The following is a 71,349-nucleotide window of genomic DNA, read 5'->3' on the forward strand; positions in this document are numbered from 1 at the left end:
GGAATTGCTAATATTGTCGCAGTGCTTTTATTTTCCCTAACCACACCCAACCCCCAGATATCTGGGATTAAGGAGGGAAAGATCCCTAGGCAAAAGGTGTGCAGCCTGAGTAAGCCTTAGTTTACGCAAAGCAAGGTTTAATTTCTAAAGTGAACGTATAACTTCTACAATTATTTGAGTTCTCTCTGCTATAAATTCCAAGGTTTTTGGGTGAAGGCTATGATGACTAACCCAGATTGTAGTTGCAAAGGCCACATGTCCTAAACTTTAACTAGAGCAAACATGGATATATACGAATGTGCTTGCAGATTTGATTACGGTATGCTTGTACCCAGAGCTGTGTGTGCTCTGGCCAAAATCCAGAGAAACTTATTCATGCTTCACTCTCATTGAAACCAATGGAACACCTTGTTGGATAGCTTAAGATAATAATTGATTTTAATGGGGTTTGAATATGACTAACCTTCCCTAGATTTTGGTATCTATGTGCTACGCTGCTGGGGATATAAATAAGTAAATTTAAAAGAAATTACAAGTCCACAGCCAGAGGTGGGTCTACTATGAAACCAATGAAGCTTAAGCTTCAGGGGCCCTAATCCTGGAGGGGCCTCAGAAGCGACTTTAGTCCACAATGCTTAAAAAAATTAGACCCAGTTTCATCATTCTATGATGCATCATGCATGTACTTACCTAACTATCACTGCCCCATAACTAGAAAACTATAAGGCATATGATTTTTTTTTTTTATTCACACCAGTGACTTTGGCATGTGAGATAATCCGGTGAAATTTTAATCAAAACCTGAGATGTAGTAGTTAATTTTTATTTATTTTTTCAGTGTGGCAATCTGTTATGGAACAGCCCTGTTGAAGAAGATAACAGTGGTTTCCCGGACCTCATTGCTGCTTGCAAAGGGGGTCCCATAACAGTTCAAGCTTCAGGGGCCCCCAAATGTAGGTCCACTACAGTCCAAAGCTGTATATAATAACAACGTTTAAGTGCAGTGTCTTGTGTTACATTCATAGTAAGGGTCAACAGGTCTCCCGAGTTGTTTTCCCCACCCCATGTATATATCAAGAGCATATACGCTGAGCACAAAACAACTTTAAAATAAGCAGATCTCAGGATGGAATCCATAGAATGTAAGGCAGGAATTCTGCTGGTTAAATGGATATGCTGTTGCGATCTTGCCTTAGCTGTAGCACCAAGCACACCACACATTCCCCTTTTGGAAATGCGCCTTAACAACCAATCATTAGGCTGGTCTTCCCTAGAGCTAATTTACGGAACTTCCCATGCAGCACGACTGAGACAAGAAAAGGCAAATTTTCCATGAGCCATTAAAGGTCCTCAGGGGGGGAATGAGGATTACATCCCTCATTATAGACAAGGAGAGGAGGAGAGAAAGGGAAAAGGGGTTATTAAATGGAAGTGAAATACCCTGGTGTGGCATATTGTCTTTATTTTCACACTACCCTTAATTGTATCATCAAACCAAGCACATGTTAAGCAGGCAGGTTAGGAGATACATAGACTGCTCATCTTCTGGATCACTCCAATGACTGTGTGGCAAATCTGAATCAGATGCGCTGAAAGAAGTATTTGCTTTAGTACGGAGAGTATGGGTGGTTGGCCCTTTGCAGTACAGTATAGGAAAACAGAGCTAAGGGGATTAATAGCTGTATAGATGGGATTAATCCGTTAATGTATACATTACAGAATTATCTGGTAAACAGCCATTAGAGCCGCTGCCTACAAAAGAGGGTTCAACAGCAATACCATGACAGCAAGACTGTACCTGTCTAAAATGTGGCATGCCATCCTCTGGAAAACACTGGAAACCTATCCACAGAGCCTGCAATGTCCAAGAGGATCTTTGGAGACATGACAGTTTGCCTGGCCTAATTGTCATGTCTCCATACACGTAGCAATCTAACTGAAAATTAATGGTTGAGGTCTGGCACTGACAACAATGCACTAACAGAAGGCTAAGAAACCTGCATAAATCCCCATAGTGCATAGTAAGGTATGTGGGCTTGGTTTAGTAAATGCCTCCGTCCGAAACTTATTTTACTTCAAGGCAAGGACCAATGTATATGGGGAGGTGGGGAGCAATCTTCTTTCTGGAATGGTAAGGTAAAGGGACCCCTGACCATTAGGTCCAGTCGTGACTGACTCTGGGGTTGTGGCGCTCATCGCGCTTTACTGGCCGAGGGAGCCGGCGTACAGCTTCTGGGTCATGTGGCCAGCATGACTAAGACGCTTCTGGCGAACCAGAGTAGCACACGGAAATGCCGTTTACCTTCCTGCCAGAGCGGTACCTATTTATCTACTTGCATTTTGATGTGCTTTTGAACTGCTAGGTTGGCAGGAGCAGGGACCGAGCAACTGGAGCTCACCCCGTCGCAGGGATTCGAACCGCTGACCTTCTGATCGGCAAGTCCTAGGCTCTGTGGTTTAACCCCCAGCGCCACCCGCGTCCCTGGAATGGTAGACTTTGCTAAATTTCACACAAATGTCTCCCCACAGGCAGCAGGGCAGTACAGTTCCACCTGCATCACCTACTGGTTGGCATCCACCTGTCTCAAGAGACAATGGAGTATGCCTCCAGGGGTGAAGTCAAACAGCTGCATTAACAGCACTGAAGTGACCTCTGCAAGACACAAGCCTGGGCAGTGTGTATGGAGGTCCTGTGTTGTCCAGATGACACAACACCCCCCCCCCCAGCCTCGCTGATGTGGTCCAAAGGAAAGCAGAGCAATACGTTTGGCACCAGCTTGGCTACAGGAGTTGCCGGAAGGAGGCATACAAGGTGCCATCCAACCGCCTTAGGGAGTCCACTCCGGATTTGTGTAGGGCAGAGCTTTTCAACCTTTTTGAGTGCCTTGACCAACTACATTATCTCTGCGGCACCCCTGTGGGACTCAAGAGCGCAGTTATGTCACCCCTTGCCTGCAAAGCTGACAGCCTCTCACCTTTTTTCCAACACCTTCCCTTGTGAAGTATTCCCTCAGCCTCCTCTCCCCTCACCTTGGGAGTCCTCTGAGCAGCTAATGCTGCCATCCCTGGTCTTTGAACTGCCCCCCCCCCCCGCTCAAGAGAGATACCTCCTAGAGGCACTATACACCTGTGGAGCTTATAGCCAGGGCTGCTGCAATAAACAGCTGTGCAAGCCTTTGGGAATCAGAGACGTGAGAGGGCATCAGAGGAGGGAGGGAAGGAAAGAAGGCCAGTGTTGCCCACAGCCCCTCATTCAAGGCACCCCAGACTGCCATGGCACACTGGTTGAAAACCACTGGTGTGGGGTTTACTCCTTAGCCTTTTCTTCTCCTGAAGATGTCCCACAAGGCAGAGGAGGGTTAGGATCAGAGTTTTCCTTCTCCTAGATAAGCTACCTTCCCAGGTTGACAAGCCCCATCTGCCCCTCAGTTCCCTCTACAGCATGTGCACAAACCACCTTCTCAATCCGCCAGAGCCTGTCTTGACATTCAGGGGAAGTCCCTAAATCACCCCTCCCCTAACACCCCATACACCCCGCATCACCTATACAAACTCTGAAATACAGGTGTGAGTTGGCTCTGAATATACCTGGAATTTTGCAACAGTGGAACTTCCTCTGAAGTGTACTTACAACTGACATCTTAGCAGGGATGAAGGGGAACTGAGCTAGACCACAGACCTCACTTGGAGGTCTCAACAATCATCTCAATCTAAGTAAAGAGTGAAGGAGAAGAGGTGGGTACATAGACTGTAATTATTGTTTTCTGCCTATCTTTCTGGGGTGTTTCTCTCCTGGTGGCTTTTCATTCTCACCACATTCCTGGGAATGCAGCCTACGCCAGGAAGTGCCCCCTTCTCCTTTTCCATTTGGAGGACGTCTGTGTATGATCCGTTTGAGGGGAGTTTAAAGAAGGGGGGGGATAAAAGAAGACTTCCTAATAACACTCTATTAAGCACTGATTTAGGGACAATCGCCTTTTGCTCTCTTTAATTTCACATCCCCTTTAAAACAGCTGCCACAGTGCAATGGGGACTCCCAGCCAAACAGGAAACACATTATTAGTTGCCTGCATTAAACCAGTAAAATGCATTAATTTATGAGCTCCCCAGTGAGTTTTTATGACCTTCATATCACCTTGTTGTATTGGGTAGGCTCTTGTGCCAAAATGTCACACACAGTGTGTGTGTGTGTGTGTGTGTGTGTGTGTGTGTGCGCGCGTGCGTGCGTGTGCGCGCGCAGCCATCCCATATTAACCCCACCCTTCTAGCGCCTTTCAAAAGCTCAAGCAACCCATAAAATATTAACATTAATATTATCATACCATCTAAGAATCGGCTAATGCCTGGCATGTGAATTCCATTTACTCTTTCCCTGTTGAACAAACGGTGAGTGTGCAGTTGGGCTGTTCCTCATTTAATGCTATTTATCTTTATGATCCTTTCCATATTGAATACTCTCATTTTGCTTTATATGCAGAACAAGAGGGAAGCTCAGGTGAGGTTTTCTCATGGACCTCCATGATGTGCTTGAGAAACTCCAAAAGATGCACTTTCTTACATGCAAACTGAAAAACTTACTCCCTCCTTGGGATATTAAGTGCCCAGGCAGCACTGGGTGCTTGAGAAGGAAGGAAGCAGGGACATTCTTAGAAAGTGGTCGTGGGTCCTTTCTGGTTTCGAATCTCCTGCCCTTCCTTTAAAAAAAAACACTTTGTTTAAAACATTTGCTTCTAGGTGGCTGACGAAATCCTAGCCACCCTTCTTCTTAATTTCCCAGAGGCCGCTACATATAAGAAACAGCATAAACAAACTATATGCAAATTTGTGAATATGAACCGAATCCTTTCAGTAAATGCAACATCCTGGCTGGAAGGAAGAAGTGGCAAATTTGAGTACTGTGTACTGCTTCTACAGTCTTGGAGACTGTGATCAATATTAAATTAATAAATAAAGGGCACAACATGTTACGCCCATTATTTCTGGATCATACTCTTCTTCTTCTGGATAAACAGGCTCCAAGGAGCAGCCATCTTTTTCCTAACCCATCAATTCTATACACCTGGAATGGAGAATGTACTCATTCTGCTCTCCTTAGTTATACAACGGTATTTTAAAGCTGTCCAGAATTGGAACCTGGCCAATTTTCCCCTTGCTGCGGCTGCACTGTAAGGAATTTTCCAGAAGTCCTGCTCATATTCTCCATAGGAAAGCACTGCCCAGTGATTGCATCATAACAGGACTCCCAGCTTAGCTAGGCCTTGGTTTATTTACCCTCTGAATTCCATAATGTATCTTGCATAACTGTCAGATCCAGACCCAGTTCAGAGATTGTGTTTCACTGGAGCTGTATTCCACAATCAAAATGCAGAATTATAAGACAGCATGAAGCTGAGGGACATAGGAAGTTGCCTTATATCAAGTCACACCATTGGTCCATCTAGCTTAGTATTGTCCACACTGATTGGCAGTGGCTCTCTATTATTTCAGATGGGAGTCTTCCTCTGCCCTGTCAGGAGACAACAAGGATTGACTCTGGGACCTTACATGCACAGCTTGTGCTCTATTACTTTCCCCAAATGTGTACCCTTAGCTTTACACTAAATATGCCCCAGACCGTGCACTATAAATCTCTCCAAAATCTTCCTTAGAAATCTCTGCCACTCTAAAGGTGCAGTTCTCTTATTTGGAAGCAGCTCTCTTGCAAGCTCTAATGTCTAGACCTGATGGAAAGATGCAGTCATTAAGATATACATACAGATTATTTCAGAGACCAGAGTTCCCTGGGAATAGGGATTGTTAAAACCACTCTGGAAACTGTAGCTTGGGTGGGGGGTGAATAGGGGTCTCTTAACAAAGCTCAACACTCTCAACAAACTACAATTCCATGGAGTCTTTGGGGGAAGCCATGACTATTTAGTGTTATGATGCCACTGTGTAGTACAGATGGGGTCTGCCTCTCTTGTATCATAGTATCTCTCTACCACCTCTTTCTCGGAATTACTATTGAGTTAATGTACAGTATTACTTATTTCAGATAAAAGCCCTATCTTACTATATTAAAATAAGTAAGAAGCCCAGTTACACATACAGGCTTAATCCAATCATATTTACTTGGAAGTAACTCGTGCATGTCTTCAATGGGACTTACTCCCAAGTAAATATGCATATTATAGCAGTCTTACTGTACAATCCTAGACATATCAACTCAAAAGCAAGTCCCATTGACATCAATGATGTTTACTCACAGGTAAGTGAACAGAAGATTGCAGCCTTCCGTTTTTTAGAAGTAAATTAAACTAGGCCTTCATCCTAATTAAGCTTAGGCCTGCTTAACTAATTGATTTCAATGGGTTTATGTGTACTGTACCTAACTCTGTGTTGGATTGTGCCTATGATGTGCACTAACTCCTACTTCTTTAAATGGGCCCACACTCCAATGTTTAGTACAGTCCAGTTTTTCCAATTTCAGTGAAGAGTGGATAGACTGCACCTAGCATGGCAGCCCCACTAATTTCAACAAGTCTGACTTTAAATCCATATTTTGTTGAACAGAGGGCAAAGAAGAATAGAAGTAACAGCACTAACGCTCAATTCTCCTGAAGCTTGCGTGGAAATAAATCCAGTCATGTCACTAGAGCCTGTCTCCACATAATGGATTCAGGGTTCTTAAATACAGGTATTTTAGTTTGCAATTAGTCCACATAGACCACTACGAATTCTATGCTGGGGGGGGGGGGAGCAGGGAATGAGAGAATTCCTAGATGCCAAAATCCAAGTTTGGGAAAAGTACTGCTTTGTGAGAATCCCAGCAGAGATTTAAAGTTACAAAATATGCAGCAAGTAAAGTGTGGAAATATAGGCTGTTAGACCTTTAAACTATGTCCTTTCAAGTACCTTAAGTTCCCTTCCAGCAGCATAGGAAAAGACCACACGTTTGGTAAGTTAAAAATTGGTTTATTTACAAACTCTTCAAATATCTGGTTCGTGTACTTTTCCATACATCAGTCAGAAAACTTGCACAGGCAGTAAAACTTAGCTTAGTTACAAAGTGGTAAAAATTCCTAGATTATTGGTATAGGAACTCAAGAGTGGCTGGTGAGAGCCAAGCAGTTGAGCTGCAGCAACCAGTTCAAACCTCCTCACATAGTGAGTTTCTCAGGTAGACTAGGGGCAATAGGAATGAATACCTATTTCCTCCCAAGGTGAGGGGAAGTGACATAGCTATGCCTGGTGGGACTGCATAGTCTATGGCATTAACCCCTTCGTGCATTAATTAGACTGGAGTATGTTGCTTGCTGGTTACCTCATTTTCTAAACATTTCTGCTGCCGTGGCTTTCTGGAGGAATGTATGCATCATGGTTGACACAACAAATTTGGGGATAAGGGTGTAATTGTTTTAAATCCATTTTTAATTAAGTAGCTAGTGAAGGAAACTAGTCCACCCATAGTCCTAAACACGTATACGCCAAGTCCTAAATTAAGGTTACCAGACGTCCCTGTTTCCCGAGGACAGTTCCTGGATTTACAAATCAGTCCCCATACAAAATCCATTGAAGTTGAAAAGTGTCCCCGAATTCACTGAAAAAAATCTGGTAACCTTATCCTAAATTCATCTTGCAGAGTTCAATGGCACTACTTCCCAGCAAGTATCTTGAAGACTGTAGTGTATATTATGAACTGTGTGTATTATGAACTATGTGTTTTGATTGTAACCTGCCCTGGGGCCTAAGGTGAAAGGAGGGAAAACAATATCATCATCATCTACACTTAAAATGGTTTGGCTCAAAAACTGCATTGTGCACACCTGTTCTTAAGAATCAGATTTGTGATGAATCCAGGTTCTCAACTGCAACTTTTTTAAACCACTGCCCCCCCACACCACCCTGTTTTCCAAACAGGCCCCTAGCTCCTCTGCACCCCCCAATTCAGGAGGGTCAGTCTTGACTTGACCGAAGTTGCCTTGCCTTAAATCTCACGAGACCAGGATTTGTGATTTATGTACAAAACCTAGAATTTGGTGGTTCTTTGTATCATCAGCTCCAAAAGGGGGGAGTGGAAGACTCTTAGGCTTAAAGCCATTTTGTCAAGGCAGGCTAAGCTCCCCCCACCAACCCCCTACCAACTTTACCATCATTCTTAAGCTGCCTCCATAAAGGAAAAGGGAAACAAGCTATAGTTCTCTTCACCACTGTCCCCTTCAACCCAGGAAATAGGGGAGGTTGGGCCAAGCCTGTGCAGAAGGAAGCTCTAATGTGTGCGATGGGTCATCCTCCCTAGCAAAGAGTTTAGGATTGCTGCCTTGGCCACAATGGGATGATCGAGAGCTTGCTTGCTCTTGCTTCAATAAGGAAACAGCAAGCTAGCAACACTTCTTACGCACCCCCACCAATCCACCACGCCGACCCCCACCGGCCTATTAGTCCTTTCTTCGGCTGTGTGTTGCTGTATCCTGTTATTCAGCGATTTAATAAAAGGCCTTGCTAACTTGAGAAACTGGAGGATTAGGCCTAGCAAGAGAAGGGAGTCCTGCTCCTGTAAATCCCCAGGCAAAGACCTTGTTATCCACTGCCAGGGTGAGGGTCTCCATAATAATCATCCCCTAGAAGGCAAGGAAAGAAAAAGGAAAAAGGAAATGTTAATGTTGTCTGTCGCTGGCCGTGGCGAGTAAGGAACGAGCAGGCGGCTGGGGGTGGGGGCTGCAAGGGGTGGGGGCTGCAAGGGGTGGAAGGGGGCAATTTGAGAGAAGGAAACGAAGGCAGCCAATTTGTAGGCCCTGTGCCTCATCAGGGCCGCTCGGGGCCTCCGCGTTTTGCTCCTGATTGGGGAAAGGGGAATAGGCGAGGGGGGATCAAGGAGACTTGCTGGAGGAGGGGGGCCGAATAACAAGCGATAAAGGAGGTCTTCTCTGCCAAAGCGTGGCGAGGCAGGGTCCCCAGCCAAAGGTGGGCCAACAAACCTGCCCTCCTCTTTCCAGGATCTCCTAGCTTTCGCTCTCTCCATATGTATATATATAAAGGCAGGGGGAGTTTTCTCCGTTGCCGCCTCCTGCCTCCTCGGCAACTGGCACCAGCCCTCTGCTAGGGCAGACACGCACCGGAAAGGGTGATCCCCTTCGGGAAGAGGGGGGTGGATTGGAAGGATCACGTTCTTCGAGGCCGCTGGCACTGCAGGAAGCGGGAGCCGGGGTCGGAGAGAGAAACCGAGGGCGTGGGGCAAGGTACACATACACGGCGGAAGGCTCAGCTCTCGTCTGGAGGGGTCTCTCTCTCTCCCCCCCCCCTCCCACTCCTCGACCGTGTGTGCTGGTGGTGGGACCCTGGGTGACTGACGTCAGAAGGAGCCGGCGGGATCGCCGGGAGAAAACCTGCCAAACCCCCGGCGCCGGCTGCTCACAGCTCCCTGCTGGGCCCGGGGACCAGAGCAGGCGAGGGGCGGGAGGCGGAGGGCTGCTGCTGCTGGGCCGGAGCGCCCTGAAGGGAAGGAAGGAAGGGCCTCCCTCCGACGGCTTTCCGCGAAAGGCTTGGAGAGCGGAGTCGACATGGACCCTGGCAGGACGCTTAGAGCGCGCTGAGGAGGAGGAAGAGGAGGCCGCCGCCCCCGCCGCCGCTGCTATCCTAATTTTAGCAGCCCGTTCTCTTCTGGGATAACATACAAGGCGCTCCAGAAGACCGGGGCGCGAGCAAGGGTAAGCGCCTCGCTACTCGGGTCGCGGGGGCGGGCCGGTGTCGCCGGTTTGCGGATTCCACAGAGCTCCTGGTCTCGGAGTCTGTTGTAGTCCAAGGGGAGCTCGAAGACTTCTCTCAATCGTTTTGGGAGACTCGGGGAAGGCTTCCCCTTTGCCCCCGCCCCAAACCCCACGTTGTTTATATACCCCCTTGGTTCTCCTGCACCACCACTCTAGAGGGCAGTGCTTAAATCTGGAAAGGGGGCGGGGGGCGGAATCTGGAGTTCCTAACCCCACATCCAAGGGGATTTCTCTTGCGATTGAAAAATCGAGGTTATCTGCTGGCCCGCAGAACGATCCGTCTGGCGGAGTCGCCTTGACCGATCGCCCGTCGGGTTTTGTCAGTCTGGAGGGATCCTGTCGCTCGCCGGGCAACCCTGACCGGGCCCCGCCCTCTCTCTCCTTGGCTGCCTCGGCCTTTTTCCCCGTCGAAGTCGCCGCCGTCCCCGCGGCTTTCCTAATTGCAGCCTGGGCTTAGCCTTGAAGTTGCAAGTCCTTGACTTCTTTATACCTTGTATAAATTCTCGAGGGCTCCTGCGCTTCGTCAAATCTGACAAATATACCCGAAAATATAATTCCAAGGGGGTTACCTCATTTTGCATACTGCAAAGATGGAAATCAAACCAGAACTTCTTGCCAAGGGGAGACAGTTCTCGGGGCTGTCTAGTGTCAAGGCTGCAGGGGACAATTTCGTCTCCTGCGCGTTGTGGATCAGCATGACAAGAAACACGTCGGAACGTCGCTAATAAATGTTATATTTTTATGGAATTCGATTTTCTTTTTATAGCTGCAGCTACTTGATCCTGAAGTATTATTATAATATATATATGCAGTTGAAAAGGCTAACCTAATATTTCACAGGTGTATTTTTCTAGAGGTCATGTGACAAGAGCTTAAGGTCCAAATGATTTTTTCAGAGCGCTGATTTATCCGCCAGAACTCGAATAATTTGCCAAAAGTCTAGGAGGACTTTAGGAAGAACAAATAAAACTAAGAATGCATTACTCCAAAGAGAAATCAAGTAGGAAACCCGATGCCTTACAAAGACGATGTCTTTTTTTTTTTACATAAACCGAAATAACTGTTGGTTCTAGTTATTAAACTGCAAACAAACGGTTTAATAAAATAAATAGGAAATCAAACTGTCCACATTCAAAACCTAAATGGAAGCTATTTTATTAAACTGGAAATATCCATTTAAATAAAAATATATACACGATCAAAACTGTTCTGACTTAAATCCTAAATGAGATTTGTGTTATTGATAATGAAGCATGTACGTTCATTTCCCGTCCATGTACAGTAATTGCTGCCCTAGTTAAACGCTGAATATAATCCTTAGTTCCTCTTACTAGAAATTAGTTCCTTGGCTTTCTTTGCACTCCTTGCACAGCTTAAGGCAGACTACTTGAGTTTATGTAAGTTTCCGTAGTAAACCCTGGTATTAAAACATAGAAGAGGCTACATTATTTAAACAGAACTGACATCTAAGTATGCTTGTTCAGGACTTAAGTTTTACTTGGAAGTAAGTTCTATTTCTATCAAGGCCGATTACTTTTTAAAAAATAAATCAAAATCTGGGTGCCAATCCCATAATCATTTTAAATCCAAACAACACTGGGGTTTAAAATGGATTGTAGAGTAAAATAAAAATAAATAAAACAATCAGTCAAGCATTTGTCAACAGTTGTTGCCTTTGTTGTGAATAAGGCAGTAGCACCATAAGAGAGAGAGAAGCTACCTGGTGTACACTTCTGTATATGTGTGTACACACATCTGTGTCAAGGTTCTGAATCTCTTCCTGACTAATTTGAGGTTAGACTAATATCTTTGGTTTCTTTGCATGTTATCCACCCTGGCAATTCTTGTTACTATTACAGTGAGGGGAGCCGGGAATAGATAGGTGTTGGTTGTGTGGTTTTCATTTTAATCTACACACACACACACACACACACACACACACACACACACACTCCTGAGATATAGTCCTAAACATACCCTGGGAGATATATCCCATGGAACTTACTTATGAGTAAACATATTAAGATTGAGTGGCAAACTACTTCTGTTTAATAGTTCCAGTCTGGATAATACAGTACTATGTGGACGGGTGAAATGTTCTTTTATTTGGCTTTTTAAAAATTTAATTGCTTGCTAAGATAAGAAAGCGCCCAGCTGCAAATTCCCATAGTTTCCTAATCTTGTGTTTTCGTACTCCCGTTGCCCCCAACACCCCGCCCCATTCGGAAAACCTCGGTCAGGTACGAGGAGCCCTGGGGAGAATCGGAAAAACGGGATATTCAGCTTCTGTAGTTTTGAATTTGGGGTTGGCATCATATCCAAGTCAGTAGGAAATCCACTCTTGGCTCTAGATTGCGCCAATGCAAGCCGACTCTGTATGTTTACTCGGAAGTAAATCGCACCGTGCTCAGAGGAACACAGAATAAGTGGGGAATAGGACTGCAGCCGCTCGCTTTATAAAATCTCCCTTTCCAGTGTGCGGGAAAGCAGCTTTCTGCTAAAATACAGCTTTCCAAGAGTGACTGTCAGACACTTGCCGCTGCCATTTGATTTTCTGTTTGGAGGGGAGCTATCGTAACATACCTTGGGACAGTAGAGCCGACTTCCCAATAAATCCCAGGCGTGATCCGCCAAACCTAATTCCTCCATTGATTTCCATTAAAGTGAGCTAAGCACGTGCCTAAACAGTGAAATCAGCGGGACCTAAGTGTCCCCTATTTGCAGGAGGTGGCTTGGGTATAGGCCCTTAAGAAAAGGCATTCAGCTGAAATATTGGATGTGGATTTTTCCATTAAAAAATAACAATCGTGGTTTTGGTCTAAATCTATCTGTTTCACCCTTCCAACATGCATGCATAGATACACACACATACGAGCATCCCCATGCGATTCATTTACGGTGTGTTTTGTTGTCTACACAGATTGTATTATGGAACTGGGTCTGCCCAAGAGTATCCCTCCCTATGTGGATTTAGGTAAGACAGTGTCTATTCGCTAGAGAAATTCGGAATAGCAGGGAAGCGGGGGAGGGGAGGGGGGGTCTTCCTGGGCATTAGGCTCCGCGTCGCTTTTAATACTCTAGTAAAGTCCATTGAGCCCTTTTTTAGTTGGGCGGATTTCTATAGGCACTAATTGAGGCGCGTTTCTTTTATTTACTCTTGCCTCGCTATCTCGAACTCTGCGTGTGCTGCTGATTAACTCGGCTCATTCCCCCCCAAAGAAAGACTTTAAGGGAAAATTTGACTCTCACCCCCCCCCCAATCAAGTTGCTACTAGTGTTAAGATAAAGCGGGATGTCCCCCCCCCAAAAAAAAATACAACTGCAAAGGCATCAGCAGCCCTATCTGAGCTATTTCTCGGCGACGTTGTTTGCTCTCTGGACCCCATGACTGCAGGGAAGATAATGGATGGAGCTGGCACACGCTGATAAGAACTTGGAAGTATAAAGTCCCATGGCTTTCTGACTTCCAGAGAAACATGTTCAAGGTGGAGATGTTGTTTGGGTGCTGCGATCCTGCAAGTACTTGATCCCAAGGGGGAGGGGGAATCCAGCGGGGGTTTCATCAGGGCCAATGTGTGCAGGATCGCCTTCTACGAGGCTCACTTTCCATAGAGTTTTGATTCGGGGGAGTCAGTGAAAACTGTTTTATAATGATGATTAGATTTTTTTATATAAAAAAAACTTCTATAAAACTTTCTAGAGCTGACTTGTGGATTGCACTTGTCTGGGTTCTGTTTTTCTTAATGGGGTTTTATCGGGCGCGGACGAAGTTCTTGAAACGTTTATAATTACCATTATTAAATATTGGTCGTTGACCGTTCTCCTCAGCAGAGTCACCGGGTTGTCAATTTAGCTGTGTTTAAAGGCATCTTGGGTTTGTTGGTTCTCCACAAAGGGTAATTGTCTGATTTTTTGTCGTTTGAAACAGGAAACATTCCTGGCTGGGTTTGCTCTGAGCACATTAAAAAGCCCCGTGCGTTATTAGAATACTTCAGCCTTTCAGGAAATGTCCCGTTTTGGGGGGGGGGTGTTTCTCTCTCTCTCTCTCTCCCTCCCTCCCTCCCTCCCTCCCTCCCTCCCTCCCTCCATCCCTCCCTTCCTCACCAAGCAAAATACTGCCAGCAATTAAGAGGCTTGCTTGAATGAAACAAGGACAAGGAGGGGGGTGGAAATACATGTTGGAAACACAATCCCGAGTGGCTCCGATTGCAGCTTCTTTTCAGCTTGGGAAGGGTCCCTAACGAATGAGAGAGGCTAGTGGTTCCTGCGCTTTTGATTACACTGGATCAGAGGCATATTTTTTAATTCCGCCCTAAAGAAGAAGAAGAAGGAAAAAAGCGCACCAAGTTCAGATGAAGAGATGCCCTGAGTAATATGAGCAGCCTGGTTAACAAACTCCCCTGCCCTTTTCCTCCATCAATTAATCTGAAAAGCATGTTCCCAGAGGGGGCGAGCTAAGGAACGATATTATAGTTCCTTATCCTGCCCCTCCGGACGCTTCCGAAACTTCCCTTCTCTCCTGCTCCGAAGATAGTCAGAGCTGTTAAAGAAGACAGCAACCCGCAGCTCGTGGACTCCGGGGCCCGCCTAAGATCAATAGATCTGCTCTGGTGTAAGTGCCCAGCGCAGCCTAACAGGGAAATTAGATGCGCGTTTTCTTTCCCCCTGGAAAGCGAATCCTATTCCGTGTCTTCAACATGCACAGGACCGGGCTGCAGCCGAAGTCGGAATGCAGCGCGTTCTACTGCAACGAAGCATCTCGATTTTGCAGCAATAAAGTCCCAGGCCAGCCAAGGAATGAGTGGTCGCCTCGAAGTGCGACCTAGAGCCGGGATTCGGAGCGCGTCGACTCAGAAGCCACTGAGTCGGGCGGGGTCCCTGCTACGTGCCTTCAGCCTCACGGTGTCCAAAATGGGATTCAATGTAATTGTCCCGAAACTGAAGTGCCAGGCTGTCACTCGTGTATTTCAGCCCCAAGGGCTGCTTCTTTTAGTAGAAACTGGAACTGTGGGACCTCTTTCCTTTTAAACGAATAGCAAGACAGACCACTATTGTCTACACCAGGGATGAGGAAACCGGTGGAACCTCCAGATGTCGCAGGAGTACAGCTGTCACCCTCCCCCTGGCTGTCTGGACCCCATCAACATCTGGAGGGCCAGAGGTTCCCCGTGGCTGGCCCGGCAGCGGCTCAGACAGGGGCCTTTCGCAGCCCTTGCCTGGCGATGGCGGGACTTGAACCCGGGACTGCATGCAAAGCAGATGCTCTGCCCACTCTTATTATCTGATGCTTCTTCCCTCACGCGCTTTGCAATCATCTCCTTTTCTCTTCCTCCTGGAAACGTCCAGGATCAGGACGCAAGAGAGCTTCAGCATCCTAACAAGAGGCGGAGCCCCCCCCCCCCCGAGAGAGGCTCAGCCATTGCGCTCTGGGGGCCCTGCAGTCACCCGGGCGCGCCTTAGGCAGGCAGGCAGGCCGGCAGGCTGTCCCGGTGCCAAGCGGAAAACCAGCTCGCTTTGCTGTAGAGGGAGGGGAGAGGGAAGGGCTTTTCTATCTTCCCAGCTTTGGGAAGCATGTTCAGGCGGCGGGTGGAGGGGAGCGGGAGAGATCAGCGGCGGTTCCGGCAGCCAGTTGCTGCTCTTCGAAAAAGCCTTGGGGTGTCATTTGTATCTGTCAGGGAAAATTAAGCTTTCTGTTTTTTAGCCCGCGTTTTTGTCAGCTCTCCCAACGTTTAGTTCAGGGCCGCTGCCTTATTATTAAAGTCCCATCATCTGTTTGGACAGTAATATATTAAAGACGTTGCATCTGCGCAGCGCGCGATGCCTCATCCTATTACAGTCAGAGCTCCACACGAGTCCACACACACGCACACACTCTCTCAAATCCGTGCAGGTAGATCGCTGATATGGTGCTCCCACACTAGGTCCCAGTGCTGGCGAAAGAGTGCATTTGCCACGTCTGAAGAGAGAGGGTGGGGGTGAGACAGAGAAAGTAGGTGGTCCTCGCCCATTTATTTAACTAATCTGGGTTTTCTAGCTTGAATTTATCCACTTCTGAAGCTTAAAGCTGGAATGTCACTTGAATAAATAGATCGCCCAGAGGCAAGTTTTGCAGACCAAGCTCCCGAGCAAATTCTTTTGTGTGGTTGTATGTCCCCCTTGCATTTTTTTTTAAAGGAGGGGAGTGGGATCCCGTCATGGGGCTAAAGGAGGGATTTTGCCCGAAGAAAGGGATGGCTGTGAATCAAATAGCAAGGCAAAGCCAGAAGGTGGGGGGTCATGCACAGCCCCCCACCTTTCATGGATTGCAATAACGCAGTGGTGGTAGTTGTGAGGGAGTTGCTGAACTCCACACAGCGGAGTGGATGTTGCTTGTTGGGCTGTACGTGTCAGGATACGCTTTGATCAGCGAGGAGATTAGTTTTTCTCTTCTTGTGCACCCGCAAGAGAGGGGGAAGTCCCTCAGCTTATTGTTGTAGCCCCTGTAACTTTCCATTTCCTCCTCCTGGGCGACCCCCGCATGCCTGGGTTGGTCCTCGGACCTCTGGGACGCCTCTCCAACTGCTGACGCTGCTTGGGCGCCGGTGTTGACCTGGCAGTGGTTTGTGTAAAGGGCCAGAAGTTGACCTCCAGTCCTGAGGGCCGCCATGCGCGAGGAAACCTACCAGCCTGCTTGTTCTCCCAACACACCCTTAATAAAAAGCAGCCTCGCGCTTAAGTGCTTAAACGTCGTCTAGCCATGTCAAGTGCCCACGGAGAGAGGGAGAGACTGTTTCTGGGGTCCTGAACCCCCCCCCCAAAAAAGTGCCTCCTTCTTCTTGCTGCGATCGCTTCCCAAGCCCAAAGCGCGTTGCCCTCCGCTTTGCATTGGCACCTCCGTCGTCGGGGGTGTTTTTATGTTGGCAAACGGCTCAGGGAGCTGTTTTATTGTCCCGTGTAAAATAAAAGGCTCTATAAAACCTGCCTCGCTCTGGATGGCTGCCACGGTGGTGGACGCTAGGGGCAGCTGGAGCGGGGCAGGCGCCTTCTGCTCCTTCTCCGCCCTGGCTAAGGACAGACCAACCGGCGAAGGATCCGCCTGCGGGGCCCAAAGGCCACGGGTCCGCTTCCAAGGACGGGGCCGGTGTGATTCCGGCCCCGTGGCATCCTCCGGGTCACCACAAGCACACCACCACCGCAGAGACGGGGTGGCGGGGCTGCAGGCCCAGTGCTGTTGGTGGAGGGCAGAGGCAGCTGAGCGGGCAGATCCGACGGCAACGCGGCACGATCACGCTTCTATAACGCTTTGGGCAAGTGGGAGAAAGAGGCCTGGAGGAGCCGCGCCCCTGGGACTCCCTTAGTCTCGGGGAGGCACGCAGGGACTCGCGGCTTTAAGAAGCAGCAGGCTGCTTGCAAATCCTAAGAGCCGCCGCTCCGCCGCAAGGGTTCCCCTTCCCTAGGCTTCGATTTCAGCCTATATCTACGTCCCCATCCTTAAATGCATTTATTTCCCCCAATAAAGGCGTTGGGCATTGGTTCAGTTGGCTTTCGTGGGACTCGCGCCCTGAAGCGACCGAAACAAATGGTTTGGAAATACAGTAAGTCCCCGTGGGACTGGTTTTCGAGGATCAGTTATACCTCGCAGCACGTATGAGGTCGGGAATCGGAGAGCTGCCCCTTGGTTGGCGTGGCTCTGCAGTCCTCTCCAAAGCTAGCTGGGAATGAAGTCCCGCTTCACCCTCCCACGGGAACGGACTTCCAGATTTAAAAGGGCGCAAGCTTTGGACCGACTTCACTGATCTCCTTATAGAGCGCTCCTTGGCCGGGAAATGCAGGCAAATAATGATCCGCAGATAATGGGCATCTGGAGCTGTCGCGGTGCTCGCATAAGTGTCTTTGTCTCCTGGGTTTGGTGGCGCGGGATGCGAACTTCTCCCCCCCCCCACGCGGGACAGATTAAGTTTCAGTGCGCGCAATGGAGATTCTCGTGGCAATCAGTGGGGTTAGTTTCCTGCCTTTCGGGCTTCGGTGAGACGTGGCTGGCACTCACCCTCCCCTGGGACGCAAGGTTTGAACTGTGTGCTTTGCATTTGAGCGAGGAACTGCATTTAAACCACGCGGAGGTCTTCGTTGGCGATTTAAGGCTTTAATAATTGACTGATATTAGCTTTTGTCTGCTTTTTGTGAGTTCAACACGTACCAGTCGCGTCCCATCCCACGCCGTTAGTGGCGCACCATTGAATGTTTTCCACCTCCCTCCTGGTTTCATTATTTGGGTTCCAGTGCTCTGAGCAGACAAACCAGTTAATCCGAATTCCTTGTGTACAAAGTGAATTGATCCCATGCACATTTACCTCGGAGTGAGCGCCGTTGAATTCAGTGAGACTTACTTCTGCATAAACAGACCTAGGATTGCGCTATTGGTAGGTTTCAAAGTCGAGGAGGGTACAACCATTTAACCTCAAGCCACCAGTGTGCTGTTTTATACTAATTTATGTAACTCTCAAATTAAAAAAATAATGCAGAAGCAGAAAGTACAGTGGCGTAGCGTGGGGGGTGCAGGGGGGGCCGGCCGCACCGGGCGCAACATCTTGGGGTTAGGGTTAGGGGGCTCAAATCCACGGTTTAGGGGGCGCAAATTACTTCCCTTGCCCCGGGTGCTGACAACCCACGCTACGCCACTGAGAAAGTATTCCCCCCAAAACAGAATACAGTACTACTGATGCGAAGCTTAGAATAGCCCCCGCCGCCCCCCCCCCAGTTATAGATGAGAGAACGGTTATATGTAAATGGACAAAAAATGAGGAAGACCAAGAAAGGGACACAGCTACGTCGATTCCTTTCTTACAAGGTATACCCTTCCTGCATTGGAGGGGGTTGGACTATATGACACTTGGGTTCCTTCCAACTCTACGGTTCTTTGACCCTGAGATCAGGATAGACGCACAGTGAAGTCCTAAGAAAATGGTCTTACTTCGAAGTCAACATGCACAAGAGTGGTCTGTTAGGGGCCTGTCTAATACTCTCTTGGGAAAAATAGAGGACTCACAAGCGAGTCGTGTCCCATATTTTAAGATTATGAGTGCAATAGGAGAATAATTTACAACAGGTTTTTTCAGATTAGGTCATGGGCGTAGCCAGGATTTTTGTTGGAGGGGCGGGACTTGGTATGGGGGGCAGGACTTTCGTTAGGGGGCAGAACCGACGTGATTGGTCAGTTGGTTAAGTATTTCTATTGTTTTACTTGATCTAGGGGGCAATTGCCCGCCTGCCCCACCCTTGACTGCACCCATGTAAACGCACAGGTAAAATAAAGACTGCTGTCCTTAAGGAGTAAATTAAGGAGTAGCTCAATACATTTAGGAAGGCTTACTCCTATGCAAATATCCATAATTTTAGAAGGCTTCTCTTCCTTTTGCGCAGTTGTCTTCCTGCTGGCAAAATGAAGACTGTAATATCCTTGGGGCAGGAACCCTTTATTTAGGTTTTTATTTTGTTTGTCGCTCTGTAAAATCATTAAAAATAACAACCAAGCAAGCCTAAGTTTAAAAGTAAAAGGCGTGCCGTAATAGTGAACAGAATGATGTAGGCCAACTCAAGAGCAGCTTGAAGCTTTATTCTGCCTTTCAATTTTTTAGTATCTCCCTCCTCCCGCTCCTTCCAGCCATTTTCCGAGCTCCACCTTCTTGTGCAGATAGAACTTATCTCTCCTGAGGAGATAGAAATAGCTATTGTTCTTGTTTGTTGTCTGGAAGAGGAGAATGGGCACATCATTCAACGCCACCCACAGTCTCATTGTCTTCTTGATAAAACAGTTACATATTTTCCTTAGAAATCTTGGGGCATATTTTGCTTTGGCAAGCAGCGCACATACAGCTTGTGAGTCTGAAATGAGGGGGCTCAAGTTGCCTAAATAATAATAAAAAAAAATGTTTCTCCCTAATTTCCTAACTCTCTGCTTCCTCCACGGGAGAGAGCACAGTCCCAAGTCAACCAACGTCCAAAAGTCTCCCTACGAGTTTCTTTGTCAGAACTTGCCATCCACGCGTACGTGTTTGTGTGCAATGAATTATACCGTATTAAGGATGCAATCCCGCTGGGAGAAAGTCCCATTAAACTCAGGGGGACTTACCTCTGAGTAGACATACATAGAGGCTTACCTTGTTATCCATTAACCAACTGTCCTCATTTGGAGACATATGCAACCAGAGCCTGTGCATTTTTTTAAAAAAAATGCGCGGATGTTAAGTCGCACTGAACCCAATGAAATTTACTCCCCAGTAACTGTCCATAAAGCATAACAATTTGGACAAGTTCTGTCGAGAGTTACGCATCCCGCCCGCCCCCCTTTCTCCTTTCTTGGCTGGAAGCGTTTCTTACGGAACCCAGTTGGTCTTGGCAATGTCTTGGGCAACCCAACGCAACGCAATACTCCTGCCGGGAAGGGAAACGCCCGACCAGGGCACAGGATTGCTTGCCGGAGTGAACCGGCTCAAGGACCAGTTCAAGTCCCATTTAAAGCCACCTGATTAACTTGCACGTGTGAATTCGTCAATCGATTGTATCAGCCAGCGATTGCTCTCAGCCCTGTTCCGGGCGCTTAGATTGTAGCCAGACCAAAATCTCGCCCTTGAGCTTCATGCAGCCATCCAACGCTTTGCCCTACTGAAAGCACGATGGACTGACTGGGAATATCAGTCAGTTAAAATATTGCTTGCTAAATGTCTGAGGAAATAAGGAGTTTTTATTGTTTAAAAAAACACAAAATAATATCCATGTCGTCCTAGGAGCGTTTGTGGAGCTTGTGCGTCAGAAGACTGCCTAATATATAAACTAGTAGTTCATTATAATAGGCTTCTCCTTGGAATTTGAGAGGAAACGGTGTCACTTACTCTTTAACGATTTTCAATAATTTATCGGCGAAACATGAGTCTGTTTAGCGCTAATAAACCTGCAGAAAATCGAGGAGGGTGGGGGAGGCGGAATTCCACATTTTGCTGCCAGGTGGCTTTTAAGTGAGATCTAAGGGTTACTGTCCTGTGCATAATACCCTGTTTAGTAATCAGCGCTATATTATAACTTAACTGGTTTATGGATCGGGCAGTACAAGATGGGCGGGGAGACTTTCTTTTAAAAGGAATCATCAAGTTTAAAAACACACACACATCGTGGGCTGCTAGTTTGAACATTAGAAAACAACTGAGAAATTAGCCGTCGCAAAACGACCAAGCGGTGGAGGGAAATCGCCCAGTCTGAACATTCATGGGATCGAGTTAGACTTTATTGTAAAAACCCACAAATACATAGGCATACGGATCCAGAGCGCATAGGAGCTCCTGGACGTACAGATCCAGCTCAACAACTCTAGGTATTTTTCTTGTACACAGATAGGGGGCGGGGGTCAGGCGGGGGAGCCTATTTGCAACTTTCCACAATTCTGGCTCAGAACAGCTCCAAGCAGCGCCATCCGGAAACCCCAAACCGCGTTTTCACACGTACCACTTTTAAGCCACCGCGTCCCACCATTGGCATTTGAACTATACAAATACCTTTGCACCGTGTTTTTTAATTGATTGATGGCCAGGTAGGAAGCTTGATTTACAATCGCATTTCAGCCTTCTCGTGAGTGTGTTGTGATGAACTTTATGTCCGCAGCACATTTTTGTTCCCAGGGGAATGCAGGCATTTGGGAATAGCTTCTTGCGACGATTAAACCGCCCTGTAGGAACGAGGCTTGTATGTAGTAAAAAACGGTGCAGTCCCGTTGTCGCAAGACCAACAGACTGCGTCCCAACCACACATTCACTTGCATTTTCAGCCAAAGCAAACATGCTTGCAGCTTCGAAATTTAGGCTCAGATCCGGATTTATAGCCAGGTTTTAATTGGAGGAACTCCTTCTAGCCTGGTCCCAGACTCGGGAAAGAAAACAAGTCGTGTAGAAGTTTACTGCGCAACCTTCTACATTTCACTGATAAAAACAAGTCCCTTTGTGTTCAGAGGGACTTGCTCCCTAATAAATGCGTTTAAGGCCGCAGATTTGGGCCGCAATCCCTATACACCTTTTCCTGGGAGTAAGTCGCTTACCGAGCTCAATGGGACACTTCTGAGGAGGCGTGTATAAGATGTCAGGCTCGGGATCCTGGTTCTGGATAGCATTGTTGCAGATGGGCCTTTGCAACCATTCTGACACCGGGACCCTCAACACATTAAAAGAAAACAGGTTTGTCGTTGTGGATTTACTTACTTCCACTTTAAGTGCCTTGACACTTTTCGTGAAAGGAAAGTTACCTGCCGGAGAAAAGGCCTTCAGGTGTGTGGTCGGCGTGGGAAGCAAAGGGTTAATCGGTTCAGGGTAATTTCGGTCTTCAGTAGGAAGGTTGCTGGAATTCCTTGAACGCAAACAAACCTCAGACCTTTCAGGAAAGCGAGAGCTGGGCTGCACTGACCTTTTAAAGCGCGGCTCTGGCCCACAATCTGGTTCAATTCGGACTGGTTTGTTCGGTGTATGTCGCCTTGGCTGGAACTGCACAAGTCGAGTACTCCGGCTTAACGGTTTGGCTGGTCGGCTCCCCTGTGCAGGCCGCCCTTGCTGCTGTTTCACCTAGTCACCAAATCTGGATTTAATAATCACGAGAGAGATAAGTGAGAACTCCACTGCTGCTGTTAACGCACAACCCTGCTTGCATCCCTGACTCAAATCCCATTTGCCTCTGGGAGGAAGACCCGCGCCGATTCCAACAGAATCTGCTTCCGCCCGATCCGAGTAAGGAACCCGTGTTGCCGTCAGGGCAGAGGTCTCGGGGCTCTAGAGGTCTAGGATCCCACTCGGCGGAATCAGTAGCAGGGCCCTCAAATGCAGCCTGCCTGGCCTATCAAGTCAGGGAATTATAACACTCTGCCATCTAGGAAAAAACAAGAACCCCAAAGCCTTTTAGGCTGCAATCCTGTACACTTCCCATTGAGTTCGGTGGAGTTTACTTCTGAAAAGTCATGTATGGAGTTTCACTGACCACCCAGAGCCTGAAATTGCCTCGCTGCGCGATTGAGCTGAGCCAAGGCTAGAAAGATCCACGGTGTTCAATGACACGACTTCATGTTGGACTTGACTGCTCTATCCCACACAAGTGATTTAGGATTGCGTCCCATGTCTTTCAGCGCGATCCTAAATCCACTGAGTGGGCATAGGATTAATGTGGGGAATGGCAGGGCATCTGGTTTGCGTGAAGAAGAACCCAGGTTCAATTCTCCATATCTCCAGGTAGGGCTGCGGGAAACTCCCGTCTGAAATCCTGGAGAGCAGCTGCCAACTGGTGTAGATAATACTGAACCAGATAGTTCTCACCGTTTCCTGTGTTCTTGTTAGTCTTGAACTGAAATACAAGCAGGTGGACCTTCTCCCCCAGCCTCTCTCCGCCCGCCAGGTTGCTTTGCTCCAAGGCCCCCTCCTGCCGTCTTCATTCACCCTCCATAGTACACCCTCAATGATGTGCAGGCTCGCATCTCCGACACCTGCCTTCCCATCTGTGCCCATCTTCCTCCTTTCTCCTGCTGGCTCACTCCCAACGTCTTGTCTCCTGTGTTCGGCCTTCCCAAGCCTCTTCGACCCCTTACGCTGGATATAGGCCCTGCATCCCTCGCCCCACCAGATCCTCCTAAAATGGACTCTCTGTTCTGTAGTTGTTCCCGAACAAGCCAACGATGTCCTGTTTTTCATGGGTATGTAAAATGAGAGTCGTCATTGCGATCCATAGTTAAGAGTAGAAGTCGGCAAATGTGTCCTCTTTTTTGCTCTCCAAAATATGTGCATTGGAATGGCTCTTAGTTTATTTTTTTAAAAAATGTTTTCGGGTGTTTTGATTGTTTTATGGTTTCTGTCTTTGCCGCCCTGAGCACCTTTAGGAGGGAGGGCGGAATATAAATTTAATAAATAAATCTATAATAACGTAAGAAAAAAACTCCGGTTTAGCACTTTTCCACAAGGCGTCCAACGCATTCATAGGAGAATTTCCCCGCGGAAAATAGAGCCAGTCCCCTCAAGATGTCCTGACATAGGACGATCAGTGGACGCTATCGAGGGCGCCAAGTTGAGAGCCCTCTGGACCGGGATTAGTTCCAGTCTGTGACGTCATGCGCATGCATTAAAGGAGCTTGGTGACATCACCCTTCAGCTGCAGCTTCCAAATGATAGACACGTGGGGCAGAAAGAGCGTCTAATTAAATAAGAATTAAAAAATAACCTACTAGGATTAAAGAAGAAAACCCACTTTGAACATAAATTTACCATGAATTGCGCGGCAAGATTAATTTAGCACAAACGTGCAATCTCTATATTTTACTGGCGAAATATTTGGAAGAGTGGGTTAGATGTTTCTTGTGGACTCAAATAAGAGCACTAACAACCAGACAGGTCTCTGTAAGGCCTTTATTTCTGAGATCCTACGTCCACACACGTTATATAGTCGCAACTCCAGATTGAAACGTATATCCTGCGTGGGCGTGCGTCCTTTGATGCGTCTGCTTTAAAAGGGGAAAAAGACAAGGCTATCAGAACCGTTTAACTAGTGAAATCTTGCTCATCTGCCATCCTCTCCGTCCATTCCTCCATTTGAACCGGCGCTCTTCCGTCATACCGACTAGTATGAGTGGGAAAACATATTACAAGATATAAGGTCCACTACTTCATTGGACCCCCTTACTTTATACAGATGAAATGGCATGGGAGAATACAGGTTATGGGCTGTATCCAACCAAGAGTAGAGACATTAAAGTCAATGGAGGCAAATTAGTGGTGCTCATCCATAGTCTAGCAGGACTAGCACTGGTTGACTACAACAAATTTCCTTCTAGTGGGTTTACAAATTCGTAAAAGAGACTGCCACTTGAGGAAATCCTGTAATCCTATTCATGCTGACCTGGAAGAGAAATCCCGAGGAAACCAATGGGAATAGCTTCCCAAATATGCTTAGGAATGCGTGTGAAACAAAGGCAGGACGTTTAAGCGCGCTTCCTCGCAAGCCCCATCGAAAGCTACGGACGGCCTCCAAAGCAAGGCAGACACATTTGGGATCGGCGGTCATGTTTTTAATAACGTGCGCCGCCTTTTACGACAACAACCCTGTAAGGTGGGCCAATATCTCCATTTTCCCTATTGGCTAGAGATAACAAGAGTCGCTTGGTGAGATTCGAACCCGCTACATCCTGGTTCCCAGCTCTGCCGCACCAAACTGCTCTTGGCTGGCGAGAGAGGCGAGACGGGTTGAGATCGACCGCGGTGACAATCGCAGGCTGCCTCGGTAGTTTTTCCACTCGGCTAAGGCTGCTAACCAACCGACGGCGGTTGTTTGGTTGTTTGGCTTGGAAGATCTCTCCAAGCCACAAACCCCGGAGGCTCCGCTGGGAGATTTCGTTGAAAGCCACGGGTGGGTCTCTCTCTCCTCTGTCTCTCTGCAATGGAAAAGGCTGGTGTAAGTTTTGACAGCTCAAAGAGGAGGGAAGCAGGAGCTCCGCTGGCACCAACCGGCGCCTCCGGATGCCCCTCCGCGCTCGGAAAAGATGACAGACCGACACGGATCTATTTGAAAGGCGCCAGGAGGGAAGAGCGAGCGCCGGGGACCCTTTGGGTTGCAGAGTCGCACCAGCCACTTGGCAGAGCCCAGCGCTGGGTGCCACTCTTTTAAGGGGTCGAAGGTTTCATTCAGAGCCCTAGACCCCTCTAAAAGAGCAGACGGCGGGACGACTAAACGCACCAATTAAAAATATCACTTTTACGCACTCGGAGATTCAATCCCATTGCCCCCGTTACAGCTGATCTGTGCCTATGGTCGTCTGTGTGGGGCGGGCCCATATCAAGGCAGCCCTCTTCCCACGTCCCCAAATATGCATCTGCACCCATCATTTGCTTGCAGTTGGAGGTTTTCAGACACCACCAGGCCTTGTAGCTCACGCATCCAATTCCCTTCAGTGAAAAGAAATTGATAATTGGGGATAAGGGGTTGCTTCTTTTGGAAACAAACCCCATTAGTCCATGAGAACGTTTTCCTGACCAGGAAAATCAGGCAGCCACACTCGATCGTGAGCATCGCTCCTTGAGAGTAAGCAACGTTGCATAGAATCAGTAGTGTTCCAAATAAATGTCTCCCCCGCCCCAAGGAGGGCTGGGGTGTTAAGCAGATGCTATTTCGAAACGAGCAAAGAGTTTCATATCAAAGGGTAAGGCTGCAAAATGGGTCAGGGAGGAAGAGAACAGGATAGTTAGAAGTCGATGGATCTTCCTCTTGGCGTTCAAACATCCTGCAGAACTTTGCATTCAAAGAGATGGTCCTGCAGTGGACTGTGGGGGCTGTACTTGTTCTGGTGGGAACAGCGCCCAGCCACTTTACAAGACTGCAATTCTCCAGGCCTCTTGGGACAGGCTATGATTTTGAAGCTGGTTTTAAATTGGCTGCAGGAGTGTCAACACTTAAAGGCAATTATGCCAGAAGACCCTGAGCTGTTGCATCTTTGGCACAGGAGGTCGTGGTTTCAAAGAATTCTCTCTTAGCTTCTGAAAGTTCCTCTTTGGTGGCTGCTTTGGCTACTGACTAGGCCCTATTAAATAAAGGAGTCCACTCGGTCCCTGTAACTACTGATTGTAATACTTAATACAGGGACTGGCGATTCTGATTTTAATTGTATTTTATTTTCTCTCTGACACAGAGAGTATTTTAAAATGTTGTGACCTGCCCTGAGGTTCCCATGTGATAAGGGACGGCATATCAATCCTATTAACAGATATGGTAAAAAGAAGTGACCTTAGGCAGACAAAAGTTCTGATTCCATGAGGACTGTCAGCCTTTCAGTAAGCCACCCAGAGTGGCTGGGGAAACCCAGGAAGATGGGCGGGGTATAAATAATAAAATGATGATGGTGAAATAATTGTAGGAAGCTTACAGGAAGGGGAAGGGATGGAGCTCAGCAGCAGAGCAGGTGCTTTGCATGCAGAACTTCAGTCCCCAGCATCTCCAGGTATGGCTGAGAAAATAATCCCATCTGAAACCCTGGAGAGCACCTCCAGTGCTAAGCTAGATGGACCAATGGACTGACTTGATGAAAGGCGACTTCCTATGTTCCAAGGAAGACTTGCCTCTTCCACTGTTTATTTATTTCATTATTTATTCATTGCATTTATATTCCACCTTTCCTCTAAAGAGCTCAATGTGGTGTATGTTGGAGCCTCCTCCTCATTTAATCCCCACAACAACCCTGCGAGGTACAGTACAGGAACTGGCCCAAGGTCAACCGGTGAGCTTCGTGGCCAAGTGGGGATTTGAACCCCAGAGTCTGGCACTCTAACCACTGCACTATGCTGCTGCACATGTTGTGGCATGTTGTAATTTCAAAGTCCTCGGTTCTTTCCTGTGAAGATTTAAAATGCCCTAGAGATTTACATTTTTCTCTATGTTATCTTGATTCTGTTATCTCTCTATGCTAGGAAATCTATTCCACTGGCATGGCTCCCCACCCCATAGCTGAAGTTGTCTTTCATTGAGTCCTTGGGAGTGTGGAACCTGGTGCCCTCCCAAAGTTGTTGGACTGCAACTTCTATCATATTTAACCATTGGTCATGCTGGCTGGGGCTTATGGGAACTGGAGACCAACATCTAGAGGGCCACTGGCTCTCCACGTCTTACCTGCTCTGTCCCCTAACAGATCCACATGTCTTCAAAAACAGTATGCCACAGACTTGTTTCATCCAGATACAGTGGTACCTCGGGTTACAGACGCTTCAGATTACAGACTCTGCTAACCCAGAAATAGTACCTCGGGTTAAGAACTTTGCTTCAGGATGAGAACAGAAATCGTGCAGCAGCGGCAGCGGGAGGTCAAGAACAGTTTCAGGTTAAGAACGGACCTCCGGAACAAATTAAGTATGTAACCAGAGGTACCACTGTACTTGGGTTGGAAATGCTGGCAACTAAACCTAGGAATATGTGCTCTATCACTGACCCCTCCACAGTGCCTATATTAGGATCTCCTAACCCTAAAATGTCACAAACTTTCAAATTCAACAGAACTCTTTGTAAGGCTGTATGTCAAGCAAAAAAGGTGGGGTTGAGGAACATAGCATGGTTAGAGAGCCCCAAGTTGTGTGTTTAAAACAATTATGAACTGGGCCTTTTGCAAAATACCCTGCAACTTGTTTTCTGTTTTCCTCTGTTTCATTTATTCTTTTTTGCTTAACTTCCAGCCCAAATAAGAGTTATACTGAACTCAAAATCTTTCTCATTGCTTTCTGGTGACATGGTTGAAAGGTAACATAGGAATCACAGTTACATTTTTGCAAAAGTTGCAAAAAGAGAGAGAGAAAGCTTCCTTGTCCTTTGCACCTGCCCAAATGCCATCTTCTGTGACTGTCACAGGCCCTGTCCCTTTGCCACAGCAGCTTCCCATATCAGGCTTTCTAACACAGACTGCAGCCTCCCTCCCTCCCAGTCCACTCAGCTGATCATTGAAGAAGAGATAATGGCAATTCAGTCCCTTTGTGTTAACTTTCAGTGAAACAATGCAGAGGGCGTTCCTCAAGAAAATAAACTTCGAAGTCTCAGGTTGCTTTCCCTGGAGCATTTTCGGTGAAGTCTGTCGATGTTGATTTTGCAGCAAATGAGTTGTGAGCCTCTGATTTCGATTGGAGACTTGTCATTTCCCCACCACAACATGCCATTTTTCTAAAAAAGAAAAAAGGGGGGGAGAGTGATTGATTCAATCAATCATATTTCTTCCGGCAAGTAAATTAAGAGAAAACGTGGATTTTAACTGATTGATGCATTGTGCAGTGATAAACACAGACACTGGAAAATTATCCCCTTAGATTTCAGGTGAATGCTCTTTACAATTTGATTGCCAATACCAGGGGACAGACTGTGGCTGAGGCGTCAAGAATCTGCCTTGCAGGCAAGAGGTCCCAGCTTCAGTCCCTGGCATCTCCAGGTACGACAGAGAAAAGAGCCAGCGTAGTGTAGCGGTTGGAGTGCTGGACTAGGACCTGGGAGACCAGGGTTCAAATCCCCGCTCAGCCATGAAGCTTGCTGGGTGACCTTGGGCCAGTCACTCGCTTTCAGCCTAACCTACCTCACAGGGTCGTTGTGAGGACAAAATGGGGAGAAGTATGGGACTTGGGTGGTGCTGTGGGTTAAACCACAGAGCCTAGGACTTTCCGATCAGAAGATTGGTGGTTCGAATCCCCACGATGGGGTGAGCTCCTGTTGTTCGGTCCCTGCTCCTGCCAACTTAGCAGGTCGGAAGCACGCCAAAGTGCAAGTAGATAAATAGGTACCGCTCTGGCGGGAAGGTAAACAATGTTTCCGTGCGCTGCTCTGGTTCGCCAGAAGCGGCTTAGTCATGCTGGCCACATGACCTGGAAGCTGTAGGCCCTCAGCCAATAAAGCGAGATGAGCGCCGCAACCCCAGAGTTGGTCACAACTGGACCTAATGGTCAAGGGTCCCTTTACCTTTACATTTATGTATGCCATATTGAGTTCCTTGGAGGAAAGGCGGGATATTAAAGAGGTAAGTAAAACTCCCACCTGAAACCCAATGTAGAGCCTGAAATCCAGGAGAGCTGCAGCCGTCCAGTGCAGGCAATACTGATTTAGGCAGACCAGTGGTGTGACGGCAGCTTCCTGTGTTTCTGTAACTTCCATCTCCCTGCTGGTCCAACCAGCTCATGGGTGGTTGTCTCAATGGCACTTTGCCATAACCATGGAAGATCAGAAAGCGAGGGGATCCGCATCCTTTGGAACCAAGCAGTGCCACGATCGTCCCTTTGTAAAACTAATATAAAATTTAAATTAAAAAGGGAATAAATGAGGGCTGGGGAGATTAGAACGTATTGTTCTTTTTTTATGCTGGGTTTCATTTCCGAAACGAAATGAGCCTGCCTTGGAGGTTACATCCGTTGACCTTTAACTTATAGGGGGGATGCATGCGAATCCAAAAACGCACCGAACGTGGTTAGGGACCTCGTTGTGGCTTCACACAGGAGACAAGACACCGCGCTAATTATGACACAGGATTGTGTGCCGAATTCAATGCATGCCCTCAAAGAAACGAGTTCGTTTTCCAGGTGCCACAGCACTCTTGGTCTGTTAGCTGCTGCCGATTGATAAGCCTCATATGGGAGAAATCCAGCTGTGTTTTCTATTAGCTTCCGACGTGAATCGGGAGAGGAAGCAGGTTTCGAGCCCTAGTTTGTTTGGGGAAATCGATGTTCTTGATTTAGGGCGCATCCTTTCTGAGGAAAATTGGATTTCGTGAAAGAAAGGGCAGGTTGCATTTGTGTAGCCCAAATCTCCAGGCTTGGTTTCACACCTTTCTCGCCCATGCGTTGCTGCTGGAGGGGCGATAAGAGGGGATTAACTCAAGGAGACGAAATTGCCGTGGACTTTGGGAGTTTCGGTTAAGCAAACTTACTTCTGGAGCGCTTGTCTTTTATTTTATTTTGGAAAACTCCACTCCCAATCCACACACACACACACACACACACACACACACCCCACAAAACAAACTGGGCTCCTTGTGTCTGAAATCAGCACAGGCAAATATTTTGTCTCTTTAAAACACAGTCCAGAGGTCGTAGTTTTGGGACTGGACCCCGGGGGGAGGAAGAGACGCAGATAATAAAAGAATAAATACCCCAGTGGGGTGTTTCTGAGAGCTCCATCCCAGAGCTCCCTGGCGCTTTGTCAACAGAAACTATCATAACGATGGCAGAGAATGCGGGTCACTGGCGGTGCATTTGTTTAACAGATCACCCGCACCATTGCACCACTTAGGGAAGGGCCGCGGCTCAGGGGCAGAGCATCTGCTTCGCATTGCAACAGGTCCCGGGTTCAATCCCAGGTGGGGCTGGAAATGTCCTGTTCCTGAAACCCTCGAGATGCTGCTGGACTCATGGTCTGACTCAGTAAACGGCAGCATCCTATGTTCATGAAAAATAGTTTCCAAGCGGAGCCATGGGGGAGCTCAAATTTTGAGTTCCTTCACAGCCCATGATGCAGCTGGAGTTAAACTGCTGGGTCCTGTTGGCCTCAGGAACGGATGTCAGGTTCTTACAGCATGGTGCTGATAACGCCAAGGTTGCGAGTTCGATCCCCATATGGGACAGCTGCATATTCCTGCCTTGCAAGGGGTTGGACTAGATGATCCTCAGGGTTCCTTCCAACTCTACAATTCTATGCTTCTATGGATGATTTATCCCCACCCGCTACTTCAGCTTGGGGGATCCGGCTTGCCAGCAGCCTCTGGTGACACAACCCCCGGGCAAGTCTCTGCTTGACACTCGAACCGCCTTTGGCACCTGATTCCGGAGTGATCCTGGTGTAGGCCACAGAGTTTGTTCTGAGGGATTTGTAGAGCGCAGGAGTTTCCCTGGGCGATCGACGCAAGATTGTCCCGGCCACCCTGGAAGTTTTTTGCCCCTGTGATTTGAAGCGCCTTTCTAAACTGTGGGTTTAGGATCCGAGCCTAAAGCAGCTGAAAAACGCAGGGATGTTGGATTAAGGCTGGAATCCTAGGCGCACTTACTTACAAGTAGCTTCTAAGGAAACCGGCGCTTTCAGAGCAAGTGGGTGGGTCGGTGGTTTCAAGAGAAGTGAGAGTGAAACGCTGAAGGGCCATTTTAACCGGGGAGTGGTTCGGCGGCCCTGAGTCAGCGTTAGAGCTGTGTGCTCTGGTGTTGTCTGGGAAAAGTCTGTTCAAGACAGTTCTCCAGTCTTCCTTTCGCACATTAGTTGGGGAGGGTGCGATTAAAGAAGAAGAGAGTCCAATACAGGAATTCCCTTTTTGGAAAACTCCCTCCAGTGACATTTCCCCCGGAATATGGAGCATGAAGGTTAACCACAGATTTCTTCTTCTCTCTGAAAGTATTTTGGGCCGAATCGAACCTGTTTTGAACCTGGGAGGTGGGAAACGAAGACACCCTTTAGCTCAAGGGGGAAGGGAACCCGGGAACCTTCGGGTATTGTTGAACTATAGTTCCCAACAACCCTAGCCGGCATGACAATGGCATGGGGTGATGGGGGCTGTTGCTACTCCTGCTTTAGATAGTTGTCCATGATTCTATGTAACCCACACAGCCCTTTAAAACACACACAGAGGTTTGTCTCTGATTTCAGTCTGTTGGGGAGACCATCCTTTCAGCATAGGCACTCGGCTTAGACCAGGGATGAAGGGAACCTGTGACCCTTCAGATGTTGCGAAACTCAGCATCCCAGGCAGCCAATGGTCAGGCATGATGGGAATTGTAAGTCAAGCAGCATCTGGAGGACCACAGTTTCATCAGCCCTGCCAAGCAAGAAGATCTTGCAAGGAGTGGCCTTCTCGACCCAAACCACCTCTATTTGGAACAAGGCCTCCTGATTGCCTTGTAGAATAGTTTCCAAGGAATTGTGCTTAGGCTTGCAAATGGTAAAGTTGGCATCACTGAAGCACTCCCGGTGTTCCTTTTTCCGGGGTTACAGGAGGGATTTGAGATGCTCCACAATGTGGGCGGGGAGGAGGCTTCCTTAAACAGGACACAGGGAAAGGTCAAGCTTCTGAGCTGATCTCTTTGCGACGCGATTTCTTTCTTTAACATGCACACTCGGCATTCCTATCCAAAATAAATGCATATTCTGTCCGCAACAGACAAGTTGTAAAGCAGAAGAAAGCTCAATAACATTATAGCCTGCATTTATTGTTTAGCGTGGGCGAAAGACAAGACAGAGTGATAGGGGATGGGGGGAAATTCTGATCCTGAGCACTCTCCAGTGTGTAGACGCGGAATCTATCCCCAGGCCCACATGCCTCAATCCCAGGTTTGTGCAAGAGCCCTTCCTAGGTGAAGATGGAATTTAATATGTACCAACACTAAGAGTTCTATACAGTGGTACCTCGGGTTACAGACGCTTCAGGTTACAGACTCCGCTAACCCAGAAATAGTACCTCGGGTTAAGAACTTTGCTTCAGGATGAGAACAAAAATCGTGCAGCAGCGGCAGCATTAGGCCCCATTAGCTAAAGTGGTGCTTCAGGTTAAGAATAGTTTAGGTTAAGAACGGACCTCCGGAACGAATTAAGTTCTTAACCCGAGGTACCACTGTATATAGCCAACTAAAGGACTTATAAATGTAAGGTAGATTCTATGAGAGTTATCGACTGGTTTATTGCTATCCGCTGATACCTTTAGTAATGGTGCATGTGCGAATGATAGTATACCTAGGTAGACATCAAACCACAACCGATCTACCGAGCCGGCCTCCTGGAGAGAAACATTTCAACATTGGTTGCCGGAGGATCTGAAAGTGGCGTTGTCTCCTTTTTAGTATTGAGTGGGAGAAGGGAGAGCCAGGCTTTATATTCTGCCCTTGAGCCCAGTTTGGAGAAGAGATTTCAAGGAGTAGGAATAGGAAGAGCCTCTCCCCCATTTGAAATATTCGGCGGGCTTGCAGTCGGATTCAGAAGTTGGCCTCTCGGGCTGAGATGTGTGTGTGAATTCAGGGTGGTCGACAGATCTGTAAACAACTCATTAGGGAGTCACCAAAATGTATACGCGCGCGCGCACGTGGCAGCTACGACCTTCCCATCATCATCCAACCTGCCCCAAAAGTGTCACTGGGCTGCAAAATGGGGCGAGATTAGGAGGCCAGTTTTAAGACAACCGAGAGGCGAGTTTTAAACCACAGGAGCAAAAGGGATTAATTTCCAAACTGTAATCCACAACCAGTTTCCCAAGTAGTCCTCCCGAAGTTGCATGGAATGAGAGCCTCGCACGTTGCGGCAATCCCTAATGGGCCTCCCGGTTGACTTGAAGAACGAGAATTTCAGTTCACGTGGGCTACAATCCAAATGCCACGGGAAGGTCGGGAGACATTCCCACGGAATGCAAAGGCTGCATCCTCAAGCGGTACTGTTTTCGCCTCGCGAGGGAAAACTCCCCAAAGGCTCTACTTTTTAAAGAGATCAAAGGGTCTCAGAAATGAGTCCATCGCTCAGTTCAGCAACACTGGGGGCACCGCAACTTACCCAGGCAGGTGGTGGTAGGATCCCGCCAGAAAAGCCTCTCTTTTAAACCAAATAAATCCACTTCCCGCATTAAGGAAATCTCCGGCTGGCCTTCAAGGATAACAATTGGGCATATTCTTATTCAGCCTCACGGCAATGCGGGCTGGGGGGGCTGGGGCATGGATTCTTACACCTTCAGCCCAAAGGCTCCAAAAATGGCCAGGGGGGAAAGGCGTTGCCTTTCTTGCCCTATGAAAACAAATTATTTCCCGATTCCGCTCCCCGGTCGCCAGTTTACAGGCAGCTAGGCAAGTTCTTTCACAGATATATTTAAGGATAATATGTAACAAACTTTCCTATGTTCAACCTTTCCACGCCATCATTACAGTGGTACCTCGGGTTACAGACGCTTCAGGTTACAGACTCCGCTAACCCAGAAACAGTACCTCGGGTTAAGAACTTTGCTTCAGGGTGAGAGCAGAAATCGTGCAGCGGCAACGCGATGGCAGCGGGAGACCCCATTAGCTAAAGTGGTGCTTCATGTTAAGAACAGTTTCAGGTTAAGAACGGACCTCCGGAACGAATTAAGTACGTAACCAGAGGTACCACTGTATAGCAGTCCCAGAGAGAGTGTTTGGCTGGGGTGCTTTATCCTGCAAAATGGGTGGGGGTCCTAATGAATACTTTAATTTGCTTTTTCTTTAAAATCTGTTGAGTAACACTGTACTGTACTTGGATTTTTAGATGGGGATTTATATCCAGGGGTGAAATATGTTCTCTGTCGCTCTTAAATTTATGGATGGGCGCGGAGGGACCTCCGAACCCCTAGAAGAAGTTAGAACATTGTGCCACCACCCTATCCGAAACCAGAGCAACTCGGCTGAATTCGTTCTCGTGCTCCCCCCCCCCCTTGACCTTACACGAGTCCTAAGCAGTAGCACGCCCGTTTTGCACAACGCGATTTAATCCGAAAGAACTACACACCCCGGGCTGGTTTTTGCGGCTTATGTCCTGTGCCTAAAAGTCGTTTAGGCTTGAGCAATCCTATCGGCACAGAAAGTTCTATTGGGAAGGTGAGACATGATAATCCCGAGCAAATCCACACGTGAGCGTCGCAATGGTGTTGGGAGCTCATCCCATGCCCCCACTTTTTTATCAGCAATCCTGTGCCGGTTTGCTCAGCAGTAAACCCTTTTGTCTTCAGTGGGGCTCACTCCCAAGTTTGGGGAAGGAAGCCTTAAGGATCAATTTGGACTATCCCATCCCCGCCGCCGCCCCCCCAAAAAAGCCGCACAAGCCGATCCTATGGCCAGTTTACTGGCGGCTCAGCCTCTCGGTCTCCAACCAGCCTCGTTTACAGGTAAATTGGGACAGGAGTTCTTAGGAAGGAACTAATCCCCTTTGAAGTGGAGCATGCGCACTGGCAACCAAAGAGTGGGCGCCGTATGATGCCACTGAAGTGGCGTGGGAGGCTTCGTGGATTCCAATAGGATGTGGTTAAAAGCTATGGCCGTTCCCTAGAGGAAAACCTCCTTGAGACTGGCGGGGGTGGGGTGGGAGCGATCTACCTTTTCCCAGCCCCTCTCCTCCTCCTCCTCCCCCTCCCTCTCCGGTGATGTCAATGCCAGAAGGTCCCCTTTGGCTGGAATGGGACCTTGGCTTGCGCCATAAATCCTGGCAGGAGGCAGGCGCTGATGGAGAGGCAAGAGGAGCCACCTGATTGGCTCCAGGCTGCTCCGGGGCCTCGGTTCTTTTAAAGCCAAGCGAGGGGAGGCGAGGCAAGAGAGCGAGAGCAGCGCCAAGCCACCCGGGAGAGAGAGGCGAGAGCGCTCCTTCCCAGGCGCGGTCTCTTTAAGAAATGCGCCCCGCCGCCAGCCCCCGAGAGCGCTCGCCTGGGCCGCCGGCTCGCAGGCAGCTCCCTTGAGGCCGGCCCAGCGTGGAAGGGAAGGCATCTCAGCGCGAGGAGGGACGGGGAGGTCTCGAACCTCGGCGAGGGAGGAGCTACGAGACAGCTTACAGACCTACGGGCGCGGGCAGCGCACTCGGAGCTCCCTCGCTAGCCAGCGGCCACCTCGCGCCACTGCGCTCTGCTGCTGCTGCTGCTGCTGCGCTCGGCCCCCCTGCTCTCCTTCGAAGGGGCTGGCTGGCGCGGGGGGCTGCTGCCACTGCCCCGCATATGCAGCCAGAGCCCGTCGAGGCTTGGCGCCGCCTGTCCCGCAGCGAGCCAAGCCCAGCTCGAAGCCGAGTGGATTTAACCCGTCAAAATCAGAGCAAAACCCCAAAGCAGACTTCTCCTTTTGCAACCGCTGTGGAATAACCCTCGCCCTGTCTTGGGAAAGCAGCGCGCGCGCCTCCCCGAAGGCACAGGCGGGCACAACTGAGTCTTCTTCTTGCTATGGATTCCTTTAAAGGTGGGATGAATTTGGAAAGGGTTCCCGACGGCTTGAGAGCTCCCCAGGCGCCCCACGACATGGCTTCCAGCTTCCATTTGCAGAGATCGTCCGAGGCCAGGGAAGCGATCGAGAATTCAGCCAGCGAATCGTCCGACACCGAAGTCCCAGGTAAGGGCTGACGTCCTTCGAGTGGCGTCGTTCTTGGGGTTGTTTGCGTCACGTAAGAAAAGAGGGCAAATGCCTGCTTTCCTTACCAAGGGAAGTTACACCGGAGGACTTTTGTCTTTTAACCAAATAGGTGAATGCAGAATGCAGAAAGGGAAAGAGGCGCGGAGGGATTAAAACTTTCTAACATATAGTCGTATATTGCTCTCCACATCCAAGCGAAATATTGGCGTTGCACACGCACATAAATTTATGTGCTATAAATTTATTTGAGAGCTGCCATTCCGACTGCGGTTTTTGTAGAATGTTTCTGAAAGCATGTCAGCTCTGATGGGTTTCTTTTCCATCCTGGAAAGCGTACAACATGTAAAAATCTCCCTCTCTGTCAGAATGGGGGAGCACCCATCAAAAATCAGGAAGAGGTGAAGGGTGGGAGTACACAAGAGAAAGACTGAGAAATCCAGACATTCAGATATTATTCCATAGGCTGCCCACGTAAAACTTGGATTATGTCACAATATATCTTCGTAAAGGGAAAATTCATTTTTAGAAGATGCCAAAATAAGGGGACGGGTGTGTGGTTCTCTCTCTTTCTCTCTCTCTCTCTCTCTCTCTCTCTCTCTCTCTCTCTGTGTGTGTGTGTGTGTGTGTGTGTGTGTAGATGCTTATACTGAAACTTACTCGCAGGTAAACGTCCATAGTATAATCGCAGCCTTAAAGTTAATGCTTAAAGTTATTTTAAGGAGACTTTCGGGTTTCTTTTTCTTCCCTCTCCAAACTGTCTGCCTGTTTCAATTTTGGCGGATGTCCCGCATATAATAAGGCCCCTCCGCTGAAAAGGTTATCTTTTATTTCAACACAAAACAGAGTCACAGACACCCAGGCCGTGTCCCTCAAGTCGGTACATACGGCCCTATTCCTTGCCTTGCCATTTAATTTCCAGAGCTCTGTGGTTAAGATCCCGTGAAACCCAAACCACGATTAGAGGCCTCGATGACAGATTGTAACCTGGAAGTGAATGGGGAGGGTTGGAAGCTTAAAAGAGCACAGGAAGAGGTTATGGCCGGGATACTGCGTGCACCCTTGGAAGGGAGATCTACGGAAACCTTTGGGACTTGCAGGCCAATTTCATACATATCTACTTGCGATCAAGTCTCATTGTGCCACACTTCTTTCTGCGTAAGTGTGCACAGGATCGCAGCCTCGTTTTCCAGGGCAAAACATATATTGGCTTCATTTAAATTTAAGTATCTTTTTATAACTCTCGAACAACCTCCCCCCCCCCCCGCGTTTTCCTTTGCATAGACAGTTATAACTTTCGACATACGGATCTGTAAGACACACGCGCAGCCATCTACACAATATAGATATACCGAGAACGCATATACACTGCATAAGCTCCGTAGACAAAGGAAAATGGATCAAGAGTAGCAGGAAAACTTAAAACAAACCTAATTTGTGTAACAAAAGCAGTAAAAAAAAACAGGGCTGGGAATGGTCATTATTGCCTCTAGATTTCCCCACGGAAATCGATGATTCTGGGCGCTCTGACGAGGTCTTGAAATCATAAGGAGCTTCGGTTTTAGCAGCTCCAGCGCAAAGGAGGCGCCTTAAATCCAAGTCACGGAATAAAGAAAGAAACCTCCTTTCCCCTTTTTCTTTTCCAAAGGCAGTTTGAAAGCGGCCGGGCCTAGGCTGAAAGGCCGATGTGTCTTGATGCGGGGAGAGGGAGCTGTGGGAAAGAGGAGGGGGGACCTTTCCCAGTGGTCGTTGTCCCCCTAAACTGTGGCTCATAAATCCCAAAGCGGTTCAGCGAGCAGGGCCCGCGCTAGTCCACGCCAAGACACAAAGTACCTCTCACTTCTTCTAAGTGGAAAAATGTGCTAAGACCAATTAAGCCTAATGTGTGTTATGATTTGAAACTGTATCAGAGGCCCGTTGGAGAAGGCAGACCCCCCTTTTTTTCCCCTGTAATGAAACGGGCAAGACGGATAAATCAAAGGCCAAGATCTCAATCGCCTTGATGGATGGCGTTTCCAAAGATTTATATGTATATAATTTATATGTGTGTGTGTGTGTGTGTGTGTGTGTGTGTGTGTATGTGTGTGTATATATGTATATATATAAGTGTGTGTGTGTGTGTGTGTGTGTGTGTGTGTGTATATTGTGTGTGTGTGTGTGTGTGTGTGTGTGTGTCTGTCTGTCTGTCTCAGAGGCAGCTCTCCTTCCCTCTACCAATTCGAGGAGGCGCCCCAAAGTGAAATCTTCTCCCTGTGCTGCTAGCCAGCTAGCCCTGCTCTTTCCAGGGATGGCGAGGTGGAGGAGCCCAGCCGGGGCCGGAGTGGGTGGGATCTGGGTAGCGATGGGTTTCTGGCTTGGACACCACCAAGGAAACTTTTAACGAGGCGAGCGCGTTCCAGGCCTTGTTTGCTTTGCAAACCGCTTACTGGAAAGAGGGCTATCGCAGGCTGCAATAAGGTCATTTACCACTTTGGGGTTTGAACCGTGTAACCGTTTGAACTCGCCTCTTTGCTTTCAGAGCTCCCAGATGGACGCAGGAGTCAGTTTAAGCACAGCCAGAGCGGGGGATAGGCATTAGTCGGTGACTTAAAGGTGATTGAGGGTTTTTTGCAGGAGTAGAGAGCTCGTTTATTTAGGATTTTCAGATCCTCACTGCCCGATACATAAAACGACGTTTCAAGGAAATACATTTCAAGGAAATTAATTCAGTACTAAGCCTTGGATTTAGGATAAACATTCCAGATGCGAATTAAAGCGCATTCACTCTTGTTCGCGTGAGTCCTTGAGGGGTATGCGTGCGCGTGTTTGTATGTGTGCTGTGCGTGCCTTACACACACTGATAGGAGCACACGGAATTCTTTTCGCTCTATAGAATGGCACATAGTTCCCGATCCAAACAAAGTGTGTATGGGGGGAGATTCTGATGCCCCCCACATCCCACTGATTAAAGTGTATGCTTTAATCTCACCTTTGAAATCAATGGGAGGAAAGAGGTTGCTGTTTGATGGATCCTGTGCTATGGTTTGGTTTGGTTTGTTAATTACATAAACACTGATGTGTTGTACATATATTTACGCACGGATTCAATTACAATTTGTGCGTTTCAATACATAGAGAAATTAGAAGGTGACGATCCTAAGTCAATGCCATAGCACTGGGACTTCAAATAATGTTGTTATACATCAGCCTGTTAAAAACAAAGCAAAGTTTTATGTACGTGAGAACAAAATCGCTCTCATTCTGCACACACACAACAGCCTATGGCTGAGATACATAGTCCCTTTGTTTTAAAACTTACTGCAATTATTTTGAGGATGTTACCTTTTTTTTAAAGCGTTGTCGAGTAAAATGGGTGGTTTTCATAATATTTGCTTCGTTTGCATAGTCGATTATGTGTGGAGTACGCATAATCCCACCTGAAAAGATTTGCATATGGACTCCTGTTTGCATACTACGATTGACACGCGCAACGCATCATCATCGGTTAACACACGTGTCTATTGCTATTGATAAAATACTTCGTAAAATATGAGTTTAAAAACCGATTTGCAAGCCCGTAAAATTGGAGTGACTCTGCAATAATGAACGAATATATCGATGCAGAAAAACAGACCGCTGGTAACCCAACCCTAAACGTTTCTACTCGGAAGAAAGTGCCGCTGGGTTCAGTGGTTAATATTTGTTGCCAGGGATTGCAAGCTGAATAGCTTCAGTTAAGACGAAATGATTAGTGCTCTCAAAGCATCACCTTAGGAGGCAACCCCTTGGGAGCAAGTCCCAATTGGACTCTGGGATTTTCTCTTGAGTAAACAAGTAGAGGATCGTGCTGCATGATAGAAAAAGGTTGCCGGTCTGAAATATGTTTCTTCTACATTAATATGTTAGCACCGTAGTTCCGGTGAACCACGAAATTCACTGAAATCAAATTGACCTCTCTAGGTATTTCCTCTTATATTGCTTTTAAAGAAGTAAGAAGCCATAATTTCCCCGCCGCCGCCGCCCCTCGCCCCATTGTAGAATGCATTGCTATAAAATGAACGTTGTATAATTTAAGTAGATATACTAATATTATTAAGCAGGAATAAAAATATGGAGACATCGAACCAGCAAAAGGCAATATATTTAACCACTGCCCAGGCAGCACGATCCTGTGCGTATTTATTCGGAAGCGCGTCAATTGAAGGCGAGGATACTTGCACTCCAGGGCGCATACCTATGACATCTTGAAAGTCCTATGGATGTCAGGCAGAGTTCAGAATATGATTAAATTTTGCCCGTTGAAGTCAATGGAGCTCTTGCCCTCGAAGTCTTCCTTCATTGACTTCAGAGGGTCGTAGAGTGAAGCCCCGGTCTTGATGTAATGTGCCAATAGAAGCTTGTACCAGTTGTACATGCTGTACTGTAACTAACTAGCAGGTATTGTGTTTTGCCTTAAATTGTGTGTGCACGTGCACACATCTTGCACTTTGAAACTGAAAAAAAATCATATAATTTCCATTTTTGAAACGTGTAGGTGGGATCAAATGTATTTTGTTTTTGCTGTTGTTGTTTTACTTTATTTAAGGAACCATAGAAAAATGAGGTTCTAAATTTTACCTAACTAAAAAATCATTTGACTGTCAAAATCCAAATGCCCAAAGTAGAAATTTAATCCAGTTGTGTGAAAGGCTTCGTTTTCGGGTTAAGTAAATTCAAACTTTGCCCTTGTGGGGAGTATATTTTGTGTCCTGGTGCCTGCTAGGAAAATATCCAAAAACAACAACAACAAAATCGATGTGAATTCTTCATTGTTTTTAGAGACTTTTAAAAAGTGCCTAAAGAAATGACTTGTAAAGGTTTCCCACGCCTTTTAAATAAATGTTTTCCCCACCTTGAATCTCTTAAAGTATATTATGAAAACAAAACAAAATCTCTTGTCATTTGCGTAAAAGGAAGACTAGGTCAGGATCCGGGCTGGATTGGCCTTTGCTTTTGTAATGGAAAATCCTTGGTTCTGGGTTGTGTTTGATGAGGCTTTCTAAAACAGACGCGATGGTTTCAGTCCAGCAGCTCCTGCTGCTGTGCAAAGATGCATTTGAGGAAGATTTGGGCTACAAATCCAGACCTCATTCAGATTCCTTTCCGAAGGAGAGTTTGGTGGCGCTGACTTGGGCTGGGGAGTTAGGAGAAGCAGTTTGGACATTTTTATCCCCCCCCCCCGCCCTTTCTAATTGTAATTCTTTCTTTCGCCTCCTTATGCCCGGCCCTTTGCCTTTGCAGAAAAGGAGCGAAGCGGCGTGCAGAAAAGCGACGACGGGAACGTGGATGACCCGGCGAAGAAGAAGAAGCAGAGGCGGCAAAGGACGCACTTCACCAGCCAGCAGCTGCAGGAGCTGGAGGCCACTTTCCAGAGGAACCGATACCCGGACATGAGCATGAGGGAGGAGATCGCGGTGTGGACCAACCTCACGGAGCCCCGAGTCAGGGTGAGCCACGCTCCGCTCTCTCCTCGGGCGCCCGCCTCCCAGGGTTAACCAACCCAGCCACTTCCCAGGCCTGCCTGAAGACAACTCCGAGGCAGCCCGTAAGAGCCCATCGCCAACTCCCCTGGGCCCTCCCGCCTCTTGGCTGGACGCGGATGGAGCCCAGGTCGAGAAAGAGCTTTTCTCGGAAGTAAGCCCCCCCATGTGCGCGTCCCAGGGGACGGACATCCAAGTAAGTTTGTTCCAGAGGTAGCGCGGCCTTCTCCTGCGTAGGTGCGCCTGTGCCGAGAGGAGCGCAGCCTCCAGCCTTATTTAGACACCGGTCTACCAAATAGAGGAGTCCCAGGTGAAATCCGAGGAGAGGGAGCCACTGGGGCAGGAGGCGGTTAAGAGGAAGCGCCGGTTGTTGGAAGATGAGGAAGAGATCCGGGGGATCTGGCCTGGTGGGACTGTCCAAGGGTGCTTTGTTTTTACAGATCCTAAGCCATCTCTGGTCGATATCACCTTATGCTAGGAAGATCTACAGAAAGAGAAGGGAAGTTCTATAGCTTGTAATTAGAATTAGCTCCTTCGTAGTGAAAAAAGAGGCAGTATTTCAGGAATGGGGGAATCTGCTTTACAGTACTGAAGGCAGCAAAATGCATAATTCCATGCAGGAAAACAAGGCTGAGCTGGGCCTGACCTGCTCTGTGCTTGCCATCTCCTTAACCAAGGTAATTTTTGCAGCCCTATATTCCCACTTGCTCGGAAGGAAGTCCCACCAAGGACAGCGAGACTTGCTTCAGAATAAACGTGCACAGAGTTGGGTAGCATGGAGGAGAAAGTCCCCGTCGAATGTTGTGTAGGAGCCGCGCAACTCACTCCTTAGACGCGCGCCTCGCTGCTTACTCCCAAGCAACGGGCTCGCACGCAAGCGGCCTCAGCTTTACTCGGGAGTAAGAAACCAAACGGGATTTACTTCTGAGTGGACTCGGCTAAGCTCCAGCTCCAAGCCTGCTTTAGGAAATCCAAGGAAGCACCCTATACGCCAAGGGTTGTGGGGGTCGGGGAGACTGCGGTTTGGGAAGCAAAACCCAGTGAAAACGTGCATGGCGCACAGTAAACGAGGTGAGGGACTGGGCCTCACTTGGGCGCCTAAGGACCAAAGAATCCACGCGCAACAAACTTTGCGCTGCGGGCTCCCGGCGGAGGAGAAATCCCCGGGCGAATTCAGGCCGCGACCACAGGGCTGGAGCCAGTTCCCCGGAGGAGCATCAGAGGTGATTTCCCACAGAAAATCAGGATCCGCAGAGTGCAGGATCCAAGCAGCCCCGAGCCCTTCTGAGGAGTCTGGGGCCTCCCGGGCCCAGGGGTAGAGAAGGCGGCAATGGAAAGGCGCCCTTCCTGGCGCGTCGTTGGCCCTTTAAAGCCGCTAGAGAGACAGGCCTCCAGAAACGCGAGCGAGGCTTTATTTAAAACGAAATCACTGCTCCATTGCACTGCTGAAGGCGCAATCCTACGATCGTTAAGGAGCAAGCTCAACCGAGTAAACATGCCCAGGATTGGGCCGTAAACAAATAATAATCTTGAGATCATTGAGACCGCCCCAGATCATTGTCCTTTTCCGTAGCATGGGAAAAGCGGGTCTTGGCCAGGAGAGCCATCTTTCAGAATTTACTGTTCTCTCCTGCATTAATTAAATGCAGCCATTTAATACCAAGCAGGAAATCTATTTTCTCTTCGGGCGATTGCTGGGGGAGAGAGAGAGGGAGCCCAGGCATCCGGGTAGAAAGCCTTTATGAATGCGCTCTTTTTCGTGGGGCCATGAAAGGATCTTTCAAAACAAAACAAAAACAATTGTGCCGTCTGATCTAGAAGTGAGGAACTTGTGGGTTTCTTTTTTCCCCCAGGCGAGTCTTGGCCCCGGCCGCTTTCATTGGGTGGTGCTTCGCTTGCGCGGCGTTTCCTTGGCGCATTTCCTTAGATGGTAGACTGCAGCTAACTTGGTCAGTGAGACCGGGAGACACGTCCAGGACAGAGCCCTGCACTTCAGCTCTAAGTTTAAGCATATTTAAACAAACCAGAGGCGGGAAAGAATAGGAGACACCCTCTGAAATGCCTCGTTTCTTTAGCCCTCTGTAGAGCGCCGGCCCACATGCTGGAGTCTACGCATTCTGCGTAGGGGAGCGACCACACCGCGCCTTTAGCTAATGTAGGAGAAGGCAAGGGCCGCGCTCGTTTGCACGTGCTGGGCATTGTGAATGGCGCTGGCTGGACAGAACGTGGCATTTGCGCGCTGTACTTAAATTATTGCAGAAAGCGGAGATTTAAAATAAATTAAGAGGCTTGTCCTGGAGTGCCCTGGAGGAGAACACTGGACACGATCCAGCCCAAAATAAGCACTTCAGAAAGGTGCATTGCTGTGGGTTCAGGTTCACCAGAGCTCGCTGAGACTTAATTCCAAGCAACAATGCACTGCTTTGGCCTGGAAGGTCACATTGAATTAAGCGGCCTAGCCAAGTACCTGCTTAACTCCCCCCAGGAAACATAATCCGCAAGGGAGAATTACATAGCGCTCAGTCGGACTTCTCAGTTAAACATAGTTAGGGTTTGTTGCTGGATCGTGCCCACTGCGTGAAAGTAAATCCCGGCGAAATGAAATGCCATTTGATATGTTGTGTGTGTTAGAGCTGTGCAAAATCCCTAAAACCAGCAGGGAACCATATATAAAAGGCCCCATTTCCTGTGCGGTTTGTTTTGTTTCGCTTTGTTTTGGCCACCCCTTCCTTATATTCGTGTACATATTGTTTGAACGCCAACAGCCTGATTCACAAAACTGGTTTTTTTAAGCGGATGGCTCCGTCTCCCTGACTGTGCCCAACCCGCTTTCGGTGAGAGTTCATTTCAAGCGCGTGGCCCTAAAACGCTAAATTCCCCTGGAATTAAAGAAACTACAAATTCAGTGTTCGGGATCCGAGTAACAATCCCATTGGTGTTGACTTTATATGGACTGGGCCTTGTGGGTGTGGGAATGTTGAGGGTGGCAGGAGAGGATATATTGATTATTAATATCTTTCCTAACTTGTAGCTCTAACACACCCCAAAGCACACTTTCGCTTCAAGAGATTTCGTTGAAATCAAAGGATCCGCGACTTCCAAGTCTGTGCGTAGGTCGGAATCGCTAGCGCAGCACGGACAGGATCCGCCGAGTAAACTCGGCTACCAGGGCCAGTTGCATTGGGCTCCTAAGTCAACAAATCATTATAGTCCTAAATCAATACAGAGATGTTCTCTTACGCCTCTCTTGCCTACAACTGAAGAGGCTGTTTCTGTTTGTTTGTTTGTTTGTTTGTTTGTTTGTTTGTTTGTTTGTTTGTTTGTTTTAAAAGTTTTTCCTGCCCCAACTGGTAGGAAAAAATATCTTGCCGTAGGGAGAGGATTAGTATTTTATTAGACTTTCTCTTTGCTTGTTTTTAGCTTTGGATTTTTAGTTTATTGGACTTTTTTGGAGGTTCTCTCTCCGCCCTCTTTTCTTTCTCTGTTTCTCCTCTTCCACCCCCACCTCCCATTTATGAGCCCAGGATACTTCCTTACACTGTGGGGAGAATGAATCCTTCTAGCGCCAGTGCTGCGGGTGCGTTTAATCCGCGCTGAGGATAGTTTGCGACATAACTACAGTGGGCGAAAGCGAATGTCAAGACGCCCATTTAGTTCAATGGTTATGCGTTGCATCCTCTTAAAACCGCGTCATCATGGGCTCCAGCTGGCGACCACCTCAAAGGGGCTTGTATACCGCAGTGGGGCAGGAGATGCGATCGGGGAGTATATGCGTAAACTCAGCTCGGGAAAACGTTAAGGAAACTGCTTTCTTCGCTGGAGGTCAGCTTGGAGTATTGGGGTTTTTGAAACCACAGTGAAGCCGGATCCGATGCACTTTTACTCGGGGGTAAATCACACCAAGTCCAGTGTGACTCTCAAGTCACGCCTGCATGGGATCTCAGCCACCTCCTCCTCAGTCTGCTTAAATCGCCCTGTTAGGCTGATATTCTGTCCCCAAGTGGCACTTGCAAAGGAAGCCCCGCTAATTTATTTTCAAATAAATAAATAAACGGGCACTTAACCGGCTTAGGGATCGGGCTATTAGAACGGGGAAATCCGCAGAGGTTTGATATTTATTTCAGAAAATGCAATTAGGCAAGCTCTGTCTCCTCAAAAGTGAATCCCGGCTTAATCCCCGGGAACTGCGCACGAAATGGCAGCCCTTCTTGTGACAAGCAAAAAAAAAAAGGGCTATGGGTCGTTTTTGCAGGGTAGGAAATTTAAGCAGCAACCCCGAGGCTCAGTTACTCGAGAGGAAGTATCCCTGAGGTCAATGGGACGTGTGTCTGAAACAAAGCATGAGCAAGAACGGGGAATATGCTGCATTTTTCCAGGGATGCATTTAGTCTAGTTTTGGCGCGATCCACCGAAGTGGATCACCTGAGGATCACTGGAAGGCAAGGGACACCTTCCTATATTCTTGCCAAGGGGTGTCCCTCCCCACGGGTTCAATTTCCCCCTAAGCGAGATGTAAGACTGCAGCCTCAAACTCTAGGAACTAGCCCCGTTTTTAGGACTTCATTCGGCTGGAATCTCCCGGTCCTTACTTCTGTCCAAATCTAAAAGAAAGGCCGTTTTCGGAAATCCCACTTTGGCCTTCGTAAATCACTGAGACCTGGACAAAACAAACCAATAAAAACGTCGCTTGCAGATGCCGCTTTTAACCTTTCAGGGGCAGCCAGAAAAATCAGGTTTCCTCCCAAGTAAATTTTGTGTTTGCGCTTATACTTGTAAACAGCTTAGAAGCCACTTTGGCAAGTAAGAGGTAGATAAATCAATAAATAGACGTGTGGGCAAGCTGAACATTTGGTGTGGAAAATTTTTGGGGAATTCATTCCCATTCATTGCAATTCTTCTCCTTCAGCCTTCTGTAGATAACACATATATATTTAGAAGCAGCCTTAAAACTCAGTTTTGCCAATCCACCCTTAATTTGCAAACGTCTAGAAGCCATCATTAAAACTATTAGCCTCATTTTCAGGAAATTCCTGTCTGGAAGCACCTTCTGAAAAATGAATTACAGGTTTTGAGTGTGTCGCCTTCCTTCGTTTCCTCTTTTATATTTACACCGGATCCTTCCTCCTCCCTGGTCCTTTTCCCCTCACAATTCGCCTTCCTGTTCTCAGTGTAGCATTCGAGTTTGTTGCCCCTAAACTCAGACACTGATGAGCATCAGCTACATGCATAATTTTGAAGTAGGTGCCTAAGTCTGAAAGGCCCCCTTCAATGACACAGCACCCATTCCACTTTTTGGAAGGACCTTACTTAAGGAAAACTGGTTTCTGTTAGAAGGAAGAGCTCACTTTCTAAGAGGCCAGGTGGACGTGATGTCGTCTCACATCTGCTTCTTTCCCTGACTCTCCTTAGCCAGGACCTGTACAAAGACCACACAACCCACCAGTAACACAGGCAGTTCCGGAGGCCGATATTTTCCACCAAGGGAGGGGAAGATATTTTAACCTGTAGCAGAAACCACGTGGAAGACATACCTCCCCATTAGATCTGCCGTCTCTTAACAGGACGCTAAACCAGATCCGGCTGTGTCCTGCTTCAGGTTATGAGTTGGGTGTCTTTTCCTGTTCTCTGAGCCCTAGATTTTTATGAAAGGGAACTCAAAGCATTTCCCAAAGATGCACTTTCCACAAATCTGCATCAGGTCCCTCCCCCCTCCTCTTTCACCTTTTTTACATTAAACCCCAGGAGCAACCAGCCTCCTTTTGCTCTCCAGCAGCAAAGCTGTAAATTCTGAATATTAAACGCAAAGGCAGATGCTGCATCCATTGAAAGGCGAAGGATGTAGGGGGTGGTTGGCTTTGCGTTTACCTTAAACCTACTTGCCCAGTCCCACTTTTTATGATCTGTAAGGAGGGTGTTTTGGGTGTGTTTTTTGTTAAAAGCGTTAGCATTGGACAAAGCAGACCAGCCGCCATAGCCAGGGCCTGATCACAACCAGTGGCGTAGCGTGGGGGGTGCAGGGGGGGCCGGCCGCACCGGGCGCAACATCTGGGGGTTAGGGGGCGCAAATCCACGGGTTAGGGGGCACAAATCCACGGGCTAGGGGGCGCAAATTACTTGCCTTGCCCCGGGTGCTGACAACCCACGCTACGCCACTGATCACAACAAGAGTATGGTCAAGGGTAGGTAATTCTCTGCAGAGAAAGGAAGTGAGGGTTTGAAATTTTGGAGATCATCAAGAGGAGAGAGATCGGATGCCCGTCCAAAGCAGCAGTCTGCAGGAAGGGATTTATGCAAGGACAAAAACAGCTTACATGTCTTATTGCATGGAACCTCAAAGACATCATGCTTGGGAGAGGGGTGGCAGATACGGAATTCAGTGTGTTCTTCCTAGGACAACTTTCTCCAGGGCTTTTTAAAAGAGAGCAGGAAAACTTGATAAGGGAAATCTAGAATCTGACATGAGTTCAGACTGGGCACAAATAGATGGACAATGTATTTTCTTCAGTATCCCCAGAAAGGCACCTAGAGAGAGGTTTCGGAAATTGGCATATTTATTTATATTTAATTCATTTGCTGATTAATCAATTAAAAGCCCTCTTAAAGCCAAAGGTTCTTTAACTGGCTCGCAGCCATAGTTTTAAGGATAATTGCTCCCCAGAGACAGGAACTGGACCCTAGCTGAGACCCAGAAACAAATTGTACTCTACTGGCTTCTTGGTTCTACTCAATTGACTTCAGCTCCATCTGTTCCTTTGGGAGGGCTGGGGGTGGAGGCGGAGGGAGGCTGAATGGCCTCTCTGGCATAATAGATTATCCACAAACAGCTTTCCCAGTGGAGTGGAGCAGCATGAATATGAGAAATATTGCAAGTGACAGTTCAGCTTTTAAAAAAATCCAGACCAGCAATCATGCTAGCTTGCAGCAAAAAGACGGTCAAAAGTACCATGGCACCTTTTAAAGCCAGGACAGGGAACTCCTAAGGCCCTCCAGATGTTGCTGGATGCCACCAGCCCCAGCCAGCATAGCCAATGGTCAGGGATGATGGGAGCTGTAATATCTGGAGGGCCACAGGTCCCCACACCTGTTTTAAAGGCTGACATTGTTGTGCAATATTTTAAAGGCAATAGCTTAATTTTATCAAATGCATAAGTTGGGCTGAGAGAGTGGTAGGTGTCTACATAAAATGGAGGTGTCTATATACAGTGCCCATAGGTGTCTATATACAGTGGAGAATTAAAAAACAACAACAGTTTAATGTGCTGATCCTGCATGTTTTTAACATTCCAGTCACCCTCTGCCATCCTTTTTTAAAATTTCTAAACAGTGTTTCGACACTATCGTAGCATAAAACATCAAGGCAACGTACAAAGTTAAAACATGAAAGACCATTAAAAATAAATAAACTTCATGCTTCCATATCCACTTCAAGAAACTTAAGAATTAATATAGGCTGTCCTTACAAGGTGGCCCCAAACCTATTTTTAGTGCCAGGGTTATATTGTTAGATCAGGTGAGCAATGCATTTGCGTGCAATAAACTAGTAGATTAACTCATAGATTTCTTTCATATTTGGGGGATTAAAGGAGAAAGAAATAGCAGAAATCTATTGAACATGACAGCTCTTCTTTTAGAGAAAGAAAAGCTATTCTGAACATTCTCGAAGTGTTTCTCCCTTTACTTTGGCTGTCCCTTTTTTCCTTTCTAAATGGCTCAGAAGCAACTATGACTTTTAACCATGTTGCACCCTTGCAAAGCATTTGGCAGAATACTTCTACGGTAGTTTTCTGCTACATTTTAGCAAGGCCTCCAGAAATTCCACCGAGTGATTCCATAATCTGGCATGAAGATGCCACAACGGAGAGACAGTATATTAGCTGTTAACTAAACAGCATCTTAATCGAGCTTCAGCTGAGCCGAGACGCTTTCCGGAAGCATCGGGCTGGCCAGTACGCAACTAGCTCCAGCGTTGCCAAGGTCGTATCCTCCAGATATTGTCTACCCCCGGTCAGCCCCAGCCAGCATCAGCAAAGACCAGGGATGATGGGAAGTGGACGCCAACGGCATCTTGAAGCGTACCCATCAGCTGGCCATCCCTGGAATAGCCGGACTTTGAATCTGATGCTACCCTTCTTGGGTCCTTCAGTTTCATCTGCTGAGCGCTTCCCATTAAAAAGGCTCCGACCGCGTAGCGGCGGGTGCCACAGGGAGACGTACTTTAGGGCAGCAGGGCTGGCAGCCAACTTTGAAGCCCTCTATGCTATTATTCTTATTCTTATTTTCTGTACCGCTTAATGTGACATGTAATAAGGGGGGGGGGGCGCAGGGGAAATAAGGCCATTGAAATCAGAATCGTAAGAGCTGGAAGGGATCCCAGGGCATAGCGAGGAATAAGGGAATTTCCCTTTTAAAAAGGGAAACGTTGACAGCTATGTCCCAGTGTCATCTAGTTCAACCATAGGAGCCAACTTCTAGGGGTCCTTTGCCCCTCCATAAAATATTTGAGGGAGCCCCCCCCCCGTTGATGGGTATTGCAATTCAAATGGCGTGTGCGCGCCACTTCATGTGATCATAGAATCATAGAACCGGTTGTGAGCATTAAGCGCCCGTTTGCAGATAGTAAACTCAGGGACCACTGCAGGACTATGCAAGTGTTGCAACCTTGGCATTATCAGCCCCACGCTCTGACCAGCTGAGCTATCCAGGCTCAATTATCAGTTATGCGGGGTGTGACTTGCCTTCCTCCCCCCCCCCCCAATATTTTATTCAAGTTGGCATCCCTGAGTCCAACTCCTGGCCCGCTGGAATATTTTGCCCAACCCCACGACCCTCAGAGGACGCTTCTCCTGCCCTCGCGAGTGGGGGTGGGTGAGTGGGGGAAAGGCGTGCCTGGCTTTGGCCGTCGGTGGAGCCCGGCTGCCCCCTGCTAAGCCCTGCTTTGTCCGCCCCTTGCAGGTGTGGTTCAAGAACCGTCGCGCCAAGTGGCGGAAGCGGGAGCGCAACCAGCAGATGGACCTGTGCAAGAGCGGCTACGTGCCGCAGTTCAGCGGCCTGATGCAGCCCTACGAGGAGGTGTACGCGGGCTACCCGTCCAACTACTGGCACGCCAAGAGCCTGGCGCCGGCGCCGCTCTCGTCCAAGAGCTTCACCTTCTTCAACTCCATGAGCCCGCTCTCGTCGGCGCAGTCCATGTTCTCGGCGCCCAGCACGCTGCCCTCCATGAGCATGCCGTCGTCCATGGGCCACTCGGCCGTGCCGGGCGTGCCCAACGCCGGCCTCAACAACCTGAGCGGCTCGTCGCTCAACACGGCCATGTCGTCGCCCGCCTGCCCCTACGGCCCGCCGGGCTCGCCCTACAGCGTCTACCGGGACACTTGCAACTCCAGCTTGGCCAGCCTGAGGCTCAAGTCCAAGCAGCACTCGAACTTCGGCTACAGCGGCCTGCAGAGCCCCGGCTCCACCCTCAACGCCTGCCAGTACAACAGCTGACGGGCCGGCGCCTCCGCACAGGGACCGCGGCGGCGGCTGCGCCAAGGGGCCCCGGGGAGCCCCGCGGGAGGAAGGGCGCGGTGGGGCGGCGGCGACGACGACGGGAAAGGAGAGAGAGAGAGAGAGAAAGGCGGGGGTTCAGACGACGCCCCAGCCCGGCCCTGAAACACGGGGATGAGTTGCAATGTATTTCGTTCTCCTCTGGATGATGCGGGTTTTGTATGCGTGTTTACTTGAACTTGCACAGGACTTCCTCTTCTAAGCGTCCACTTTATTCGAGGAAATACGGCGGGGAGGAGAGGGGGCGGGGCGGGAGAAACCGCGCCAGCGAAGAAATGCGCGGCTCGTGGGCGGGGCTTTTTGTGGTAGAGGGTGGGAGGGGGAAGAGGCGTGGTTTCCGGGGTGGGATTTTGCTTGCTTTTCCGGCCGCTTCAGGAGAAGGGGCGGGGACTCTGGTGAGAAGGGGCGGGGCTTCGGGTCAATGGCAAGATGGGAACTCTCAAGCGGAGCAAATGTCATCCTGACAAGGGTCAACCACTTCAGGGAGGTGCTGTTTATCTTTTCGCCTTTCCCTGCGCTTGGCCGTCGGGTGGGCGGCGTTGCTTTCCACGTGCATGAGTGACTCTCGATGGGGATTTGTTTCTTTAGCTGAAAGCGGTGGAGAGCCGGCCATGCCGAGCACTAAGCGGCTGGAAAAGGTTCCTACCTCTCTCTCGTTTATTCCCTCCCAAGACGGCAGTATCTCCCCCCCCCCCAACATCCCTCTTTAAATCGCCTCCCTTTAAAAAGGAACTTTGCAGAACGCCCCCCCCCCCCAGCCCTTCCCCTTTGCAAAGTCTTACCCCTGATAATCAAATTATCGTTCATCCTTATTTAAATGGCTCTTTTTTAATTAAGAAAGAATTCTCCTAGAGAATCTAGGGACAGAAATGTTTAAAATGCGGAAAAGGACTATCCTGAAACGTCGATACTGCATCTTAAAAGGAAAGGAGTATAGTAATCTCGAGGTTGGGGAAAATGTTTGAAAAAGTGACTTTGCTTTTCCAGCTCTGAACAAAAAGCAAGGAGCCCAAACAAGAAATCTTAAAAAGGTGTTATGATGTAAATGTAGATAATACTTAAAATGACTATGAAAATGATAAATATGATCTTTAACTATTAATACGCATTAAAAACGCATATGAAGTTTTCCTGCAGACATATTTGTTGCTTCTTTCTGTCAATACTTATTACCTGTAGATGACAAAGAAACGTAATATAAAATGCACAAGGTACTTCTTTCCCAGTGTATTCCCACCTGTGGTAACCGTTACGCTGGATGTTTCAATAATGCTGTTGTGGAGGATGCAGTATATATATTGTTTTATAAGTTATGTTTTTGTGATTTTTTTTTCAAAATTAAGAGCATGGGAATAATAAAAAAAAAAACCTCTTCAAATGCTTTCGGTCTTCCTTTCTAGCTATATTAATGTCTAGATCCACTAATCTAAAGAAAATATCCCAGAGGATATTTTGAATATTACATTTAATACTGCAGTTTGGTAGTGGTGGGCTTTTCCTCCTTTGTCTTCTTATATAATGAGCCCCAAAATGTAAACATGCTATGAGACCAAGTGAAAGAGTGGCCTGTGCATAAATTGATCAGGTATCACTATAACTTTGACACTGAACATTGCAATTGAGTCCCATGGACTTTACCGTGGGATTTGCCTCAAAGCCATTGAATTAGTCCCCTATATTTAGTGCGTAGATTCCAGTGATATTGTTTCCAAGATTGTGATCTCAGTGCTACAATATTAAATACAGTGCACTTAACTTTGAAGTGAACTACAATGAAATCAATAAGAGATTTCCTGGTTGAAGTGATGGGGCTTGCCCTTAAAATCAGGGTCTTTCCTATGTACAGAGAAAGTACATGGGAGAAAGTAGAAAGAGAAAGAAAAGGAACAGAAGGGATTTTTGCTCCTCCATTTCTGGAAAATGGAAAGGGTTGGGGGTGGTTTTTTTTACACTCCCTTGTTAATAGAAAGTAAGCTCTACAGGTTCCAAAGAGCTGTTTCCAGCATCAGAGCTCCTGGCTGAAGCCTGCAGTTTTGGGTAGAGACAGCAGGTTAATTAAGAGCTGAACATAGTTTTGATAAAGTCATCCCATTTTTTTGTATCAACCTTTCTGGCCAAATAAATCTTTGAAACAATCCGAGGCCAGTTTTCCAGAAAAAAGTGAGAAGATTGTGGACCAGCAGCCATCCCTCTCTTGAACCTTTTCTGTGGGGGAGAAGTAGAGGATACACTCCCCTTTCCAACCTAACTAACAATACTCCTGGTGTATACCCCATAGACTTCCAACAGCCTGATGGGGGGGGGGAGATACTGGAGAAAAAGCATGGTACAACAATAGGTTTTTAATACTTCACTTTAGGCCAAGAACAGAACTGGAGTCCCCGACACCCCCATATAAACAGCTGAAAGCAAGCTTGCAATACTCAGGCAAATATTTAACCATGATTACAAAATAATCTTGTCAGAAATAAGTTGAGTAGAACTTGAGCTCTTAGGTGTGTTAGGCTGCAATTCTAAACACACTTTCCTGACAGAGAGAACCTTTTATGGTCTAGAATCCCCTTTTAAGTGTCAGTTTCAGTTGCTTGAGATGTACACAGCATGAATTCAAAGAGGGGTGATGGGACTGAAGGAGGGATAAGGTAAAGGTAAAGGGGCCCCTGACCATTAGGTCCAGTCGTGGCCGACTCTGGGGTTGCGGTGCTCATCTCATTTTATTGGCCGATGGAGCCGGCATACAGCTTCCGGGTCATGTGGCCAGCATGACTAAGCCGCTTCTGGCGAACCAGAGCAGCCCACGGAAACGCTGTTTACCTTCCCGCCGGAGCAGTACCTGTTTATCTACTTGCACTTTGATGTGCTTTCAAACTGCTAGGTTGACAGGAGCAGGGACCAGCAACGGGAGCTCACCCCATGGCGGGGATTCGAACCACCAACCTTCTGATCGACAAGTCCTAGGCTCTGTGGTTTAACCCACAGCGCCACCTGCATCCCAGGAGGAGGGACAAGGGGGGGGCAAATAGCCATGAAATGCAAAGGTGGCTGTAGGTCTTTGGCTTTCCTGCACAGATCCCAAATCTATCCAAGATTGGAGTAAAGTGACACATTCACAGGAACAGTAATGATAATTCTGATTTCTTCAATAGGGTTTGAAGTGCTCCCAATATATCTCTATAGCTTCATTTATTTTTACATATCAAAGCCATGCAGAGAAGGATAACACTACTGAGACTGTTGCTGAGGGCATTGCTAGGAAAGTGGTTACTTAAAACCACTAACATCCTAAGTCTCAGAATAATTTGAAGCCCTTTTGAAAACAATTAGGCTTTCCTAGTAAATGTATTGGATTGTGAATTGAAAAGTAGAGGAGAATCAAATTGTCAAAGAAGGTCAAATTTGCGACTATACAGTAACTGTGAGGTTAGGTAAACATGAGCATCAGGAAACCCCCTTTCCGGAACAAAGGGGGTTTATTTAATTATACATACGTAAGCCTGGCGTGTTTGTTTCACGACATACTATCTTACGGTAAAACTAGCTTTTCCCACGCGCTGTGTTTTTTGCATTCTTAAAAAAAAACCACCTAGTTCACTGCAACAACTGTATGAAAAAATTGGCTATTTTGGTGACGACGTCATTTGCGGTAGCCATTGGAACTATTTTCAGTCTCATATTTTGAACTTGATTGCTGGTTAAGGGGTGGGGAGGGAGAGAGAAATCACATGGGAAATGATATGTGGAGAACTGCCATATTTTCTGCATAAATCTGTGTCCAATATCCTAAGACTTCAGCCATGTTGACAGATCCACAGCCAGGAAATTGGCCTCAATGTACTATTTCTGTGCGAAGATGCTCAAATGATCGCTGCAAAACATCTCTCCAAGAGCTCTTTTCGCTCCATTTATCTGGCAGTGTTGTTACGGTGAAGTCAAAGAAAGGCAGCCTGAGAAAGAGGAGAGGAAAAGCTTCCTGACTCCTATAGGATACTAGCAAGGCATCAGATTAGGAAGTCAGCCCTGTCAACAGGGACTTACTTTTGAATAAATGCTTGCATGAACCAATATATTAATACATTTGTCCACTTCCGCCTTGAAGCCAATAAATTTAGATGCAGCCCTATAGCCATTTATGTGAGAGTACACCCATAGAACTCGATGGGATGTCAGGCAGATCCATACTACACATTAAAATGACATTCAGTGGACATTTAAAGCCCATGACTTCTCTCAAGGAATCCTGGGAGGTGTAGTTTGTTAATGGTGCTAGGAACTGTAGCTCTGTGGGGAACTATGGTTCCCATAACTCTTTGGGGAAAAGTCATGTACTTTTAATGTGCATTCTTATTTTATTATTGGCCCATTTGTTTTCCTCTTACACTAGACTGGCCATTGAGTGAGTCTAGGATTTAGTCTTCCTCTTTATTGTCCCTGTATCATAACATTCTTATGCCTACTCAAAAGTAAGTCCCATTGAAATCAGAGGATTTTACTCTCAGGATTGCAGCCTAAATCATCTGGAGCTCGGTGTACAACCGTGTGTATTTTGATGCATATGGGAAGCCCAAAAGCAGGCAGGACCTGACATTATGCAAATTTAGTACATTTTGAATTTTTTTCACTATTTTGAGTAATTTACCTTGTCTCTGCTACATGTGGGCACAACTGCCTAACTAATTAAAAGTCTGCTGAGTCTTCCTCAGGACTGAGATATCTCTGTTCATATACCTTCCAAGTTTCATCTTTACATTAATTTGCTTTTTTAAATGATTATATCCTCAAAGCACAAAGGCCACATAGTACAGTTTTTAGGTGCACTTCTAACGTTTTCCAACGATACACCCAAATATGTAAAGTGTGAGTGTGATGGATGTGATATTTATTATTTATTTATGTAAACATTTATAGACCTCTCCATAGGATTTATCGACTTCGCTATAGGCAAAGATCTCAGGGTCAGTAACAGCAAACACAACCTTAAAAATATAAACCCATAGCAATGTAAGAGCAGAACAAAAAACAATTACCCTAAAAAGAGAGAGAAAACATTAAACCAACATACCAGCTTAATATTAATAGCTTCTAAGACTCTGAGTCAAGTTTAACCAAGGTTTTGGCTAGCAGCTGAATGAAAAGAGAGTAAGGTGCCAACCAAATTTCAGAGGGGAGAGAATTACCAAATCAATGTGCTGCTATGGAGGCTGAGTCCTGCATAGTATATAGCTCTTGATTAGGCCTGGGCGGCATATAGCTATATCTGTGTATGTGGGCACAGACCGCCATGACAGCTTCACTCAGTGGTATATTGCTGGTGAAACCGTCACCACACTTGAGTCCATCTGCCTCCAGCACCCAACGTGCTGAGGGAGAAACAAACTAGCTGGGCGCTGAAGGCAGAGGGACTCAAGTGGCGGCGGTTTCACCAGCGATATACTGGGAAGCCTCTGCTTCCCAGCTGAGAGTTCCCTGACCTCACCTGGCTGCCTTCTCCTGCTACCGAGCCCTCCCTCCAGTGGAAGGCAGCCAGGCAGTGTAGGGGCTCTTTGATGCTGGCAGCCCCAACGCTTGCTAGCAGCCTCCAGCAGCCCCTCTCTGGCACAGACAGGGTGGCTTTGCACCCTGTGTCTTGTGGACTTCGCCCAGGAGGGTGGGGTGCATCGTTTCTCCTGGGGTGAAGGACCCCCCACCAGAGGAAAGAGACAGCACCCCTGAACATGGAGGAGGCAAAGGCAGTCAACCACCTGGACAGGTTTCGAGCTGCTTTCAGGGAGTGTGGGAAAGTCGGTAAAGTAGCTTGCCCGCTCCCTGTGCCAGCAAAGGCAGAGGGAGCTTGGCCAAGGAGCCCCAAGGTTCTTGCTGCTCCAGCACGAGAGGCAGGGGACTCGAGGCTGGCTCCGCTGGGGGCAGGAGCCTTTCCGCCCCCCAGCTGAGCAGCAGGCTGGGGCCAGCTGTATTGGCCACAGCCCACAAGGCGCTAGGGCGAAAGCACCTCAGCTCCCACAATGAGAGCTGCGGCAGTCTCACCTGCCAGCTGGGGCCAATGCATCTTTTTTCAACACTGCGGTATATCACCAAACCACGATGTGTGGCTGACGATACACCACAGTGTTGAAAACCCTACATCGCCCAGCCCTATTCCTGATTGACAAGCATTAAAGAGAGTCTCCCTGGCAGATCTTAACATCCGTGTAGGGCTAGGGGAGAATTCAATGTGGTTCACACTGAAAGGTAAACATGCCTCATTTGTGCACATGAACTGAAACTTTGCCATCACGCAAAATCCACGCGATTTTGCAATGTAGCACTCCAGCCAAATACTTTAGCTAATGGGGCTTCCTGCTGCTGCCGAAGCATGATTTCTGTTCTCATCCTGAAGCAAAGTTCTTAACCTGAAGCACTATTTCTGGGTTAGCGAAGTCTGTAACCTGAAGTGTATGTAACCTGAAGCGTATGTGACCCGAGGTACCACTGTAATGTGTACAAAAATGCACATACTAGGGTAAAGTGTTAAAATAACATTAAAATATGCATTCTATTGGGCAGATTACTTTTCAAAAATGTGTTTATTTTCATGTGAGTATCACAAACTGGAGAACTGAACTGCAAAATGAGGCACTAAGATAAATCAAAATTTTCCCATCCTTACACCCAGGCTGGCTTATAGAGGGAGATGACTCATTCAACCATGTACGGCCAAAGTCATTGAGGCATTTGGTATTTGGAAACTTGTCTATCCTACAGCAACACTCATTGGGGAGTCTGAATTAGCAGGAATTCCCAACTGAATTAGCAGGAATTCCCACACTTGGTGGCAAACTCAGGTTTGTTGCTGTATAATGTGTGAAACAGCTTTGAAGTCTCCACCTAATGCTACATTCTGCATTTACACAGACTCCCATGCCTTAGACGGCAATCCTAACCCCACTCACAAGGGAGAGCTCCATTGAATTCTGAATAGACATGGTTAGGATGGCACTGTAAATCTGAAATTGCAGGGAGATGCATGTAGCATCACACACACCCAGTCCCCTTTAAGTTACTGGTTTATCTATTAAACCCAATTTTGACTGGAAAGATCTGTGAAGTGGCTAGCTACATGTGTAAAAACCATAGAGCAGTTTTTAAAACATAACCAAAGACAGACTAATCTAGCAAAAGAAACATCATAGCTAATCTGAGCAGTGGGGAGGCAGAATCAGTATAGACAACATTTAAAGTTCCACTCAAACATTTAAAATAACCAAAGAGTTCCAAGGTCACCTTCTAGCTATCAGTATTATGTGGGAGAAATTCAGCTGCATACTGGAAATTGATGTGTGTGAAATTAAAGCGGATTAAAGTGCTCTGGCACAACAAATCCACAATTGTTTTTTTAAAAAATAGACTTTTGTTGTCAGGAAAGTTACATGGCAATGCACTTAAAAGTGTGGGATAAATGATTGATGGGAAGATGTATAAATTCCACATAAGAACATCAGGATGCATGTCATTGTTGTATAACCTCCCACAAACAAATAAGGAAGAATGCTCAATAAAGAGCAGGCATCGTATAACCTCTGTGTAAGCTTTGCACAAGCAAAGTGGGACAAGTGGCTGATAAAAAAGGTCACCGGAAATAGCCCTAAAAGTCCCACAAAAAGATCTATCCTTGCTTGCCCTCTGAAAGCCAGCAGAGAGGGTCTCAAAGAAAGATTGACTATCAATCAATTCAGAAATTGTCGGAATTTAGCAAGTTAAATTAATTAATTAAATAAACTCGGGACCATTTTTGAAGCCCGCTCCTAGATAACCACTCTCTGTAACCTCAAGGTAGTGAGGAAGCCCAGAGCAGACCATCTGGAGAAGATTTTAATTGGTGAATAGGCTTATATGTGAGAAGGCAGGCCTTGAGGTATCCTAGCCTGGAACCATTTAGGGCTTTAAAGAAAACCAGAAATTGGAATTGGGCCTAGAAACCAACTGGGAGCCACAAAGTTGTCTTAAAATCAGCATCATATGTTCCCTCTGGCCTGCCCCAGATAACACACTGGAGGCTTCATTCTGGACTAGCTGCAATTTGGGAACACAATAATCTGTATTATACCTGGCCAGGCTATTTGTCCATCTATCCCAAGAATTGGGAATCTCAGGTCCCTCAATCCAGCCCTCAGGACTCTCCTCAGACGACACTTCCTCCTCAGCCACACTTCACACTTTCCTTGAGTGTTTTTGCTTGGCTGGAATGTATTCACAATGTCCAATAATGCCTCTTGCTTGCCCAGCCCCTCCAACATTTCTCTGATGAAAATAGGGACGTCCCATTTGATCATGATAATTTTACTATTTATAACCCACACATTTTACTGGGTTGCCCCAGCCACTCTGAGCAGCTTCCAACACATTTGAAAACATAATAGAACATTAAACATTAAGAAAACTTCCTTATACAGGATTGCCTTCAGATGGCTCGGGGGTCAGATAATGCCATACCCTCCAACGTTTCTCCAGTGAAAATAGGGACATCCTAAGGAAAAGTGGTACATTCTGGGATCAAATCAGAAACCGGGGCAGCTTCTCTAAATCAGGGATGTCCCTGGAAAATAGGGACACTTGGAGGATTTGCTTGTCTGGATGGAAGATACAGAGGAGTGTGCAAGTATGTATAGAAACTGGCTGACTGTAAAAAGGTAAAGTTAACATTTGTTCCTCCACCCTCAGTCAAGCCCCTGTTCTAACTAGCAACAGGTCTACAAGGTCCTGTCCTTTGCTATCACCAGTTTCTAAGGGCTCTTCTGTGGAGTGCATTATGGTTTGTTGGTGGTGGTGGTTGTTATTAGTAGCAGCAGTAGTAGTAGTAGTAGTAGTAGTAGTAGTAGTAGTAGTATTTATTTGTATCCTGCCCTCCCCGGCCAAGGCTGGGCTCAGAGAGGCTAACATCATAAAAACAACACACTATGCATAAAAACAGACATCAATTGATTAAAAAAAATCTTAAAATTAATTCAGACAAGTTAAAATCTGGGCAGGTGGCAATTATCAGGTTGGGATTGAGAGTGGTTAAAAGCCATTTCTAGATTGGGACTGGAGAAGTGGAGGAGAACCCCTTTCAATGCTTACCATTTCCTCACATGCACCCCGGGGCAGATTGTGTCCCTAGAGTTTTCTAGAAACTCTTGGGATATGGCTGGCTATATCTGCAGGCATCTTTTGGCATTCTCCATTCCTGATTCCTGCTTGAGCAAGGCTACATTCTGGACTGTGGAAATTTATTTGAAGGAGGCAATATGTGAAGACTTCTGTTTTAGGGAGGTGTTTTTGATAACTTTTGGGTTCTTGTGGTTTTGTGAGTCACCTCAGAACAAAAAGAGCTATGAAAAAAGCATTAGGCCAGGCTGAGGAAGGCAAGAGAGTCTCCTTTAAAAAAGTGCCTGGGAATAAAAATGAGCAAAAATAAAAGAAAGTATACAATTTGGCAAGTTAAACATAAAAGTAAAATAACACGCCAAGAAGGAATTTGAGGAGCTACTAAATTAAAGACAGCAACACAAACAGCAACAATAAAGTTTCTTCCTCTCTCTCTCTCTCTCTCTCTCTCTGGTCAAAATAAATCACAACAAGGAAGTCTGCCAAAGAATCACTATAGACCACCCAGGTGAGAGAGAAGTACTTAACTATACTCTCTCTGAGTATTCCTTAAGTGAATTCTTTGCTTCCGTCTTCACAAAAGAGGCTGTTGGGGAGATGCTTGTGTTGTCTAAGCCATTATTTTCGGTTGGTAGACCCAAATAATTGCCACAAATTGCCCATAAAATGGGTTTGAATTGCCCATAAAATGGATTTCAGTTTAGAGCGCATTGGTAGATTAAGCTATGCAAGTTGGCTTTTGCCAAAAATTGACTCTGATGTTACATAAGAAGTAGCAAATGTAGCAGCAATTTAAACAAAACAAAACACAATTCACATCCTAGAAGAAAGTAAACATGAATTCTGTGGCAGGCAAAACTGATAGAAATGAAAATAATAATAATATTATCTTCATGGATAAAAGCTGTCTAATCCTCTCTTTTTCCACCACAAAAGAGAGATCAAACCTTCCAAGTTCTTTTATTGATGATATTAATGTGGAGATGTAGAATCTTTGACTCAATGGTTAATTCTCAACAAAGGAGATGGCCAAATTGAAAGCACTGCCCTCTAATCCTAGCTGCTTGGTGGTGAGGATAGTTCTGAGGAAAAGGAACTCTGCACATGCTTTGAGGATCTTCTGCAGGCACAGCATGTGCTCTGCCATTGAACAATGACATAAAAGTCTTTTGAACTTACTGGCACCAAGTACAGGCACCATTTCAGCATCCCTGGGTTAATACATTCTACTTCCAGAAAACCTTGTTGGCACTAACTTGCATGCTGAGGATCCTCAGTGCAGTAGTTCACAAGGGTTCGATGGCAGACATAAACAGGGCCGTAGCTAGGGGATGGTGAGGTGGACCCCCGCCAGGGGCGCAGGCAATGGAGGGGCGCAAAGTTGGCTAAAAATATGTCCATAAATATAAATATTGATTACTGCCACATAAGAAATGGTTTTAAATAGAGGGTGAATTGAATGAGTGGAAGGGCGAGGGGGGGCGGTTTGGAGGAGAGGCAGAAAGAAGAGCTAATTTTCCATGGTTGGGGGGCGTAATCTGGACAGTTCTGCCAGGGGCACAAGTTCACCTAGCTACAGCTCTGGACACAAATGGTTCAGCACCTTCAACTGTTTGTTCATAGGGGCACTAATCTGACTTGGTGGGGCTTCCTGTTTTGCGTAAACTGAGAAAGTTGGGGATAACATAGACAGAAATTCCCAGGTGTCAAAAAAGGCTATTTATGTCTGCCACAACTGCGGCTTGTGTTTGGTTAGCCCCCAAATGGAAAACGAGCGAAGTGCCAACTAAAGAAGAATGGCAACCTAAACTGATGGAATATGTGCAGATTGCGGACCTAACATATAGAATAAGAGAACAAGAAGAACATACGTTTAAAGAAGACTGGAAATTTTTTATTGAATATCTAGAGGAAAATTGTGTATAACTGAAAACGTTGGGAGCATTAAGATAAATTCAACAGTGTAAATAAGTTTAGATGGATGTTATAATGGAATGCTGAATTGTTTAATTTATATAAAATATGCAGGGATTTATGTTGTGCAAAATGAACCATAGAAAGAGAGGAAGGGAAGTCATTGATATTTTAAGGTTGTTTAAGTGAATATTCTAAAATGTAAAACAGAAATCTAATAAAAATTATAATAATAAAAAAGAGAGAATGTCAACAGAACTCCTGATGCCTGCCTACTGTGAATGGAAGACACCTTTCACACGAGGGCACTTCCAGATCCAGTTCTTTTAAAGCAGTAATAACATCTTGCTCCAAAAGCTACTGCAAGTTGGAAAAGATTAGGCTGGCGAATTAGGCTTTTGCTGCTAACTGCAATGGCACCAGTTCTATTTTCAAATTATATAAGTCAAAATGGCTTTATTGATTAAAACAAGATTTTCTCTCCAGATTGGGAAGCTGCATGTGAAACTTGAGTTTGATACCTTCAAAACAACTTGAGGTCCTGACTCCTAAATCAAGGTTTACTCATGTAGTTTTTGAAAATTAAATTACATGGTGATCTTGCAAACAAAAATGGTGTTTAGCAAACAACATTAGGACCAGCACTTCCTACACATGCTTCATATATCAGTGCATTAATGGAAGCATCTTGATCTTGGGCTGTTCCCAAACATTTCTCTTTTCACACCCTGAGAAGGCATTGAAAACAGCCTTGAGATGATAGATAGATGATAGATGATAGATAGATAGATAGATAGATAGATAGATAGATAGATAGATATAGATAGATAGATGATGGATAGATAGATAGATGATGGATAGATAGATAGATGATGGATAGATAGATAGATGATAGATAGATGATAGATAGATAGATAGATAGATAGATAGATAGATAGATAGATAGAGATAGATAGATAGATAGATAGATAGATAGATAGATAGATAGATGATAGATAGATGATAGATAGATAGATAGATAGATAGATAGATAGATGATAGATAGATAGATGATAGATGATAGATGATAGATGATAGATGATAGATGATAGATAGATAGATAGATAGATAGATAATAGATAGATAGATAGATAGATAGATAGATAGATAGATAGATAGATGATAGATAGATAGATGATAGATAGATAGATGATAGATGATAGATAGATAGATAGATAGATAGATAGATAGATAGATAGATGATAGATAGATAGATAGATAGATAGATAGAGATAGATAGATAGATAGATAGATAGATAGATAGATAGATAGATAGATAGATGATAGATAGATGATAGATAGATAGATGATAGATAGATAGATATAGATAGATGATAGATAGATGATAGATAGATGATAGATAGATAGATAGATAGATAGATGATAGATAGATACAGTGGTACCTCGCAAGACGAATGCCTCGGAAGACGAAAAACTCGCAAGACGAAAGAGTTTTTCGTTTTTTGAGTTGCTTCGCAAGACGAATTTCCCTATGGGCTTGCTTCGCAAGACGGAAACGTCTTGCAAGTTTGTTTCCTTTTTCTTAAAACCGCTTGAAGAGGTGCAGTTGCGACTTGACTGTGCTTCGCAAGACGAAAAATTCGCAAGACGAAAAAACTCGCAGAATGAATTAATTTCGTCTTGCGAGGCACCACTGTACATACATTCACCAGCTCTGTCCATACTCAGCGCAGCTCAAGGGCAGGGGTGCTGGTATGAGCCTGGTCTCCCTCCACAGTTCCATTCTCCTTTTATGGATGCTGCACAGTCTGCTGTCATCCCCACAAAGTACCCAGCTGCCTCAGGTGCTGTGGAGGATGCTCTCTTGTCCCAATTGTTGAAGCAAGACTCCATTGCAGGGCCAGTTGGCTTCTGTACATGGAATGAGAGTACCTCTAAACATTTTATTTGGAAAAAGAGGAACTGCTTAGGAGTATGTGGAACTGGAACAGAGTCATTCTAATGCAGCTATGCCACTTTTTTACATTTTAGGATAACCACCAGCAGCATTTTAAGGATTCGAAAAAGAGGCAGAGGATGACACTTTAAAGCATGAGTGGAGAACTTGTAGCCCTCCAGATGTCTCTGGGTTCTAGGAAGGACACAAGGCCAGCCTAAGACCTTTTGCTCCCTGAGGCAAGAACAAGATAGCACTTCTCCCTATTATTGACTCAAGAAAACCACCATTTTATAAATACAGTAAATGGACAACAGTACATAGATCCACAAAACGTTTAGGGGTATGTGTACCCCTGCGTTCCCCCAGAAAAAAAGCACCGCTCCTAAGAAATTACGTACATCTGGGTCATCTAGCTCAATATCCTATCTATGGCAACCGTCAGTACCTGCTAGTTCAGTCCAATGATGGAATAATCCATCCCTTTACATTTATTCATCTCTTTTACAAAGCAGACATTTCCAAATACTTGACTATGAAATTGCATCCCCCAGTCATCTTGGCTCTCTGCCAATAAAGGATTTAATCACGAAGAATTTGTTTAAATCTGTGTTGAATTGAACGATACAGCCTTGACAACATCTTTTGACAGTGGGTTCCCGAAGTGTTCACAGCACGGAAAGGTACCTAATTATATTAAACCCAATACATATTAATGTCATCCTGCCCTCTCTAGTTCTTGCTTTACAAGAAAGGAAAAATAAGAGTTCCTAATTCATGTCTCCCATACCGTTCTTGATCTTTTATTGCATTCTGTCAAATTTCCAAATTGATGAAGGCCCCTTGTAGGAAGACTCGTGAGACATAAAATTCAGCCCTATAAAACTGTATAATTTTATTCTGCATTCCTGTTACATGGTAGTGTAGCATATCCTACATAAATCCAGTCGCTGAATAATATAGATGCTTGCTAGAAATCTCTTAGGAGAAATCCCACAATCAATCTTTCTGCAAATGTTAATTGACTACAAAGAGTATAACCTTGAGAAGGTCAATTAAGATGTTTTGAACATGCTGCAAGGTTAAATGTGTTGCATAGAGACAGTGGAAAGCAGAGAGCTAAGCAGTACCTCTTTCAATTGATATGCCTTCTATGTCAAGCGTGGGCAGAAGGTATATTGAGGTCAACCGGAAGATCTATTGATGATTTGCAGTGCATTACCATAGGTCCTTGACTACAGTTGTTTACCATTAGCAACTATCTTTGATCAGAAGCCAGCAGCTGGGATAGGCAGTTTCAAGGAGAAAGACAAGGAGGGAAAGAATCAAGAACATTCATTGCTTTCCCGCTTTAGGTCCCCTTATCACTTTATACCTGTTCAGTGTCGTTCTTCTCAGATTCCTTCATGTTCTGCATCAAATGAAAGAAACAGGGAAGTTTGAAAATACCCAAAAAGCTGTGACAAAAAGCAAATGCACCCCCCTCCTGCACCCTCAGCTGTCACCATGCATTGTGCCAATCAATAGTTTTGGTACCTGATGTAGAAAATAGAACAAGTATTTCTTCCTGAGAGTAAAAACACAACAATATTAAATGAAACAAGTATTTGCTGCCCTTTCATGACACTCCAAAACAGTTGCCAAAGACAATGCCACTCTATTTAATGGCTGGACTAGCCCTGAATCGAACAGTTTCTTTCAGTTTATGCAAAATCTCAATTTTCTGAATTATGTAATGTTCAAAGTGAAAGTTTGGAAATGGAAGCATTAAAACTTGCACACACTGATCAGAGAAATAAGCTGGAGTGAAAGTATATTTTAAAGAATGCTGTTTATCAAGATAGAGTAGGATCTACTATGTATTTTGGAAAGCTGCTTGTCTGTATTGCATTTGGACACCTCCTAAAATATTGTAACCAAATTTTGATTCATGAGACCAAGGAGCAGATTTCCATCTTTGTTTGGATACAATTGGACATCATTTTGAATCAAGATGGTGGGCTGAGCCTTTCAAAACTGCACTGATTTTAATCATTGATTTTGAAACATTTTTTACTGTTGTTGTTCTTTTCCGAAACAGCCTTCCGCCAGTGGCAGCGCCAAGAGGAGGAGGAGCCCCCGGCCATTGAGCTATACGGGCAGCATGTTCAGCTCTGCCCCCAGCTCCTCCCAATGTCCTGATGTCCCGTGCGGGATGTCGGGACATCACACACATGACATTGCCCCTTCCTTCGCCCTTGCAAGTTGGTGCCTCTGCTGTACAGAATATTCAACACTGGCCATGGGGCCGCATCCTCCAGTCAGTTGGTCCTTATCTTGTCTTTCATTTGTCTGTCATAAGACTGGTCTCAAGATCCGTCTGTGGGATTAATCCATCACCAAGTTCCCAATGGATTAAATCTTAATATGTCCTTTCTGCATAATGGTTAATTGCAATATTAATTCCAGCCCTTCGTCTCTCCTCCAACCAGCAGCAAGAAAAGAAGCACTGGGATATTAGTACTACAGAGGGCTTAAGAATAGAAAAAATCCCTTTATTTTTACTAATAACATGCAGCCATTCAACACTATTTCAATGTTAAACAGAGATAGTGTTGTTGGAACTTACCAAAGAGATATTTGTTATTGCATGAATAGCCCTAACCTTGTGCATCAATAACTGTCATTGCAAAGGACCATGGCAGGGTCTGAGGTGCAAATGTCTATGCTGAGTCACGAATTTATGGCATTGGTCCAGAATCCATTTAAATCAATGACAGGCCTCTGACTCTTAAGGCCATTAGTGCTTTGAAAAGTCAAACAGAAGAGAGAACACATGTTGTAGCACTTGCCAAACAGATATCACACATGTTGTCTTGGAACGGAGCCGGTGCCTTAGTGCTTCCCGTCACTTGCAAGTACAGTGTGTGCAAAACCCTGGCTCTTTATTGGTGATGTTATTGTAACAACAAGGAAGGCCCTCCAGTTTTCCAGAGTCTGCCTGTTGTGAGAACACTGCACCCATCAATTACCCTCATTACTCACAGTTTGGCATTGCAGGTGGTGCCGTAACCAACATTCTTCATGCAGAACTTGACCTTCGCTCTGCGCAGAGAGCTTCGTTTTTGCCATTAGCATTAGCGTATTAAAAAATGATTACGGCTCAAACTCTTTCTAAGTCAGTGGGCTGGAGCCAAGTTCCATGAGCAGAGTTTCGCTCATATGATGGTGCCCTCAGAACAAAGCGTCTGCGCACAACTCTGTTCTTCTCTGCCCGTTTCATTTCTCTGCATGTTCTAGGAGAGCAGGGAAGAGGGGAGCTGGTTACAACTGGAGGGGGAGACTCCTTGGCTTCTTCCACAGACAGCCTCTTTGCCTCCTGGTCCCACTCCTCCCCAGCCCTGCTTCTGCCTCGGACTGCCCTCTGCCCCAGCCTCTTCCTGCTCACTAAACTCTGTTACCTCTTCAGCTTCTGACACCTCTTCGTCCCAGTCTGCTCCTTCATCTCCCTCTGACCACTCATCATCATCATCCCACCACCAGTCTCCTGGCTCTGAGCCTCCTCCCACTGGGAGTTCCCTTAGTGATTCTCTGGCTGGTGCCTACCACCCCCCTTCATCCAGCCAGTCCATGGCAGGTTGTGTTTTGGTCCTCAAGTTGTTTTGGAAAATGCAAATTATGAAGCTCCCCTTTAAATGTGAACTGAATCAAATTCCCCCTCCCATCCCTTGCTACAAGACCAGAAAAATAACACCCCACCTTTTTGTTGCCATTATCTAGCATCCACTAAGCTCATGTAAACATCATACAACCATTCTTGCTCAGTATAAATGAGACGTGCGCATGAGCTATGACCCTCCATTTCCTGCTTCTGTTTTTCAGTTTTCAGTTTTTCCCCTTTTCCAGGCCAAAGAATTCTGTTTGCTAAATTTTTTTTAAAAAAATTTCTGCCTACATATGCAGGGGTGAGGGGATTAGAAAAAAACACCAAACTCCTGCATTTGAAAAGTGTCATAAAACTGAAAATAAACCCTAAAAGCTTTTGGACCAATGAAGTATCAAGAGGCCAGGCAGCTCAGGTAATTCATCACACAATGAATAGCTGCTGATTCAGTTGCTATAACACCAAAAGTAAAAGGGCAAAGAACAGCCTGTAGAATTCCTATCGCTTACCCGTGTTTGGAAGGATGGAGCTGGAGAGAAATCCTATGGGAAACACTTAGGAAAGGATCATAAATTCTTCTTGGGATACATCTAAAGGTAGCAGAGCCTACGACATACATGGCTGTTTAGGGTTCACAATCAGAACCGTGTGTGAAACTTGGCTTGCCAGTCAGGTTGATGCCCGAGCTAAACTTCACTGCTATAAGCTGAAACAGAAACCAGAAACAAGGTCCTTGTTGTCAACAGCAACAGAAAGATGACTACTTAGTGAAAAATCTCAAAGCTATCGGTTGTCTGTTTAGATTAGTGGACTTTGAAAGCTCTGCTCTTAGTGCACTTATGTGAATTGGATTCTGGGGGCTCTCCCCTTAAATTGAAAGGAGTTTTACCACCTTGGGAGCGGGTGGAGAGGTGAACCTCTTCCTTCCCTGTTCCCCACATCCAAAGCCTGAGGCTCAAAGCTTGGTGTGTGTGTGTGTGTGTGTGTGTGTGTAGATTGAATTTCAGCTTGCAGGATTACAGAGAAGACTTTTAGGGGCTCTTTCTGGGGGTAAAAACAAAGCAAAGCAGCTGGGAGGGATTAGGCCAAGCTGGTGTCTACATTTCCAAACTGATCCACATCAGATATTGTATCTGAGCCATTCTGAAACCTATTCAAAGCAAACGATTTTCATTTTGCAATGAGACAAGTGTTCAAGGTCTATTTATAGTGTGTTTGAGAGATCATTTCTGAAAAACCAAAAAATGCGTATTCTGACACACACCCCCCCCCCCCGAAAAAGCTTGGATTCTACAATTGGAGGCATCAGGAACAGACACTTTTCAAAGAGGTATGTGTTTCACTGTATAGTAGGCTTAATTTTAAAAATGCATGCCTTGTTTCAAGATGGAAAAAAATTAAGTGAAATTCACACTCTTAAGACTGGCTGAGCACAGCTCTATTAGCTCAGAGGAAATGTCCTCCCTTTGGATTCGAGTTAAAGGTTGGTCCTATTTTTAAGGTGGAAACATGGAGGCAGCAGTGAGCTACACGGAAAAAAAAGACCCCAAAAGGCATATTGCATTTTGTAACATCCCCCAAAACCTTTTCATCCCCAAAGCTTTCACTGCTTACTTTATTATTATTATTATTATTTTAAATAATTTTTATTATTAAAATAATTCAACATTAATACATACATGTTACGAATATACAAACATACAAACATACATTTCATACAATCCTTAAGAATATTCAGACATACCCACACTCAATCCCACAAGTACTTCATTTTCCCACCACCACCCCTCACCTCACCCCTCACTCCACCATGTTGTAAGTGTTGTAAGCTTTCACTGCTTACAATTTGCAACTCTGGTGGGGACTTCCAGGTCCATAGTTCAGGCTTTTAGCCACTATGCTGCATTAGCTATATTAACCACCATGTCCTCATATTTGGTATAGACTCTAGGAAAAGGGAAAGTTAATCAAATGTCTTCCCTCACTCAATACTTCATTAATAAGGGATTGCAGTAAGATCTAAAGAGCTGTTTGACACCCATGGTTTACCTCAGCAGCAGAATGTCTGACCCGCAATCTCACCTCAAACATCATCTGAACACAGAGGCATTATGTGGTGACTTAAAAATAAAAAGAAGCCAGTATGAATTGAATGTAAAGGCAATGAGTGGAGCAAGCGATGCCCACCGATTCTACTTTAGCCTCAGAAATAATACACTCGTACTTTACCACCTCCATATTCAACAATCTGCTTGTTACAAAATGCCATGGCTTGAGCATCAACCTGGACAGAGCCGTATATGAGTCAGGCCTGACATTTAACACCGACAGCTGGCTGCTAACAGGGCAAAATGAAGGAAACAAGCGCTCTCTGTCTGAAGAAGAGCGAAAGTGAGTGAAGAGAGATCAAATAATGTTTTTAAGCTAGTCAGTCAGGTAATTCATGAACTGAACCCTAGGAAGGCAGAAGGACAGTAAGTCATTGATAGAGGACATGTGTTGCATTCAAGAGGTACAAGGTTCATTCAAATCCCGGCATTTCCAGATAAGAGATGGGAAAGGCAGGTTACTGCCAGTCAGTGTAGACAACACAGAGCTAGATAAATCAACAATACGACTTGATATAAGGCAGTTTCCTGTGCTCCTAAAAAGAGACCTGTGTAGCTAGGCAGGATGGCCGCATTTGGGGAAAAAGTTCAGAGTTGTGAACAGTGCCAGAGATTCACTGTGACCATCGCTCATATTTCTGTGGCTGAGCTTAGAGTACTAAAGAACTGCTAGAGTGTACCAACTGGCCATTTTAGGTTAAGGGCAGAAGAATCAATCCTGTCCTCATTTGTTTACTTTATTCAGGTTTCCCTCAAATGAAGCACTGCCTCTGAAGATAAGAGAGAGGCTGCCTGCATGTGTGGACACACTCTGTGGCAGACTGAAGTTGCTCACATGTTTGAAATTTGGGAGCTTTATAAACATTATAAGCCAGCAAGCTCCTCTCCCCACAACATCCACAACCCTTCTACCCCTTTGAGAGGTAAGAACTGTATCCCACAGTGCACCGTATGTCTAGTATGGAGCACACAAAGACATAACAGCATTGCTGAATTTCAACTGTGTGAATCAGGCTTTGATGAGGCAGAAGGTGGCAGTCTCAACCTTTATTTTACTTTACAATCATTACTGTGGAAAAGTTCTCACTGCTGAAAGTCAACAAAGTTATGAAGAACATTTTTTTTGTAAGTCTTACGAATACCATCAAATTCAAACGGATGATTAATCGGATAATGCAGTCTCGTCAATAGTTTTCCTTGTTAGAGGTTTTTTTAAAAAGAAGTTTGTATAATGGTTTTGATCAAGTTCAGCGGACGTCTTTTTC

General features: G+C 46.4%; 1 protein-coding gene and 1 long non-coding RNA gene across 4 annotated transcripts in view; one reads left to right on the plus strand and one right to left on the minus strand.

Moving 5' to 3' along the window:
- Positions 1 to 9,024: 9,024 nt before the first annotated feature.
- On the plus strand, positions 9,025 to 52,731 carry PITX1 (paired like homeodomain 1). Of its 3 annotated transcripts, XM_081185670.1 has the most exons (5): positions 9,025 to 9,686; positions 12,667 to 12,720; positions 36,152 to 36,301; positions 41,579 to 41,784; positions 50,770 to 51,672. In XM_081185670.1, the coding sequence occupies exons 2-5, from the start codon at positions 12,675 to 12,677 to the stop codon at positions 51,301 to 51,303; spliced, it is 936 nt and encodes a 311-aa protein (XP_081041796.1). In that variant the 5' UTR covers positions 9,025 to 9,686; positions 12,667 to 12,674; the 3' UTR covers positions 51,304 to 51,672. The 3 variants fall into 3 exon arrangements, with proteins under 3 accessions (XP_081041796.1, XP_081041798.1, XP_081041797.1); XM_081185672.1 differs by lacking the exon at positions 12,667 to 12,720 and having other exon boundaries at positions 9,027 to 9,686; XM_081185671.1 differs by lacking the exons at positions 9,025 to 9,686; positions 12,667 to 12,720 and having other exon boundaries at positions 35,586 to 36,301; positions 50,770 to 52,731.
- Positions 52,732 to 67,325: 14,594 nt separating this feature from the next.
- Positions 67,326 to 71,349, minus strand: part of LOC308577977 — a 10,628-nt gene continuing 6,604 nt past the window's right edge. The window contains exons 2-3 of the long non-coding RNA XR_014003798.1: positions 68,486 to 68,682; positions 67,326 to 67,608 (exon numbers count right to left, since the gene is read on the minus strand). This is a non-coding gene — a long non-coding RNA (uncharacterized lncRNA). The remainder of the gene's footprint in view (positions 67,609 to 68,485; positions 68,683 to 71,349) is intronic.

The sequence above is a fragment of the Podarcis bocagei genome (assembly GCF_964188305.1).
Source record: "Podarcis bocagei genome assembly, chromosome: 2".
In the NCBI taxonomy this organism is placed as follows: domain Eukaryota; kingdom Metazoa; phylum Chordata; class Lepidosauria; order Squamata; family Lacertidae; genus Podarcis; species Podarcis bocagei.

Bases quoted from the DNA above. Each gene is read 5' to 3' on its own strand.
- PITX1 (XM_081185670.1), top strand. From the start codon at position 12,675: ATGGAACTGGGTCTGCCCAAGAGTATCCCTCCCTATGTGGATTTAG. The intron at 12,721-36,151 runs GTAAGACAGTGT...ATTCCTTTAAAG, and splicing joins CCCTCCCTATGTGGATTTAG to GTGGGATGAATTTGGAAAGG. The intron at 36,302-41,578 runs GTAAGGGCTGAC...TTGCCTTTGCAG, and splicing joins GTCCGACACCGAAGTCCCAG to AAAAGGAGCGAAGCGGCGTG.